This window comes from Phocoena sinus, chromosome 7 (genome assembly GCF_008692025.1).
Source record: "Phocoena sinus isolate mPhoSin1 chromosome 7, mPhoSin1.pri, whole genome shotgun sequence".
Lineage (NCBI taxonomy): Eukaryota > Metazoa > Chordata > Mammalia > Artiodactyla > Phocoenidae > Phocoena > Phocoena sinus.
Window position 1 is genome coordinate 81,231,926 of NC_045769.1, and position 72,089 is coordinate 81,304,014.

General features: G+C 39.5%; 1 pseudogene; it reads right to left on the reverse strand.

The window, feature by feature from the left end:
- Nucleotides 1-70,181: 70,181 nt before the first annotated feature.
- LOC116756377 lies at nt 70,182-71,103 on the reverse strand (annotated as a pseudogene).
- Nucleotides 71,104-72,089: the final 986 nt, after the last annotated feature.

The following is a 72,089-nucleotide window of genomic DNA, read 5'->3' on the forward strand; positions in this document are numbered from 1 at the left end:
ACAGATAATAATTGCCTCAAATTGAGTGTATTTGCTCATGCATAATGAAAAAAAAAAAAGATCACATAACAGCTTGATTATGAAAACTAATGGCATGTTGGATACCTACCAAGAATTCCCCCAAATTGGACACTTTAATTGTTTTACTCCAGTTGCTGATCCAGGCCAAATTCATTTAAAATAAATTTTACATACCAAAATCTCTATAAAACAAGATTTCCAACCTACTGTCAATAATTCATTTAGAGTTAATGAATGTGAAACTGTTTTTTAAAGCTTCATAAAAATATATTATTATCAGAATAATATTGAATTCAGCAAAATTCCAGTACACGGAAAAATTTAAATTGGCTCTTCCAGGTCTGGGAAAGGAGATTTGAGATGAACTCTACGTTTGAAATCCAAATTGTGCAGGCTAGATCTTTGCATGCAGGTATTCTACAATTATTTCAATTTAAAAATGGATTGTGCTTTTTCACAATGATGTGGAAGTGTTGCTTTGATTATTTCTGTTAACATAATGGCTACCATTTATAGAGCAATTACTATGTTTCAAACACTGGGCTGAATAGTTTACGAACATTATCCAATTTAATATTCACAACAGCCCAATTGGGTAGATATTCTTTTCACACCTTGCACTTAGTAGGTACAGGATAAAGATTCGTTGCGTGAATAGAGAAGTTAAGTAATGGGCTCCATATTCACAGGTAGGAGACCAGGATTTAAACTCCAGGGGTGACTTTCAGTAGCTGTTCTCATGGATCCCTTATTGATGCTTCTTTCCTGTTTTAGGAGTGATGCTTTAAAGCTCCCACATTCTAAGGGTCCCCAGACAAGGTTACATGTAACCACACTAGGAATTCCTCTAGGTAATATTCTTTAGGAGTCCAGGAAATGCGACACTGATAGGTAAGGACACCAGTTAATTGTCCTCAGAGTTCTGCAGAGGGAACTGCTCCAGTGATGTTTCTAACTCGCTCAGGGTGAGGCTGCCAACACCACCAAGGACTTGATGGCTGAGGAAGTCAAGTCGGCAGGACACAGTTTGATTCCGCCAAGGACTGAACACTCTTACCCAAGATATTTTCTTATTGAACATTCCACTTAGTTGATAATTTTGACTTTTCAGTATTACTGACAGGTTGATCCACATTATTAATACTGATCATGGCCAGTCCTAGGCAACAATTTGAAGTGAATTAATTTTCCCCATGGCACCCTCTCTATACCCTTTCAGCACCTGTTCCTTCTCTACCTGCTCCGGGTGTCACCTCCCTCCAGTCCATTACTTTACTGGCCCACCTTTATTAAAAGTAAAATTAAGATGGTTATTTTTATTATTTTAGCCATGGGACCCTTGTCCAAATACAATCTTAGTTGGAAGCACAAAAAGGAACAAGTCTAATCTTCTCTCAAGAGTGTGGGGCTAAAGGTCTAGAATCGTATTAACTCAATGATACTTACACCTGAGTGAGGAACCTTTCTAGATCTTATCCCAAGGTCCACCTCATTTCAAAGATTTCTCAGATAACTATGATAACTCAATTGATTTCCTTCCTGAATTCCTCTGTGTTAACAGCCAGTAACACTGTCTAAGCCTAAGACATCTTTGTTTTTTACATGCGGGTTAATTTCTCAGCTCAGTTAAACTGTAAATTCCATCATGGCAGGGACCTCACTTTACATGTCTTTTGTGATTTTCATTTAAGCAGAAGATCCCATCTACTGTAAATAATTCACCAGAAGTGGATCTTAGAAACAATTCTCATCAACTTAAAGCAAAACAGAAAGGGAAAAATAAGGCAGAAGGTACTCAGTTTTATGAGACCTGCTGCCTGCTTTCTTTTACATCTCCAGCTTTGGGTGATAGATCACTGGTTAGCAGTCAGAGAACTAGAGTTCAGCCAGCCTCAATTTACTGTGTGACTGTGGGCAATTTTATTTCCCTCTCTGTGCTTCAATCTCCTAAACTGTTAAAGGAGATAAGGGCCTCATCAACTCTTTGTGAAGATTTAGTGATATTTTGTATAGAAAGCACATGGTAGAGCCACAGTAACTTTCAGTCTCGTTCCACTTTCCTTTCCATTTTGAATCCTTTGGAACATTTGACCTTAGTTAACCATCCCACAAATTCCTTGCTCCGTGATAACTGGTTTGAGAAACTTTCATGTTCCCAATACTGCCTTGTAGGCTCCTCTTCTGAAATGTAATCTCCCCTATTATACTGTCCTGGATATAAACCTTATGGACTTCACTAGAAGTGCAGCTTGTGAGTTGACTGTGTGCATGGGTGGTGACTGGGGTGCAAATAAGGGTAGTGGAAGAGTAGGTAAGAAACAGAGTCTTTGTTTATTTCTCTTCACCCGGCCATCCTCCCTGCTTCCCACCTCTCACTTCCTCCACAGAGATGACTGGCTTTGACCTTTCCTCCATTTGATCAGTTCTAAAAATGTAAAAAGAAGACTATTGGTCATCAGTGAAGGATTGCAACATGGTTTTGCAGACCGCTGCTTCTCAAACCTTCACGTGCGTAGCAACCTCCCAGGATCTTGTTAGAGTGCGGATTCCAGATCAGTAGGAGGGGCTGGGGCCCGAGAATCTTCATTTCTCCTAAGCGCCCAGGAGATGTGGGTGCTCCCAACTCACAGCCCACACTTGGAGGAGCTAACATCTAGATGATCGCATCATGGTTTTGATCGAAAACTAGAATCAGGATGAATACTAGAGCGACTCTATCATCATGACCATAGTCCTGAAATAAGATAAAAGTCAGCACAAAAGCATGTACTATGCACTGGGCTCTGTTCTGAGGAAGAGCTTTACATATATTACCTCATTTAATCTTGATATCAATCCCATGAGGTAGGTGGTTAGCCCCTTTTTACCACAGGAAGGAAATGAGGCTCAGAGGAGATAAGTAACTTGCCCAAAGTTACACGGCTAGTGTGTGTTGGAGCCTGAATGTGAACTGAGGCTGTCTGGCCCCAGAGTCTGTGTTTCGTGCAACCATGCTGGCTGCAATGTACCCTAATCATTATGCAGGGAGGAGAAAAAGAAGGTAAAAATGAAAATCAATGCTGGAAATTGGATCTGCCGCTGAAGTATACCCCTTCCCATAGTTTTAGTCCCTTCCCTGCCCTGTGACATTGATTCCAGGTCCCACCCATATTTTTCTACCATAGATTCTCTCCTACAGGATTTTGCTTCTCCTCATGATTAATTCTGCACCTCCCAACAATCTTCACCTCAGAGAAGCCAGACGATCTCAAATAACTGTCTTGAGGACAGAGGCAGAGACGATACATTGAGGCTTATCACAAGGAAAATACATTTTTGGAATTTCAATTCTATTTTCAGGGAAATTGGAGGCTTGTAATACTTGGAAAAAAATCATCGTTTTTTTTCGTCTGAAAACAGTGCGTCTTAATGAGGCAGAGGATCACCTGAGAGAGTTCTTTAGGTGGGTGACCATGAAATTTGTTGTCCTAACTGGTACACTTTTGGGAAGTCAAAGGCTGTGCTGTTAGCAATGTTGCAGGGACAGCAGGCACGAAATAGAACTGTATTGGGCAAGATGGGTTAAGCGATTACCCTACCTTTAGAGACTGAAAAGAGGCACAAAGGTGACTGAAGTAGGGAAACATATATGACTTTTTCTCTTGATGCTGGACATTTTTCAGTTTATATTACATATGCTTATATTGGCTTTAGATCTGTTCATTCCCTAGTCTCATGATCCCCAAGTGTAGTTATTATCATTGCTATCGTCATTTCATTGACTGGGAAATTACTGGCGGACTGGAATTGTGCTGTGGACGTAATTTATATTGTCTCACTTATAGCCCACCACAATCCTATGAGGTAGGTATTATGAGTGGAATTTTCATTTTGGAAATGAAAATAAATTAAGGTGACTTGGTCAAGGTCACACAACTTAGAAATGACAGAACCAAGTCTTGTACTTAGAAATGAGTGCAAAGCCCATGCTCTTAACTACTATAGTTTATGCCTCTCAAGTTAGTTGACCTTAGCATACTTTTTTTTCTTCTTTGACCTTAGAATACTTTTTAACGTGTAATATTGATTTTCTCCACCAAGAGCTTATGAGACACAATTTGCCTTAGATTATACTGAAATTTCTATCTCATAGATAAATTTATTACCAAAAGAAAAAAGATAAAAATTTGGTCAATGCTATTAAAATATCAAAACATTGAGGAGAATCACAAACACACATTCAAACAAAAGAGCAGTTTCCTTGGCATATGATTATTCGGAGATAACGTACACTGGAGTGGTTGAGTGACCCCCAAAATGCTGATCTGCATCACACACAGATCACATGACATATGATAGCAATAGTATTGTTATTACTATCATTTTCTTTGGAATCAGTTTACTGAACATTTTTTATGTTAATGGCTTTATGTTAATGTGAATTTTCATCTTTCCAGTTTTACTTTCACTCATATGGCTGACAATAGCTCAAAAAAACATATACCCAGAAAAAGTAAAAGATGAGCCTTGGATTTGATCGTAAGAAAAATTAAAGTAGCCAGAGGTAAAATAAAGGCCCTTTAATGGGTTCTATTGTTTAAAGGCACTGGTATTTCTATCACTATTATATGCTGTCTTCAATCTCTATTATAGACTGCTTTAGACTAATGTGATAAGTACATATTTTGGTGGGCAGAAGAAGAAATGAGATAGACCGTTTAAAAGAAATGAGATGGTTTAGAAATAATCCTATGTCATGGATGGAATAATGTCCCTGTTTCCCAAGGAGAACATGAGGAAATTATGAGGAAATAATTGTTTTAAAATGTAAGATTCAAACAAGATGTCTGATTTAAATTGCACAAAGCATAATCAGCACCACTGACATAAATTAGAGGTAAAAGACCTACTGGGTCATGCATGCGTCCTTTTAACCAGGTACCATGGAGACAGGCACCACAGAAACGTGTAAATCTTATGTAATACCTTTTCAAGCCCTTAAACGTATGCAATTGCTTTAGCTTTGTTTGTATATATAGATCTGTAGAGAAACTATGAGATAATCATCTAGATAATTCAAAAATTTAAAGGCACACTTGTTTTTCTCTGGAGAGAATATGAGTTTTGACTCAATTTAATGGCAATTATCTCAGTTCCTAAAATAAGCTGTAAAAAAGATGTTGGCAGGGGCTTCCCTGGTGGCACAGTGGTTGAGAGTCCGCCTGCTGATGTAGGGGACACGGGTTCGTGCCCCGGTCTGGGATCTCCGGAAAAAAAAAAAAAAAAAAAATGTTGGCAGATGTTAAAATCAGGTAGTTTCTGGTGAGTATTCTTTAGAGACTGGTATGATGGAGGAGATTCAAAATAAATAAATCACAGTAGTTAATGTGCGCCATTCCCTCTTTAAAGCCTTATCTAATGTAGAAAGTGCCCCTAAAACATTCAAAAAGCCATAGTTTTCTCCTGTAGAAATATAAGATAGCAATTATTGAATACAGAAAAAATTTCCAAGATAAAAAGTGACTCCTGAATAATCAAAAAGGATGAAAGAAATTTAACGTTTCCATAATGTTAAGTACTAAATTCAGTTGCTTGAAAACTGACAATCCACAGACCGTATTTGTCGAACCACCAGATAGTTTAATTAGCTAATATATCTGATTCCCGAAGTGTTTGCCACAAAGAGGAGTTGTTTATATTTCCTTAGATTTCCCATTTGGCTAGCTTTTATATCTTACTCTGGGACCACAATTGTAATATCAAAAGAGTTCTGGGGCTTCCCTGGTGGCGCAGTGGTTGAGAGTCCACCTGCCGATGCAGGGGACGCAGGCTCGTGCCCCAGTCCGGGAAGATCCCACATGCCGCAGAGCGGCTGCGCCCGTGAGCCATGGCCACTGAGCCTGCGCGTCCGGAGCCTGTGCTCCGCAACGGCAGAGGCCACAACAGTAAGAGGCCGGCGTACGGCCAAAAAAAAAAAGAGTTCTGAGATTCCTTCTGATTCTACTTTCTGATCAAATTCATCTACACTGTAGTGATCATGTACCTGATGCTTCTGGGCCTCTCCTGACTGTGCCGTCAGGGAGTGGTCTAGTCTGAGGAGTCTAAAGGTTACCACCCAAAGAATCCCCAGAATCGTTCTTTCATGCTACAGCTGCTTCCCCATCTCAAGAATGGGTTCTTATACACAATCGGTTTAAGTTCTTCCTGGCAGAGGTCTGTTGAGAAGTAGCAGAGATCAATTTACTTTAAGGGCTATGGCCTCTGTTTTTCTAAGTTTTATATATATATATATATATTACCTGACTATCCCTCAGCCTCATAAAACTGAGAGTCCTAATGAAGTTACTAATAGTAACATTAATGTCCAAATTATGATGGGTTCTCTAGCCCATTCCCGGCCCCTAATCTTCACTGCTATTGTATCTCAGGGTCCTCTCAATGAGTTTCTGTATGAGAAGATATCAGGAAATACTTTTTTTTTTTTTAATTGGGGTATAGCTGTTTTACAATGTTGTGTTAGTTTCTACCGTATAGCAAAGTGGAGTTCCCTGTGCTATACAGCAGGTTCTCATTAGTTATCTATTTTATGCATATTACTGTACATAACCAGTCTCCCAATTCATCCCACCACCCTCCTTTCCCCCCCTGGTGTCCATACGTTTGTTTTCTACATCTGTGTGATGGACACAGAGACTGTCATACAGAATGAAGTAAGTCAGAAAGAGAAAAACAAATATGGTATATTAACACATATATGTGGAATCTAGAAAAATGGTACAGGTGAACAGTTGTGCGAGGAAATACTTCTTTATACATGGCTTTAGTCATGTAGTGATTTATCCTTATTACAGAAAAGCAGTGCACTGAGACTACAGCCATTGCTCTGAAGCGAGTTGGCCAAGGATCACTGCATACTTCCCTTTAAAATACCTGCCTTGTTTGCACTGTAGGAAAATAAATAACTCTGCTTTGTTCGGAAAGCCTACTTGCTTGACATATATGTTCTCTAATCTATTTAGGGGAGGGACTTGTTCTTTGTTTAAGGTCTAATGGGATTTCCCTTGGGTGAAGTTTAATGGGATTAGGCAACAGAAGGTTGTGAGAAGATTTCATCATAGTCTTTCAATCTCTGCCCCAGAAAAGGTTATAAAAAGGATAAAGATATATCCTCCTTTTGCTATAAACACTCAGTGGAGTGTCCCTACAGAAAACCATCTCTGTCAACTCCCATAATTAAACAAGCTATTCCAGGTCTGAATCCCAGGACCACTTGAACCAAACTTCCTACTTTTCTGGAAAAAAACAAAAACCTGAAAGGAAGCAGTGTAGTGAATATTTAAATTTTCTGAGTGTTGCATTTGATAGGAAAAAACAGTACATGAAATCATTTGATCCACTTCTATAGTGAATGTTTGTCTCTATGAGATTTATTATTTTTTTATAAATTTATTTATTTATTTTTGACTGCGTTGGTTTTTTGTTGCTGCGTGCGGGCTTTCTCTAGTTGCAGCAAGCAGGGGTTACTCTTCTGTTGTGGTGCGTGGGCTTCTCATTGTGGTGGCTTCTCTTTTGAGGAGCATGGGCTCTAGGCACATGGGCTTCAGTAGTTGTGAAGCCCACTTCACAAGTGTGTTGTCCACTTGATAGACATTCCTTATACCCACTCCCTCTCTCTGCATGCCTCTGCCCCTGGCTTTATTCTTTGTCAACAGATCCTGGGTTTGTGTAAGTATGGGGTCATCATGAATTTCAGAGGTTAATTATGATTAGTCTTGGCCCATCATCATAATTTGTCTTTGTCAGTGGCTGATTTGAGATTGAGAAGTGACACAAGTCTAGAAAATGGACATGACAGGGTTTCTCTAGAAGACTTTTGTTCACCTTAAAAAGGAACACAGGTAGGTGAATCCCTTTATTGCCTCTGAATATTATCATCTGCATGTGACTCCTGGAAATATAGCAGCTGTTTCAAGACCGTGAAAGGAGCCAGCCTGAGGGGAAAGCGAGCAAGCTGAATTTGGCAGTCAGAAAAGATGCAATGGATCTGAGCCATTAGTAATGTCTTTGTCCCACTGAAAACCACCCTGCAAATGTCCACCTGCTGATTCTTCATTACATAGATAATGCATGTCCTGGTAGTTCAAGCTCTCTTATTTGCAGCTAAAGTCATCCTGACTGATATAGCGTTGTCCTTAAAAAGTAGGGCATACCTCTGATGGATGCACTACTCCTTTATTATAATGACAAGGTCTAGGTGGTGAGGCCCATCTGTGGAACCATTCCTCAGCTCTGGTCCATCAGAGGGGGATATTGTGTGAAAAGGCTGAGTATAAATAATCTATTCAGATCCATCAATAACAATGAGCAAATGTAGACATGTGTTTTTTTGTTTTTTTAATTTCTGGCTGCATTGGGTCTTCGTTGCTGCATGGGCTTTCTCTAGTTGCAGAGAGCGGGGGCTACTCTTCGTTGCGGTACGCAGGCTTCTCATTGCAGTGGCTTCTCTTGTTGTGGAGCACAGGCTCTAGGTGCACGGGCTTCAGTAGTTGTGGCACGTGGGCTCAGTAGTTGTGGCTCGCGGGCTCAGTAGTCATGGCCTGTGGGCTCTAGAGCACAGGCTCAGTAGTTGTGGTGCATGGGCTTAGTTGCTCCATGGCATGTGGGATCTTCCTGGACCAGGGCTCGAACCCGTGTCCCCTGCATTGGCAGGTGGATTCTTAATCACTGCGCGACCAGGGAAGTCTGGGATTGTGGTTTTACATCAGAATTTAATGTTTAAAGCTTTGAAATGTAGAAATAAATAATATATTAACAAACTGTTGAGGGTGGAGAATGGTGGGAAAAAATGTAATTGGACTAAGTTTTTAATCTTTCATATTGGGGAGTTGATTGATACTGCTTAGCAGACAAATCAAGAAATAGATCTTTAAATACATTATTTCAAGATATAAAGAGACCCATAAGGAAAATTTAAATTAATTACAGAACAACTAAAATCAAGAGATAGAGTGGAGGAGGAAAGGGGGAGAAAATATGAGTGTTCCAGTTTAGGGGAAAGTCAATATGCACTCTGTAAAACAGAGAGGGAGAGAGAGAAGCATTAAGATTATTGTTAAAATGTATAAACATCAACTCTTCAAGATCTAAAAGCAGAGTATATACCCTTCAAGCCATTGGTTGGGAAACATACCGAAAACAAAACATAGATAGATCATAGATAAAAACATAGATAATTTAGAGAGCAATAACAACAAATGGTATAAAAACTAAGAATAAATATATCTATTGTGTCAATAAATGCAAATAAGATGAACTCAACTATTAAAAGAATGATACTCTCGGGTTGGAGGGAAACCTCAAGACCTCGGGGCACGAGCGAAGTGCTGTCCAGATATAAGTGGGGAGAGTACCCTTTCTATTCCCAGTTTTAAGCTGTATTTTTTCATTTATTTTCCAAAGCTCCACTGCTTTTGCTTAGAATCTCACAAAGTCTTTCATGAAAACATTTTCTTCAGCTTAAGGCTCTAACCCTTTCTGTTGAGAATCAACACTATTTCAAGCTGGTTTAGAGAGATGCCACGTCATCCTTTTCTATTGCTTTGATTTTCCTAATCTTTTTTCTGGCTCCCATACAAAAATTTCTTTCCCCTTCTTCACACCCTCAAAGAAAAGTCCAGGCACACATCAAGCTGTAAGCTATCAACTGCCCATCTTATTCAAGAACATAAAGACTTTGTTTTTAAAATGGAGCAGTTGGGATACTCTGTCACACCAGTTTCATAAGAACTCGTCCAAGTTAATTTAACACCAGTGTGGTAGGCAATGAACCAGTAAGTCATGAAGATGCTGCAGGCTGCATGTATAGGCTATGAGATTTACAGTTAGGTTAAAAAATAACAAACATATATTCCATGAGTATAGAAATGAATGTTACTGCATTCAAATGGACACATCAGCTTCAATGTTGCAACAGAACAAGTGGGTGAATTCATCAAAGTAACACACACTTCTAAAGAGCAAAGCAGTTTGAATGATTATGAGAAATATTTAAAAGCTTGGTGTGTATACTTTTTCAAATTGGAAAATCACAGATGGGCAGGTCAAACTCCATTTCCGCTTTAAAAGAGTGGTTCTCCACCTCAGTGAAGACATCTGGATGACGCAGTCAGATGCTGGGTATGTTGCAATTCCTTAGCAATAACAGTTAAAGTGTGGACATTTGAGAATGATTTACTGAACAAAAACCAGAACAGGTTCAAGCTATCTATACAACATCAGTCACCCTTGCATTTTGATATGCTTTATTGAGCTTAAATAAAAGGGATTTAGGTATAATTACTCCTTAGAGAATCCCAGATAAATCTGTGTATACTCACGGGCATGTGTATAAACCATTGGTTTAAATGCCGATGCTTGAAAAACAACCTAAAAGAATGATTTGCAAAGGCACTGAAACCAAATGAGAGAGGGGTATTAGAGGGATAAACCGAGACACTGCCCAGAGAATGCTTGGATTTCCCTAGAAAATCTAAAGTAGTTATGATTTTTTTTTTAAAGAAAATAAACACCCGGGAAAACTACCAAGAACAATGTGTAAATCCTCTTCCTTCATTTGTCCAAGTAACTGAGCTGGCCCACCCCAAGAGGCATAAAATCTGTGGAATTTGCGTTCCCTAGGAGGAGGAATACAAACCCTGAGTAAGCTAGGACTGCAGTCTTTTGTAACCAACTATAATTTTATTGATTTTCATCTGTTACTCAAGTCTTGTTAAGAGAGATGAGAGGTCGCCAAAGCAAATAGAAAGACACATAGACTGCCATCTGGGTTTTATGTTATGTAGGTTACGCCTATCGATGGAATTTGAAATTGGAGGTTGCCAGGAAGCCAGGAGAAAAGTTCAGAATGATATACCCTCTCAGAGAACAAACAGTACTCCTTTTTCTAATTTCTACTTTTTTCCCCCATGGAACTTTATCCATCTTTTGGTAATAAAATACAACACATGATTCATTTATCAGTGCAAATGATTTTAGTATTGTGGGTTATAGCTAAATATGATCAGTCCTTGACATATGCTTTTTTTCCCTAGAAATTCCAGTGAAATAGTTGAGGTTTTATTATACTAAAGTTTTCTTTTTAAGACATATAGAAAACAGTCAAGACTTTTTTAAAGTTAAAATCAGTTAACATTTCATTGAAGAAAATCTAAATTTCTACAGATGATAAAGCTGAATCATTTGTTTTTTCTTAGTCTTTAGAATTTCATAGAAGATTAGGGTCTGTAGTTACAGGAAGTCTCTATAAACCAATCTTAACTGGAGATTACCAGCTTCTCTCCTATTTCCCTCTACTTCTTTTATTCATGCACTTACTATGCAATATGAATAATCTTTTTATACAAAATATCTCAGATATTTTATGACATTGATTCCCTTGACCTTTTCTTCCCTCGTCTAAATCTCCTGAGCACCTAAACTTTCCTCTGTTTTTTACAAATCTGGACACTGTTATAGAGAGGAATAATCTGCCTCAAAGAGTATCTGCTTAAAAGGATGTATGTGAAAATGCTGTAAGAAATTCAGTCTCTATATAAGTGATATATATTTATTGAACTTCAATCACTCTCTAAATCTAATAGAACCATGCTTACCATATAGATGGGAATAGAGAAAATAAGGTTATTTTAGCAATAAAAATAGATGCTCCATAAATTTGTTGAGAAAGTATTTTGTTCCAGATGCTTGCTGGGAATGCAAAGATGAAAAGACAGAGTCTCTTATCATCAAAGTGATAAATGAGAGAGGACCCCATCAACAGATAATTGCAACTGCCTAAGATCTATGTCAAGGTCTTCAGTCTTACAAGGTCACAGAGAGGCCCCTATACCAAACAGGGAGTCAGAGGTACATCTTTGAAGCCACGATGCCTTATCCTGAGTTTTGAACGCTGGTTATAAAGAGTCAGACAGAAGAGCTAGGGGTGGACAGGGTGCTCTAGGAAAAATGAGCACCCTGACAAGGCCTTGAGGCCAGAACCTTTGGGGAACCCTCAGCAGTTCTGAGTCGCTTAACAAAATCTTGGAAGGGAAGTGGGGTGGGAGATGACACTGAAAATAATGGAAGAGTCTTGTCAAAGATTTTATGCTTTATTCTGTAGAGGATAATGAGCTATGAAAATGTTTAATCCTGAAAGCATCATTGTTGGGTTTTTATTTTCAGGTTTTATTAGGCAAGCCACTTAACTATTTGGAGCCTCAGTTTCCTTATTTGTAAAGTTTGTCAGAAGGGTGGAGTAGATAATTTCTGAGACCCTTCTGGTTCAAAGATTTGGAAAATGACTTAAAGCAAGAAAAATCTTACACTTCTATAGTTGGCCATAAAGGATAAAACCAGACAGAGCTTTATGTTATTAGGTTCTTATTGGGACCATAATTCCATGGCCCCCACGCTCCTCAGTAGGAAACACTGTGTAAACCAATGGGGTGTCCAGGGCTCTGTGTATGTGTGTGTGTTGGCGAGGGGAAGGGGGTGCAGGGCGGAGAGCTGGAGTTTACTGTCGAGAGTGAAGCCATATGTATCAGGAATGCTAGAGGAAATTCAAGGAAAATTACTTCTAATTATAAAAGATTTGATAATCCATGAGTATTGCTATCGTTGTCAGCTTAGGAAAAATGGCTAGAGATGTTCTTGAAATATATTTTTTATGCAATCTCTTTGTTTCCAGAATATTTTTTTCCTGTTTGAATGGCATCAGAAAATAATCGATCATCTGCCTCCCTCTGTTGAACTTATGTGTAGATGAACATCCTTGGACTGTTTCTCCTTTCTTCTGCTGCTGCTTAACAAGTTGGAGAACAAGTCATAAGTATTCATCATCAAATATACCTTTGTCCTTTGGGGCAAGTTTTCAACAAAGTCCTGAAAGTTACTAACGCTTCGACCAAGGATCCTCTACCTCAGCAACGTATGTTCAAAAACACCAAGGAATCAATCTCTCTCTCTCTCTATCTCTCTCACACACACACCCCCACACACCTCCCCAAGCACACTGTGGACCTGCCCTCCCCACTCCTAGCATCTGACGTGTTTTAAAGTATAATGTAGTGGTTTATAATGTTGATAACAAATGCCTTGAGATATGAATTGAATTTCTTCATAAACCAATCAAAATCATTTAAAATCAGGTGTGAATTGTCTGGTCTCAAACCTGCTCATTTTGTCCCTTTAGTATCTATTTTTGTGAGGTTTTTTTTGGTGGGTTTACTGGAAATCAGTAGCAATTGTCTACCCTTATCCTGTGTTGACCTATGTAATGCTAGTTGAAATGACTTATGTACTTTGAAGTACTTTGTACTTTTGCTGAAATTGGCAATAAAAACACTCATTCTCTATTCTCTCCCTTTCTATTTGAACATATTCCTGTGCATAAATGTATATGATGGATTTAATAGAGACATAAGCCATATATGTGCCCATATCATTGAAACATTATGCATCTGCCTATTATCTATAGCTCATAATTTTACCTACAGAACCACATGTGAAAACCAGAGGGCCCATGATTGAAGTACCTGCTTAGATGTACTTTTGTGATGGAGGCACTGTGATGTCCAGAAATCACAACGGAAGAAAGAATACAGTGTTGTTTAATACTTGCTCAGACTGTGTTCTCCTGTATTTTAGTTTCAGTACATACGCAGCCTATCTGTTTGCATCAGAACAATGGCTGTCTGGTTATGAGCTCAGTATACAAATTATCAGCCTTCCTGGGTCTGCCTTTGATCCACAGTCTTCCACTACAGGCATTCAGCACAGTAGGTGCCAAGTAATATCAATCATTCTATTTCTGCAGTGTCCCTGGTAAGAGATGGCATTAGTTTTCCTGATTCAGAAGATAAGCCAGACATGACTGGAAAAAAAAAAAATGTGAATGTGAAAAAACCAAGCCTTGTTGAAAATTTTTTGAACTGAAAATGTAACATGTTAAACATCTTTTAGGAAGTGGAATTACAGTAAAATTTTAATTATTTGAAATAAGTGGGAAGAAGCGTTACCAAAAATAATAGAGAATCAAAAAGAAATGTGAATGTTACCCTAAAGCCAAGTGTGTCATTTTGTATAAGTAGCTGAGTTAATTGCCAGATTGGCTCCTCAGGTAGACCGACTCCACTGCTCTTCCCTTTTATAAAGACTGTCTTTGTTCCAGTGGTATCAGGTCTATTCCACAGATCTCTTCAGGTTGGAAACAGGTTTCCATTAAGAAATTAAATACTGCTTTTCCCATTTTCACACATAAATTGAAATCTGCAAATAGCTTCAGTGGCTTATTTTTTTTCTTTTCAAGAAACTAATTTTTTTTTTTCAACAGATATTGAGCCCAACAACTGCTCCCATAGCCTGTTCTAATCTGGAAATTATTCATAAGCAATCTGGGTTAAACCGAATCATTTTCCCAAACAGAATGCTCAAACAATATGTATGTGTATATATGTGATGAGGGCCTTTGAACTTGTGACACTAGAATTCAACCCCTGACATTCAGAAATAGTATCTGAAAACATTATTTAGAGAAAAATATCTCTAAGGTTCACGTGGCTTTCGACTGGCCCCTGAACACAAACCATTACCACTTCCCAAGCAGAGTACACCAGAAACAACCTACCTATAAAATATAAACTTAAAGTAGGGCCACAGGAGAGCTGTAAAATACATTTCCTCAATCCCAACAAAGCCACAAATTTCAAGGAGCTAAAATTTCCAACTGAATGAAATGTGAGTAAAAAGCTGTTTTTTCAAATTTGGACCAAAATTGGACATGAGTGGAGACAGAATTCCTGGCAAAGCTAGTCACAAAACCAGCCCAGATGCAAAGCAAGGGGAAACAGACACCATCGCTTAATGGGTGGTGTGGTGTTCTTCTCCTGGGAAAGGAACTGATGGAGGCCGTCTTTGGAGACTGTTTACCTCCAAGCGGTAAACAAAGCACAGTTTTATTCATCAACACTTTATATTCTGATCACTCCTTATATACTGGTGGGTCCTCATTATTGTGTCTTTCATCCTCTTCTCACTTTCTCCAATGAACTGAACTATTATTAAATATTACTAAATGTCTACTAGACACATCCACCAGGAAAAAACCATGGCATGCACTAAAATATATGCAGTCTTTTCCTCCTCCATTAATTCTTCATCTTATTTAATAGCACTGCTTTCTACCCGGCCACAAAGCCAATATCTTGAATTTATCTCTCTCTCCTTCAAATCCCATTGTAAGTCTAAGCACTGTCAATTCTAACTTTTCATCTTCATTAAAATTGCTTTAGGATTTAGGTACCTGTAATACCTCATCTGAACTAGGGAAGAAGCTACTGATTGTCTTACAATTGTAACTGTAATTCCAGTCACATCACAGCCCTCTTTAAACATTTTCAAGCAGCTTGCCCTTGCCAAACTCTCAAAAATCCAGTGACTTTCTATGGCCAACGAGCTTGCCCATGACTTGCTGGAAAAACCAGTCTTGACAAGGCTTCACAGTCTGTCTCTCCCAAAGTCATCCTTTCCTCACTCATGACCTAAGTTTCAGTCACACAAAATGACTTATTGGCTTAACCTACTGTGTGGTCCTAGTTATACCACTCCCCATCGGTGCATTTGTTCCTATTGGTTCTTGGGTTCCAGATTGCAGTTCAAATGTCACATGGGCACCTAGATTTCAATCCAAGCTTACTACATACTAACTGAGTACTCTTGGAGGAGATACTTAACTTTTCTAATTCTTACTATCCTCACCCATAAAACAGTCATAACATAAAACCTCCTTCAGGGAATTGTTGTGAACATTAAATGAGGTGATATCCCTAAAATGGGTTTACAATGCCTGACAGATAATAAGCACTAATAAGTATAAAATAATATTGTTACAATGTTATGTACAAACATATGCAAAAGGATTTTATTCAACTGCCAACAGAAGAAAATGTTTCTGGTGAGAATCACATATACAAGGTTGAAAGCCAAGATGAATAGACGTGTGGCATTTGTTTATGTCATGGGGCAGTGAGAGGAAACAGCTAATCAGTTATTCTTCTGAGCTATAGAGAAATCAGGCTGATGTCTATTGCTCTGGCTCTCATTCGTTATTCCCTCTAGTGAATGAAATGGAGCATGATGGTAGCTTTAGGGGCAAAAGAGCACAGCCAAGTATTTATTTTCTACCTGGACACTGAAATCAATCAGAAAAACTGGAAGATTGACTTTAGGCATTAGAGGAATTCCAGGGTGGGGAGTAGTATCCATTCTGCTATATAAGACAGGTCCCACTGTCAGTTGGATGACACATTCTTCTCCAAGTTTTCTTCTCTCACTCCCAACTTGTGTCTAGCATTTCTGACTAAAATTTAACAGCTGCTCTAGTTCATACCCATTTACTTATTGCTGAAACTGATACTGGTACTTACAATGGGTGGTATGTGCTATTGAAGCCAGTTTGCTCCAGATACACTTTATTGTTGCCAATTGCTTTATGACCATTTTTAGTATTCTTTACAACAACTGTCTGTAGCTAAAATGAATCTGAAGCTTTCCATTCCAAATACACCCTTGTGACTACCAAGGAAGGAACACAGGATTTTGTTCTATGCTGACTATTCAGGCAATCATACCTAAAGTAAAACTGTAAAATATAAAGTTTACAACTTTAACATTTAAATAGAAACATCCTATTAATCTAATTTTTTTCTTATAGAAACATATGTTGGCAGTACTCAAAGCTTTCCAGAAAATTACTTCCAGTTCCTGGCTTTATCTTTACATGATATTTTTATATAGCTTAATGGATTCAAAATGTATACAAGCAATAGATAAGGTGTTTAAAAAATCGATACCTATGGTAAGTTTATAGAAACTTGGATATTGCCAAGGTAAGTGGTGTTCTAGCCAATATTTATTTTCCAAACAGAAGAGTATTAAGAAAAGAGTAAGATAAATAGTATTATGTGAATTCATGTTCAGAAAATTTGAAAGCATGAGAATTTAAGATCACGGGGCAAAGTAAAATTGGATAGTTAAAAAGTTATAAACATGCAATTACAGACCTATAAAATATTGGCATGTGAGATTGTAACTATTTCAAATTGAGGTCATGCTATCTTCTCCCCTCCTCCTTTTCTATAATAAAACAAACCTGTTTTCAAAATTATTCAAGGCATGAACTCAGAAGAAACAGAAAGTATTGTGAGATCATTCTTGACCAATAGACTCAGAGGCATTACTAAACTCATAACCAAAAGCTATCTGTAGTGGCAGTTTCAAATAGTGAATCACTGTGTAGGATTTCTAATCAGCCTAGGTTTTAATCCCACCTGCCAGTTATCAGGTAAGAAACATTGGACATATTGTTTAACTTTTTAAGTCACAGTTTTCTCATTTCTAACATGAAGGATAATAAGTGCTTCATAGTATACTGGGATGATGTAAAATGCATAAGTATATGTAAAATGCATATGTATATGGTACAGAATAAGTGCCTATGAAGTTAATGATTTATTTTATTAATAGTTTGAGTTTTTATATTTCAATATATATTTTGCATATTTTATATGATTAAGCTTTAAATATTTAGACATAAATTTATGTCTTTATATTTAAAATGATTTTTTTGTCAGCAGCACATATTGGGTCTTGTTTTTTATTCAATCTGACAATCTCTGTCTTTAAACTGCTATATTTAAACCATTCACAGTTAAAGTGACTATTAATGTTGCATTAAAATCTAACCTCGGGCTTCCCTGGTGGCACAGTGGTTGAGAGTCCACCTGCCGATGCAGGGGACGCGGGTTCATGCCTCGGTCCGGGAGGATCCCACATACCACAGAGCAGCTGGGGTCGTGAGCCATGGCTGCTGAGCCTGTGCGTCCGGAGCCTGTGCTCTGCAACAAGAGAGGCCGCAACAGTGAGAGGCCTGCGTACTGCTGAAAAAAAAAAAAATCTAACCTCTTTCTAGCTATTTCTCTTTGTTCCATTTGTACTGTACATCATTTTTCTTTCTTTCTGCCTTTGTTGAGCTAAGTATTCTTATGATTACATTTTATCTCGACTTATTAATTAACCTTTAAAAAATTTTTTTAGTGATTACCCTGGAATTTATAATATACATTTCAAATTAATCTGATCTACCTGCAAATAATGTTATACTACTTTACAAGTAATGTAAGCCCTTTACAACAGTGTATTCTCAATTCTTCCTACCTATCCTTTGTGCTATTATTTTCATAGGCTTTACTTTTACATGTGCCATATATGTAATCAGCCAGTTATCTTTAGCACATTTACGAATAAGAAATACATTTTATCTCATTTTCATTCATTCCAGTTCTTATTCTCTTCTCTCTTTTTTTTTTTTTTTTGGTGTAGATCCAAGTTTCCGACTGATCTCATATTTCTTCTGCCTTTAGTATTTCTTTTTTTCCTTTAGTATTTTCTTATAGAGTATATCTGGCAATTCTGTCAGTTTTTGTCTTAGAATGTTTTTTTCTCTTTCACTTCTTTTTTTTACTAGATGTAGAGTTCTGGGTTGACACTTTTCCTCAATACTTTAAATAGGTCACTACTTTTTTTTTCTGCTTGAATAGCTTCTGATGAGAAGTCTGTTTTAATTCTCATGCTTGTTCCTCTGTAGAGAAGATTATTTTCCCCTTCTGGCTAACTTCAAGATTTTTTTCTCTCTCATTTTCAGAAATCTGAATACCATTATGCCTAGGTGTGTGTATGTGTGTGTTTGATGTTTATCCTGCTTGGTGTTCTGTGAGCTTCTTGGATCTGTGATTTCATGTCTGTTACTAATTTTGTAAAATTTTCTGCCATTATTTTAAAAAATATTTCTTCTGCTCTATTTTTGCTCTCTTCTCCATGTGTATATGTTAACACTGTTTGAAATTGTTCCACACTATTAGGTGTTCCATTCCTTTTTATTCATACTTTGTTTTCTGTTTTTCAGTTTGGTCAATTTCCACTCACCTATCATCAAATTCACAGATTCCTTCCTTGGCTGTGCTGAGTCTACTGATGAGCCTGTTGGAGGTCTTTGTATCTGTTACTGATTCTTTTACTTCCAGTATTTTCATTTGAGTTTTTCTTACAGTTTTCATCTCTCTGATGAATTACTCATCTGATATTGCATGTCACCTTCTTTGTTCTATTAGAGCAAATAACATATTAATCAAAATCACTTAAAATTCTCTGTTGATAGTGCCATTGTCTGTGTCATAGCCAGTCTGATCCCGATACTTGCTTTGACTCTTCTTTGAGTGTGTGTGTGTGTTTGCATTTTCACCTGCCTTAGAATTTTTTTTTTTTGAAAGCCAGACATCTTGTGTAGGGCTATAGATCCTGGGGTAAATATTTTTTATAGCTGGAAATGAGCATCCATTTTCTTCAGCTAGACCTTAAGTATGGGGTTTGTATTAATCTGTCCAGGAATTCGGCAGAGTTTGGAGTTTGTCGTTCCTATGGTTACTCTAAGATTAAAATTCCTGTAGTGACACCTTGTGTTTACAGTGTTGGCTAGCTTGATAGAGGTTCTTTCCACGTCTGTTCCCTCCTTGGATTTTCATCTTCCCTTTGCACTGCTGCCTCACAAGGATCAGTCTCCTGCAGCTCTCCCAGCTGTATTCCACTGCTATTTTACTCTAAGCTTGCTAGCCTGGTTGGGAGATGGGAGATGGGAGATGGGGAGGGGAGAGCATTCCCTGATGTTCTGATTAAGCCTCAGTCTCAGGCAGAGCTCTGTCCCTGGGTCTGGGAGATGGCCTTCCCAAGCACTCTGCCCACTCAGCTGCAGAGCAGGACCTTGCAGGTATTTCTCTCCATAGGAGAAATAGAAATACTCATATGGTATGACTCCCAGAGGAAGGATGCTTCTTCTTTTCTGTGCTCTTCCCCAGGTGCAGGGGGTTTCCATCAGTACCATAAGGTGACAGTTTTCATTGCTCTTTCCCCAGCAGATGAAGCCTTTCATCCTGGAATCGAGATAGAGGAGATGGGTTTGGCCAGAGTTTGGGCAGTGGCTGCTGTTCCCTTTCTCGTCAGCGCCACGAAAAAAGCTTTCTCAGGATTCTTCCAAGTCTTTCCTATGAGCACTGCCAGCAAGAATGCGCAAACACCTCTATATCTGCCACACCCAGAGGTTTTACATTCTCACACTAGCCCACACTCAGCCTCTAGCAATTTCTGGCAACATTTTAGCTGTATCTTCTTACTGTCTTATGTGGAGACTGGCAGAATCTGCCACAGGTAAGTAAATGCTCAGGTGCTATTTATCCCTAAAGGCGTCTGTCTCTCTCCATATTTGAGGTTATTTGTTTGCCCTGAAACCTCAGTTCTCTGATGGGTCCAGCTTTTTTCTTGTTGTAAGGGTGGGAATAAAATTCTTTACAGCTTTCTACATCTCTGAGCTGAAACCAGAAGTTTTTAATCATTAATTTAGGAACAACATAAAGGCAAATAGGCGAAAGTTTTTTCTATAAAGTAGGTACTATATCTTAATTGAAATGTAAGTCATCTGAATATATTAAAGAAGTCATTTATCATGGGAACAATGAAGACATATCAAGACGTCTGGGAATTTTTTTCAGTTGCATTATAAAACAGTAAATTTAACTTTTGAATATCTCTAAAACTATATTGGAATTTATTGCCTTTGAGAATTTTGTATATAATTGTTAAAAATTAAGACAAAGATGAGCCTTCTATTGTAATATTCCAAGTATCAAAAAAGTACAAGGTGATTCAATGTATTCTTACTCTGATCAAGGAGGGCCTTGTTTCCGTCGCATATTGGACAGAATTTGGACTGCAGGTAGCAGAGAACCCCAAATTGACTGATTTAAACAGTAGAAAATAGAATATCTTGAAGTCTGGAGATGGTGATCCTAAGGTTGGTGAATTCAGAGTCTCAAACAAGACATCTCTGGCCTGAAAAATTCTGCACAAAATCATTGCCAATGACTCAGGAAAGCCAAGCAAGAACAGACAGGGAGCTCAGGCACTGAAATATGTGAATGTGTCACTCAGAAACATCAGCCCAGGAACGGCACATGTTCCCACTATAGAGAAAGAGAATATGGTCATTTCCATTTTCAACATACATCATTTAGATTGACTGTGGCCATTTGGCAACTCCCCTTCTGCCTCAATTCTGATAATAACGCTGGCTTATTATGAGCCAGCATTATTCTAAGTACTTTATAAACAATAGCTCATGTAATCCTCACAATAATGCTATCATACAGGTACTATTATTTTTCCCATCTTACAAATGGGGAAAGTAAAGTTGAGGGATGCTGAGTTACTTGCTTAGGGTCATAAAGCCAGAAAGAGATGAATGTGGGATTTGAATACGACTCCCTAATCCATACTCTTATGTTATGTGTTGTCCTGCCTTAAACATTTTCTCTTCTTGAGATCTCTGATTTTTTCTTTGATGGATCTGTCTCTGTTTCATTCACTGGTTCTTCTTCTTCTTGCTCCAAAGATAAGAACTCTTCCCAAGATGCTGTTTTTCTCTTCCTCTGTGGATGCTTTGTGTTCCCAAGGCTTACTTAAACTATCACACCACCACCATGGCGATCAGCGACGAACAGGTACGCTGTCCAATCCCTCCACAGCTATTTCATACCTTCTTCTCTATCCTCAAACCTCTAGCACACCCTCCTCTATCTCCCATCCTGCTGTTGCTTTGCTTCTTATCCCCCAACCCTCCAAAAAGAAAAATACCACAGAGCAACTTCCACATGCTCCCACCACCAATCCACCACACTCACTTTTTTTCTATTTCACTGGTTGCTTCTCCTCAGTGTCTTTTGTCTGTTTCTCCATTCTTCTAAACATTAGCTTCTCATGGTCAGACCTAGAAACTCTCCCTCTATTCCTTGATGATTTTCACATCAATTTTCCATCCCGACTTTCCTTCAGAACTCTTGCATATCACCTGTCTCCCTGGTGTGTATATAATAATGGGCATCTCAAACCACAAGCCCCCAAGTGAACCCTGGTTTAGCCCACCACAAAAACTGCTGTCTTTTCCAACTCTATAAAAAGACAACAAAAGACAATGCTCCAGAAACCATGGAGTCATCCTTGATTCTTCTAACACTCTACATTCAATCAATCAACAAATTTGTTTGCCTCTACCTTCAAAATATATCCAGCATCCAAGACACTAACACTTCTTATCTTGAAGTTTGTAATGACTTTCTGTGGCAAACAGTACAATTTGACTCTTTTGTGGCAAAGAGTATCCTTCTTTATCTTTAGCAGAGCCTGTCTTTTAGCTGGCACATGGCCTGCATGAATAAAAACTATACTAGCCAGGCTGCCTTGCATCTAAGCGAAGTCATATAACTAAGCTCTGACTGATGGATGTAAGCACAAGTGCTACTGGAGCTTTGAAGAAATGCACCTAAAGGGAGAAAGCATGGCTTGGTTCTGCTCTTTCCTCTAGCTGGGATGTCCTCAGTTCTGCCCCTGTTATGTGGAATATGGATGAAATGGCTAGAATAAAACAATCTCTAGGGCCAACCTCGGAGGATTGGAATTTTATTAAGGGAGCTTGTAGGTTTCCTTACTAAAAAGTGTTATTTTTGTTTTTGTTTTCCATTCCATCCACTCACTAGGGAGGTGAATGTTTCTTAATCTATGAAGAAGGAGAAAGGAAAAGGAGAAAGTGGCATTTATTAAATACCAGGAAATGTGCTATTTTTTTAAACACATTTTAAAAATTTTATTTATTTGGCTGTGATGGGTCTTAGTTGTGGTACATGGGATCTTTTGTTGCGGCATATGGGCTTCTCTCTAGTTGTGGTGCATGGGCTCCAGAGCGTGCAGGCTCAGTAGTTGCAGTGTGTCCGGGCTTAGTTGTCCCACGGAATGTGGGATCTTAGTTCTCCAACCAGGGATCGAACCAGCGTCCCCTGCATTGGAAGATAGATTCTTAACCACTGGACCACCAGGGAAATCCCATGCTATGGTTTTTTTTCCCCATGTTATCAAGCTTAATCCTCCCAACAACCCTCATCGGCAGGATTATTGTCTGCCTTTTATGAAGAAATACTCAAGGCTCAGAGGGGTCCCTTCAACATGTTACTGAAATGGCAAGGCTAGGTTTGACTTCAGTGACTGAGTGTGAATTTGCTGATTTAAATAATAGATTTGTATAATGTAGAATATGTTGTATTAGTTCTAATGCCTCATGTAGTTTTGTCCAGTAAAACAAGAAGAAGCAACCTTCCCCCATCAATATGCCATGACTTTTCAGTGATGGAATCATGATATGTGGGGAGCTAGTGCAGGGCCTAGGACATAAAGGATACTCAAGAAACACTAATTCCCTGTTCCATCCCCTTTTTCCCTCTCTAAGGAAGATTCTGTAAGAGGGGATCTGGGAATATCTGAAATAAATATTTGAACACCTGAAACATTTGAGTGTTTGAAATATTTGAAATAAATAATTGTATATAAGCCATGCCCTAGAAATAGTTCTTTCAGTGCTTACTGTTTACAATTAGTGTTTGATCTAAGTGTGTTTTGGTTTACTGGTTTGCACTGCAAGCCTGAGGGACAAATTATCAAGGGCTTAGATGGCAGGGGCCCCTGTCTGGCAAGATGCTCTGAGAGGTGGAGGGACTAGGAGTGTGCCTTGAGGTTGGCTAACGTCAGCATCCCAGCTGAGGGATGAGTCCACGGCCATCAGCTCCCAGGGCCCCTAAGACTTGCGGGGGCTAACGGCAAGAAGGCCTCCATGTCTTTTTCCATGAGAGGCCACAGGAGGAAGGGACTTTATTTAGGGACATTTTAAAGCAATCTTTCTGTGCTCCAGGCACCTCTTTCCATCAGAGCAAGGGGAGTATGTTGCAATGATATACATTCACGTAGGGCCAACATGGATGCGAAGGAGGTTTCAACCTAGGCACAAGGTTAGTTGCAAAGACTAGGTAATCAATCAATCTATTTTTCTTTATTTTTTTCACAGAAGCTGGTAAGCTAGGACCTACTTGGAACAACTTTATGTATGAATTATTTTGTACTTGGTTTAGTTGGGTTGGTATGATACATTATATTTAAATTCCGCCCCATGTGTATGAATGACTGAGGCTTTGTAAATTAAGGGATGTTTGTGTGAATAAAGTTATTTGATGGGGTCAAAGGGAAAAAAAGGGTCATAGTTTCCAGATAAAAATGCTCCATATGGCTCATCTACTGGTGGAAAACCCAGAGTGGTACCATTGTACATTTCTGTGTGGAAAGCACACCTCCAAGATGGCCCAGAACTTTTGTCTGCCTTAGCCTCAAATCATTAGCAAAGAGAGTGTGGCATTGATGAGTTATCTATTTGTAGGCAGCTGCGGTGAGGCAGGAGTTATTTCCTGTCTATGGCTTTAATGTGTGCACTGCTATATGTGGCCTTTCAAGTTCCAAGGAGTGAGTTCAACTATGTTTCACTTATAACAAAACTTGTTTTCAATTCAAATTTCATCAACATGCCCAGAACTGTTTTTAAAGAACTCTAGGTTTTAATGATTATCAGGAAGACTCCATTTGGCAGTACTTAGAGGATACAGGGGCCATACTTGGGAAATATTCATTAACATTCAGCAAGTTAAGAATCCTTAGTGCCTAATTATCAAAGTGAGTTTAATTACCACAGACACCCATTCATTTAATTGGCTGGAAACACAGAAGAAATTAAATGATACCAATGCCAGTTTGCCCCAAAGTCTTCCTTCCTTATTTATTTACCATATTTATAAGGAAGGTGTTCATGGTGATTGCCCAAAGTTCTGTGCTAAAAACAAGCCCACAAAACCACAACAGCCACTCAACATTCTCTGTCCTAATTGGGAACCCAGTTAAAATGAAAAGGGCCTTGTATCTTCATATATCACATAAGTTGTAAATACTCTCTTGCTGTTTGAGGACAGCAGGATAACTGGTTTCATAACCAATCACCATCAGTCTAATCGATATTTACCACAGGAAAATGTGACGGGCGGTGGAGAACAAAAGGAGAATCAATGAGCCTCTGTAGTATTCTTATCATTCACTGCCTAGAAACACTGCTGCATCATTGCTCTGGTCCTTCCTCAGGCCAGGGAGTTCTCTGAGCCTCAGTTGTTGCTGACGCTGATTTTGCTGGCCAGAGATGCTGATTACTTTGGCTCTTCCCCTTGGGAGGTCAGCCAGGGGTCACAAGGAGAAGCATGTCCTGTTTACCCAGAGGGAACCTCCTGTTCTGTCCCTTGGCATGATCACTGTCATAGTTACCTACTTGGAAAGCCCTGTGTCCCGCTGGCAAGGAGTACTCTGGTCCGTTTCATCACCTTCTCACATTTTCAGATCTTGGAGCATCAGTAGGACCTGCCTTTCAGCAACTCTGGTTGCTGAGTGAAGAATGGGGAGTCCACCCTCTGAAAGAGAGGAGAGGAGAGCATCTTAGAAACTGTCATAATGATCTCAGGATCTGAAAAGAATCTTGACAAGGCTTGTTGACAAGGCAATGTGATGTAGCAATGTGATGTAGCCACAGTGAACCCTAGGGTGGAAGCAACCGCTTCTTTCTTACTACTACCCTTTTTTCTTCCTAAATCTACGTCTTTTTCTTTTTCTTTTTTCATGTAAGTTGGTCTGCTTTTTGTATTTCTGATTTGTATGTCATATTTTTGTATTCCATACTTGGGTAAATCTGTTACCCAATTTTATTAATGTCTATCACAGCTCCTAGTAGATGTTCAAGGAATATCGATTGGTTATGATTTACTGCCTAGAGAGTTGATGAATGAAACATGGACTTTTTTAAACAAAGTGCTTTTCTGAGCTTTAACCAAAAGCCACAGGTTGTTGAAAAGGTATCAGCCAATTGACTCAAGAGAAAATCTGAGGATGCTCTCCTTTCTGCTGTTTAATATGAGAACAGTCTCACAATTTCAATCTCCGAGACTTGACATCTACCAGAGTAATTGCCAGCATCACTGTGGACTCCTGTTCATCCTGTCTGCTAGCTGGCAACCCTTTTGATTTACACAGCACTGAAAAGTCAGCGGTGAGGCTTACATTCTTTCTATCCCACTTTCAAACTCTTGGCAGATCTTATTTTCAAAGTGGTCTGGTGGAATGAGGACAGGGCTGCTGAAACCGTCTGAGTTTCCAGCATGAGTCTTGTTTAAATCTTAACGACACATTAGTTAACATGCTATACGTTGCCAAAGGATGCAGCCAAGTCTTTCTCATTACTGTTCGGGAAAGTAAGATTCTTAACATCTCTAGTCACCTCTGCTTTTAAATAGTGGCCCCACTACAGTAATTTATTTTGGGTTACAGATCCCATGAGTTCACATATACATCTATCTAATTTTGATGTAAGAACAACCTGGGCTAGTGCTTTAGCAGAATTGTTTTTAAAACGAGTAAAGATTTACATAATAATTTTGGATGAAGTGTTATATAATCTAGAGCAAAATCACTTGAACAATACATAATTTTAAAAAAGAAAAGAAAAAAAAGGTTGATCAAGAAAGCCATGGGCAAATTAGACCCATTAAGGCTATAATTGAAAGGGTTAATTGTGTAATAGAGCCAATTTCTGTCCTAATGCAAGCCTGCTACATCCTGACATCAAATTTATTCTTACTGATCTTCATCTTCAATTTTAAAAGCAGCTCTTAAAAGGCTGCTTGCACAGCCAAAAAAATAACATCTAAAAAATGTACCTTTGAACATCAGCATTGGCCAAGTTGACTGGTGTCTCAGACTCATCACTTTACTAAGTACCATAGGCAGCCATATTTTCTGGAACCCAGAGTAGCAGAGTAGGCAGGTATATTGTGAATGGAGATAAAGGTAGATGGAGAGTGAGAGCGAGAGCGAGAGTGAGAGAGAGAGAGAGAGAGAGAGAGAGAGACACTGAGAATGAAAGAACAAAGACCCAAATGGCTGTGTGTCTGCAGCAGGGTAGAACAGTAAGCAAATTCATTAATTACACCTTCCTACTTCAAATGAGCAAGCTAATTATTTGTTTACCTGAGTCAATATTGCCCCCAGGCTATAGACAATAGTAAACACCAACAAAGGCAACTGTGTTTGCCATGGCATGAATATATTTAAATTTCAAAGTTTATATTTATCCCACCATAGAGTAAAGTTCAGACAATATATTTATATGAAACACCAATACATAAAGCACAGTCATGGGAATATAACTTCATAAAAGAAGTAAATACTTAAAAATTTTTTTTTGTTCTTCCCACCTATCAAGCAGTTCAGTGAAATGTATGCATCTATTTCAGGTTGTCAGGGTACCTTTATATGTCATCATCAAGAAAGTATATATATATAAAGTATATATATATAAAATATATAAAGTATATATATATATATATATATATAAAGGAACATAGATTTTATGTCCTATTTATAGTAGATTATCATATATGTAATAATAATAGTGAATATTTATTGAACATGTACTAGGTACCAGGCACTTGTAACTGGTATATCATGCATGAATAATTATGGAGTAATCGAAACACTTTTTTTGTTTTGTTCTTTGTGGCATCTCACTGTCCTTTTTAAATTTTGATGAGATTAATATTTAAATCAGCACACTTCAAGTAAAGCAGATTATCCTCTGTAATGTGAATGGGCCTCATCCAATCAGTGGAAGGCCTTAAAAAAACAAAGACTGACCTCTGAGCAAGAAGGAATTCTGCCTTCAGACTCCTCGAGCTGCAGCTCTTTCCTGGAGGTCCAGCCTGCCAACCAACCTGGCAGATTTTGGACTTTCTAGGTCCCACGATTCCTTAAAATAAACATCTCGCTAGACACATATCTTACCTCTATCTCTATCATCTCTGTCTCCACACACAACAGAGCCCTACTGGTTCTGTTTCTCTAAAGAACCCTAATCCAACCAGCCGGTTTGCTAGCCAGTTTCGGACCCTTTGAGGCCAGAGCTATGGCGAAGGGAGGGGTGAGAGATGGCTAGGAAATGTCTTCCTTGAGCAGCTCTCTGTACCTGACAAATGTCGAAAAAGCTGGCATTTCTCCCTGGAACACTTTCTTGATTCTCCCCAAATCTCACTGTAGAGGCTTGGATGGACCTGCCCTCTTGCAGTAAACTTGAACTAATATATGCCTCTTTATAATAGGTGGTCACACGTGATCCTTTTCACAGCCTCTAACACACTGACAGTCCTTGTCAGCTTTAGCTGCGGGGGGCTCCAGCCCTCTCAGGCAACTCTGTCTGACAGCAGTAGTACTAGGAAACTTTCTCTCTTCTGGGTAGTCTGCCTCTGGTTAATGGAGAATGCTGCTGCATCCTTTGCCCTGACAAATAACGGCTCTGCAGCTGCCCCTAACCCAGCAGCACGGTCCTTCCTCTGCTACCCAAGCACTTAGCTGATCTCTGTCTCAACAGCCCTAGTAATGAATAGAGCAGGAGTCAGGTCTTCTCCACAATGTCCTCCAGCCCCAGACAAGGTACATCAAGATCTCAAAGTGGTCCTGTTGAAGCCTTTTCTCACTAAAAAACAGTGGATTCAAGGAAAATAAGACCACACACCCCAACTTCCCACCCCAAAAGGAACTGTAGGGGCTCAGAACCTACAATGGCTGCCTCCAAAGAAATCCATTCATAAATGGTTACTCTCTTTCTCCTCTCCTTCCATTTGATAGTTTCAAAGAGGCTGGGAGTTCAAGAGTTGTGTAGCCAATTCATTGCACTTCTCTTTGTAATTTCTGAATTCAGCCCCACAGTCACCTTGATCTCTACATCCATAACTCAGATGTCTCTGAATGCAGACATGAGGAGGCACATTTGAATTTATTGCTATATTCTGTTTTAAGCACTAACCCGGAATTGCCTCATTTCATTCCTGCACCAAACCCATAGGGAAGCTACCTTATTATTCCCATTTCACCTATGATGAAACTAAACCAGACATATTAAATAACCTGCCCTGGGTCACCTGGTTAGTGTCAGAGCTGAGTTGCAGACCCAGGGGATCTGATCCCGATTCAAAATCCTAACCACTGCAACATAATGCCAGTCACTGAATATTTACTTGGCACTATTCCAAAATGCAAGTCTACATCCTGATTAGTGAGTTTTCCATCTGATTAACTTCCTTTCGGGAGAAGAAAAATGCCTCTTTCTGACTTTTGGAAATAGATCAATGCTCTATTAAGATCTGGGCACTGGGATTTATTATAAGAATATATTTAGCACCTACTAGGAATTCAGGGCTGTGATCAATTTGGAGGACAATGAAAGAAGCATAAATGAGATTGTAAACCAGTAGTCTGGATTGGAGGAGGAAAACATGATTTTACTTGGGTCTCATCCATTTTAATTTCTCTATTAAGTAAGCTAGTCTACGAAAGGAGGAACGAGTGAGAAGATGGCATAGGAAGTCATGTTATGCTGCATGGTTCCCAAGGGATGGGGAGGCTCCTTTCCCCCAAAGACATATTCTCCACTGGCTTTTGGGTGATTAATTTCCCACAGCCAGAGACAGTCTCGTTTTAAGCTATCTTGGCTTAAGACTGTGTTGTGCCCTGTCATTTCCCGAACTTGAGACTCTGGACAAAGTCCGTTAAGTTCTATGCAGCTTAGCAATCTCGTGAGTAAAAGAGAAGAAGTAAGATCTTTTCACAGGACTTGGGTGAGGCTCAAAGGAGACCATGTGGAAAGCCCTTGGAAGTGGCAAATGTGACATGTTAGCTGGCCTCCCTCTTACATACCTACCCTCATCTCCAACCAATCTCAGCCACCACTTAGCAGCCTCCAGGGAGCTCGTCTGTGGTAAAGCTAAATACCACATTCCCCGTAGAGCCTGACCTTGAGGCAACAATTAAGATTTGTTGAGATTTTTCATCATATTCTTTCTTTTTCAGAATCTTAGATTTCAGTAGAAAATGCCTTGACTAAGACTTTAGCTGACAGACTGGAAATTAGAGCAGGAAAGATAATGTGAAAGAACCATATGAAAACAGACAAATATCTTCGAGGAACATTTTATGCTTTTAAAGCATCTATGGATTCTTTTCTTTTTTTATCTTTTACCCCTTTCCAAAAAAATCATTAAAAATATTTTATATATAAGAGAGTATAATGAATAAAAGTATAGAAAATAAAAATATAAACATCTGTGAAACCACCACATGGCTTACTAAAAAGAAATGTCACCAATGTGTTTACAGCTCACCCCCAAGCCCCCATCCCCAGTATATTTCTTCCCCATCATAACCACTTACTTCCCCTTAGAGTTAACTTCTAACCTAAATTCGATAGTAATCACTTTCTTGCTCTGCTTTATAGTTTTATCACCCAGAGATGTATCTCCAAATAATATAATTTAGTTTTGAGGGCTATTTTCAGGATTCTCTATAGATGGAATCATACTGAGTATACATTCTTCTTGTCTTGCTTTTTTTGGTTCAACATTATGTTTGAAAAAGTCATTCAGTTTGTTGCATGTAGCTATAGTTCATGAACATTCACTGTAGAATAACATGCCATTTGTAAGTATGTAGTGCATTTCATTTGTTGTCCTCCTGCTGATGGAAATTTGGATTTTTTCCAGTTTGTGGCTATTAGGAGCAATGATGTTTTCAAGAAGTTCCTGCATTTGTCTTCATGTGCAACAGTTTCTCTCCATTGCAGCAGTCATGTTCAGTCAAAGGTTGTGCACATCTTCAGCTTTGCAAGTTAATACACAATTATTTTCCAAAAGAGTTGTAGCCATTGGTAATCTTACCAGCCTTTGTCTTTTCTCTACATGCTATCACTTAGACTTTTGCTCTTACCTTCAAGTGGACTTATGAAAAACTCTTGACTCTAGTTTCAGTGTCTTGTTTCTCTGACATAGCTTTGCGGCATGGTTTAAATAAACTACTGTTGGTGATCTGGGTGGGTTGACAGGATTGGCCCGTGTATTACTTTCCCGGGGCTGCCATAACAAATTACCACAGACTTGGTGGCTGAAAACAACAGGAATCTAGTCTTTCAGAGTTCTGTTGGCCAGTAGTCCAAACCAGAGCAATGCTCCCTCTGAAGACTCTCAAGGAGAATCTTTACTTGCTTCTTCCTAGCTGCTGCTGTCTCCTAGCAATCCTTGGCCTTCCTTGGCTTATAGCTGCGTCACTCCAATCTCTGCCTCTCTCTTTGCATGGCTCTTTTTCTGTGTCTCCTCTTATAAAGATACCAATCATTCAATTTAGGGTTCACTCCAAACCCAGGATGACTTCATCTCAAGGTCCTTAACTAATTACACCTGCAAGGACTCTATTTTCAAATAATCACATTCCCAGATATTGGGGGTAAGAACTTCAGCATATCTTTTGGAGAACACAACTCAAACCACTATGGTTTGCAATGAGGGAAGGAAAGAGGAGAGGAGGGGGAAAATTATCAGTTTGTGAAATAATTACTATACATATAATTTTTGATTGCTTCAGATGTTAACATTTCCCATAGGAGAGCAATTTAAGAGCTGCCCACTCAAAATAACACACCAGTTTTGATATATATATATATATATATATATATATATATATATATATATATATGCTTTGATCCTATTAGGTTCATTTTACAGACAGGCAAGTAGTTGAAAGAACTAGGTCATGGACTTCCTTGGTAGTGTAGTGGTTAAGAATCTGCCTGCCAATGCAGGGGACACAGGTTCAATCCCTGACCTGGGAAGATCCCACATGCCGCAGAGCAACTAAGCCGATGCACCACAACTGCAGAGCCTGCGCTCTGGACCCCAAGAGCCACAACTACTGAGTCCACGTTCTGCAACTACTGAAGCCCGCGTGCTGTGACTACTGAAGCCCGGGCACCTAGAGCCTGTGCTCTGCAATAAGAGAAGCCACTGCAATTGGAAGCCCGTGCACCACAATGAAGAGTGGCCCCCATACCGCAACTAGAGAAAGCCCGCATGCAGCAACGAAGACCCAATGAAGCCAAAAAAAAAAAAAAAAAAAAGAAAGAACGAGGTCAGGGTTCTGGGGAGGTCACATAGGGTATGTGCACCCCATCTGTGCACTTGAGTCCTCTACTGGATCCAGACAATAGAGGGAGAACTCAGAAACTGTCCATAAAAGAGACATTTTTCCAAGACACACTGATTCTGTGTGAGTTGGAGTCCTAGTTTTAGTGCCATAAAAAGTTTGTAAAGGTGAAAACTCATCTTGTCTACGTAAGATTTTCCTTTCATTAAAAACCTTGGTCTGCATTCTTTTACGACTCGGCAGGGCTGAGCTTAGTGTTAGAGGGAAAAGCATTTCATGGATGCAGGATCCGAGCCCAAAGCTTCCCTGACCAAATCCAGCCCTGCCCTTCCCCAGCCACAGTGCCTGCATTATACCTTCAGAGAGAGTTCTCACTGTGGGTTCCACTACTGAGTACAGGCGCATCCTGTTGAAATTCAAAGGTTTCAGATGGGGCGGGGGTGGAGATGGAAGAGGCCATTAAACAATTTTCAGGCATCGCTACTTGAGACATTAAGTTAACAGACAATATCTTATAATTTACCTGGCACGGTTCTCAGGTGTTAAGCTCAGAACCCATAGCTTTACTGGGGAGCATGGTCGGGGGGAGTTAAGGAAGGCTTGGATCAGAGGCTGCAACTTGCTTAGATAACATCTTCTATCAGAGACACTAGAATCTCTGAAGATGGCAGAGTCAGAGCTGGTAAGTTGCCTGGCTGTTACAATTAGGACCCAGTGTACCTTTCTCTTAGTGTCTTTCTTCCTGATATGAATCAGCTAGCTCTAAAGCTTGGCTCCCACCCTACACTCCAACTCTAGTGTATTTTCCTCTCAATTCTTGCTGATTTCTCTCCAAAACAACAGGTACGTGACCCTTAAAAGCAACAATTTTGTTGCAATATGTTATGTACAATAAAGTGCATACATGTAATAAATACAGTAACTTGAGCTTTGATATCTGTATACACCCAAGAAAGATCACTGTAATTGAGATACAGACTATTTTTATCTCCCCTCCCTGCCAAAATGTCCTCTCACCCCTTTAAAAATCCATTCTACCCCCTGCCTTTGTCACCATTCTACTTTCTGTCATCATAAGCTGGTTTGCATTTCCTAAATTTCAAACAAATGGAAAAATAAAGAATATACTCTTATTTCTTTCAATCAACATAATAATTTTGAGATTCCTCTACTTTGTTGCATAAATCGGTAGTTTGATCTTTTTTTTTTTTTTTTTTGCAGTACGCGGGCCTCTTACTGTTGTGGCCTCTCCCGTTGTGGAGCACAGGCTCCGGACGTGCAGGCTCAGCGGCCATGGCTCACGGGCCCAGCCACTCCACGGCATATGGGATCTTCCCGGACCGGGGCACGAACCTGTGTCCCCTGCATCGGCAGGCGGACTCTCAACCACTGCGCCACCAGGGAAGCCCAGTTTGATCTTTTTTATTGGTGGGTAGTATTTCTTTGTATGGGCATATCCCACTTTATCTATTCAGCTGTTTAATAGATGTTTGGAGACTCTCCCCCCCAGTATTTTTGTATCATGAAAAATGCTGCTATGAACATTTGTATTCAAGCTTTTGTGTGGTTATATTTTCTTTTATTTCTCTTGGGCAAATACCTAGAAGTAAAATGGCTGGGTTTTATAGTAGCTATATGTCTAACTTTATAGGAAGCTCCTAAACATTTTTCCAATTTGATTTTATCATTTTATATTCCCAACAAAACAGTATGAAAATTCCAATTACTTCATATTCTCACCAATGTTTGATTTTGTTAATCCTATTAATGTCAGCTATTTCAATGGATATGCAATAGGATCTCATTATGATTTTAGTTTTTGTTTCCCTTATGACAACATGTTGAATACATTTTCATATACTTATTGGCTGTCATGTGTTCTTTTCTGACCTGTATTTTCAAATCTTTTCCTCATTTATTAAGTAGCTTTTTGGCTTACTATTGAATTGTGATATGTCTTTATGAATTCTTAATAAAGTCCTGTGTCAGAACTACATATTAGAAATATTTTCTTCTGTTTTGTGGTTTGCCTTTCATTTTCATAGTGATGTCTTTCAAAGAGCAAAAGTTTTAAATTTGATAAAATAAAATTTATGAATTTTTAAAATTTATGGTTTGTACTTTCTGCTTTCTGTGTTCTGTCTAAAAATCTGCCTATCCCAGGGATATAATTATTTTTATTCTTATATGTTTTTTTAGAAGTTTTATAGGTAAGTTTTTTTTGTCTTTTTTTTTGCGTTACGTGGGCCTCTCACTGTTGTGGCCTCTCCCATTGCGGAGCACAGCCTCCGGATGCACAGGCTCAGCGGCCATGGCTCACGGGCCCAGCCACTCCGTGGCATGTGGGATCTTCCTGGACCGGAGCATGAACCCGAGTTCCCTGCATCGGCAGGCAGACTCTCAACCACTGCGCCACCAGGGAAGCCTCTATAGGTAAGTTTTAACTTTAGGCCTGTGATCTATTTTAAGTTAATTTTTTCTGTTATGATGTAAGAGATGATCTTTATTTTCATACAGATATCTGTATTCCTTTGCTACCACAATATATTATCTATAAATATTTCTATATGTAACTATGTTTATCTATATTAAGCTAAGCAGGAGTTCATACTAATGTCTCTAACTCTAATCCATTTCCATATGTATTATTAGCCTAGCTATTGTCTGTTTTGGGATTTTAGCACTTGTAGTGCATGTATGGTGGTTGTTGGCAAGTTTTAACTAGCAATTCAATCTGTGTAGTAGATATAAGGTATTCAAAACTTTTTTCTTTTTGTACTATTTTGGAAATTCTTGTTTTTGAAGTGATGCTACTTTTGGGGAAACGTCTTAATCTATTTGGAGATGTACCTTAACTTTATTTTGATGCTGAATGTTCTTTAAAACAGTCTTAAATATTATTACAGCTAAATGTTAATATCTGATTAGGTATTCTCTAGTATAGTTCAAATTTGTTTGTATAAAATAAAGTACTTGGTGAACATAACCACCAGGTTTCTTTTATGTACTTTTGTGTACTCTTAGACATATATATACTTTATATATACTTATATACATATATATACTTTTATTTTTTTAAGTGTTTAACTAAAGACATATGAATCATCCCCAGATGTGCACTGATATAAGCAGAAAAATCACCTGAAAAAGTTGACCAGAAAATCCATTGTTATTTTACAATAGGGGTATTTATTGAGATGTGCATCAGTGGTCTTATCTTTATATACTTTCTTTGTTAAAAAATGTTTCTTTTGGGCTTCCCTGGTGGCGCAGTGGTTGAGAGTCCACCTGCCGATGCAGGGGACATGGGTTCGTGCCCTGGTCTGGGAAGATCCCACATGCCGCGGAGCAGCTGCACCCGTGAGCCATGGCCGCTGGGCCTGCGCGTCTGGAGCCTGTGCTCCGCAACAGGAAAGGCCACAACAATGAGAGGCCCACGTACCGCAAAAAAAAAAAAGTTTCTTTTAATTTCTCTTTAAATCTGGCAGGCCTTATTTATATAACTGATAGAGAAATTCAACTTTGATTCTCAGCTTGCAAGAAAAAGAGTGAGGAAGTTATATATATTTAAATGAACTATTTAATAGCATGCTTTTTTTTTTAATGCAGAGAAGTATAAAGAAGAAAATAAGAGTTGGACTACAATATCCTTGCTCAGATAACCTTGTTGGGATTTTTATCAAATGAAATTAATAATGTATTTGGCTAGAAAATCTAAAAAGGTACAAAATGAAAAATAAAATATTTTCTCTCTGCTCCAGTCTCAATTCTCAAGCTTTCTCCAAAATGTAACTGATTTATGGTTGCTTCTATATCTTACAGTGTGTGTGGGGGGGCGCATTGTATATACTTGCATCTCTCTCTCCCCTATATATTTTTATTCTTATTTTATGGCAAAAGGATCATACTAGATATACTATGCCACCCTTTGCTTTCTTCACTTACATTATGAGATATTACCATTTAATTTCATACAAATCTAACTCATCCTTTTAAATAATTTTACATTATTTTATTAAGTCATCTTCCTATAATTTGCCTAATCCCCATTGATGGACTCTGATTGTATCCAGTTTTAGTTTTTTACAAACAATGCTCCAACGAACACCCATAGGTGTAAAGACAGAGTCACTCCACACACATTTACACATACACAAACCTATGTATATTTTTTCATGTATATCCAGGGAAATTCTTATTAATTTATTTATTGGCCATGCAGCATGGATTGAACCCGGGCCACAGCAGTGAAAGTGCCGAATCTTAACCACTAGACCACCAGGGAAACTCCCCAGAGAAATTCTTAGTAGTGATTTCTTTTATTTGGCTGTGTGTATATGCAGTAAAATCGTCAGGTTAAAAAGCATGTGTGTCCTGAAGAAATACAAAGGATCATGAGAGATTACTACAAGCAACTCTATGCCAATAAAATGGACAACCTGGAAGAAATGGACAAATTCTTAGAAATGCACAACCTGCTGAGACTGAACCAGGAAGAAACAGAAAATATGAACAGACCAATCACAAGCACTGAAATTGAAACTGTGATTAAAAATCTTCCAACAAACAAAAGCCCAGGACCACATGGCTTCACAGGTGAATTCTATCAAATATTTAGCGAAGAGCTAACACCAATCCCTCTCAAACTCTTCCAAAATATAGCAGAGGGAGGAACACTCCCAAACTCATTCTACAAGGCCACCATCACCTTGATACCAAAACCAGGCAAGGATGTCACAAAGAAAGAAAACTACAGGCCAATATCACTGATGAACATAGATGCAAAAATCCTCAACAAAATACTAGCAAACAGAATCCAACAGCACATTAAAAGGATCATACACCATGATGAAGTGGAGTTTATTCCAGGAATGCAAGAATTCTTCAATATACGCAAATCAATCAATGTGATAAACCATATTAACAAATTGAAGGATAAAAACCATATGATCATCTCAATAGATGCAGAGAAAGCTTTTGACAAAATTCAACACCCATTTATGATAAAAACCCTGCAGAAAGTAGGCATAGAGGGAACTTTCCTCAACATAATAAAGGACATATATGACAAACCCACAGCCAACATCATCCTCAATGGTGAAAAACTGAAACCATTTCCACTAAGATCAGGAACAAGACAAGGTTGCCCACTCTCGCCACTCTTATTCAACATAGTTTTGGAAGTTTTAGCCACAACAATCAGAGAAGAAAAAGAAATAAAAGGAATCCATTTGGAAAAGAAGAAGTAAAGCTGTCACTGTTTGCAGATGACATGATACTATACATAGAGAATCCTAAAGATGCTACTAGAAAACTGCTAGAGCTAATCAATGAATTTGGTAAAGTAGCAGGACACAAAATTAATGCACAGAAATCTCTGGCATTCCTATACACTAATGATGAAAAATCTGAAAGTGAAATTAAGAAAACACTCCCAGTTATCATTGCAACAAAAAGAATAAAATATCTAGGAATAAACCTACCTAAGGAGACAAAAGACCTGCATGCAGAACATTATAAGACACTGATGAAAGTAATTAAAGATGATACAAAGAGATGGAGAGATATAACATGTTCTTGGATTGGAAGAATTAACAGTGTGAAAATGACTCTACTACCCAAAGCAATCTACAGATTCAATGCAATCCCTATCAAACTACCAATGGCATTTTTCACGGAACTAGAACAAAAAATTTCACAATTTGTATGGAAACACTAAAGACCCTGAATAGCCAAAGCAATCTTGAGAACAAAAAATGGAGCTGGAGGAATCAGGCTCCCTGACTTCAGACTATACTAAAAAGCTACAGTAATCGAGACAGTATGGTACTGGCACAAAAACAGAAATATAGATCAATGGAACAGGATAGAAAGCCCAGAGTTAAACCCACACACATATGGACACCTTATCTTTGATAAAGGAGGCAAGAATATACAGTGGAGAAAAGACAGACTCTTCAATAAGTGGTGCTGGGAAAACTGGACAGCTACATGGAAAAGAATGAAATTAGAACACTCCCTAACACCATACACAAAAATAAACTCAAAATGGATTAGAGACCTAAATATAAGACCAGGCACTATCAAACTCTTAGAGGAAAACATAGGCAGAACACTCTATGACATAAATCACAGCAAGATCCTTTTTGACCCACCTCCTAGAGAAATGGAAATAAAACCAAAAATAAACAAATGGGACCTAATGAAACTTCAAAGCTTTTGCACAGCAAAGGAAACCATAAACAAGACCAAAAGGCAACCCTCAGAATGGGAGAAAATATTTGCAAATGAAGCAACTGACAAAGGATTAATTTCCAAAATTTACAAGCAGCTCATGCAGCTCAATAACAAAAAACAAACAACCCAATCCAAAAATGGGCAGAAGACCTAAATAGCCATTTCTCCAAAGAAGATATACAGATTGCCAACAAACACATGAAAGAATGCTGAACATCATTAATCATTAGAGAAATGCAAATCAAAACTACAATGAGATATCATCTCACACTGGTCAGAATGGCCATCATCAAAAAATCTAGAAACAATAAATGCTGGAGAGGGTATGGAGAAAAGGGAACACTTCTGCACTGTTGGTGGGAATGCAAATTGATACAGCCACTATGGATAACTGTATGGAGGTTCCTTAAAAAACTAAAAATAGGGCTTCCCTGGTGGCGCAGTGGTTGAGAGTCCGCCTGCTGATGCAGGGGACACAGGTTCATGCCCCGGTCCGGGAAGATCCCATATGCCATGGAGCAGCTGGGCCCGTGAGCCATGGCCACTGAGCCTGCACGTCCAGAGCTTGTGCTCCACAACGGGAGAGGCCACAACAGTGAGAGGCCCACATACCGCAAAAAAAAAAAAAAAAAAAAAAAAAAAAAAACTAAAAATAGAATTACCATACGACCCAGCAATCCACTCCTGGGCATATACCCTGAGAAAACCATAATTCAAAAAGAGTCAGGTACCAAAATGTTCATTGCAGCTCTATTTACAATAGCCAGAACATGGAAGCAACCTAAGTGTCCATCGACAGATGAATGGATAAAGAAGATGTGGCACATATATACAATGGAATATTACTCAGCCATAAAAAGAAACGAAATTGAGTTATTTGTAGTGAAGTGGATAGACCTAGAGTCTGTCATACAGAGTGAAGTCAGAAAGAGAAAAACAAATACCAGATGCTAACACATATATATTGAATCTAAGGGAAAAAAAAAAAGGTCATGAAGAACCTAGGGTAAGACAGGAATAAAGACACAGACCTATTAGAGAATGGACTTGAGGATATGGGTAGGGGGAAGGGTAAGCTGTGACAAAGCGAGAGAGTGGCATGGACATATATACACTACCAAACGTAAAATAGATAGCTAGTGGGAAGCAGCCGCATAGCACAGGGAGATCAGCTCGGTGGTTTGTGACCACCTAGAGGGGTGGGATAGGGAGGGTGGGAGGGAGATGCAAGAGGGAGGAGATGTGGGGATATATGTATATGTATAACTGATTCACTTTGTTATAAAGCAGAAACTAACACACCATTGTAAAGCAATTATACTCCAATAAAGATGTTAAAAAAAAAAGCATGTGTGTCATATGTTGATAGATATTGGCAAATTTTCCTATAGTAAAATTATACCCAGGTATTATCTCACCAACAATTTATAGGAGCCCATATTTCCCAGATCTGTGACAGCACAAGATAACCTCAAATGTTTAATTTTTTGTTTTCCTGAGTAAACAAGACACAGTATCTCATTACTGTTTAACTTACATTTTCATTAAGGAATGAGACAAGCATCTTTTTTATGGCTATTTGTACTGCTTCTTGTAAATTGCCTCTTCACATCCTTTTTCTACATTTTCTATTAGGTTATAAGTCATGTTTCTATTGGTTGATTTGAATGTTATTTATAAATAGAGAAATACAGGCTTTAATTTCTCATAGATATGGCAAATATATTTTTTTCTTGCTCTGTTGAGGTTGTTTTGCTTTTGCACAGAGGTTTTTAATTTTTCTGTTATATCTCATTTCAGAAAAAAAATTACCTATTCATATAACCTTATGCCTTCCAAGGAGTATCTTCATTTATTTTCTTTAAAGTTACATCTCACTATGTAGGTAAGGATTCTGCTTCCATTCAAAGACAGCTGAGTATTCTTTTATCAGAGAAAAGAAGAGAAAGCAGCTTGTCCTTCTCAGGTGCAGACTGCTCAAGTAGAGAGCTGAGCCCAGAAGGTTTGGTTTCCTCCTGGGGGTCAGATGAAGCACTGTTTATTTCCTTACATTCCTCTGCTTCGCAAGTAATTTGGGGCAAAAGAAGCCTGAAATAGATACTAAGAGAAAGAAAGGGTATTTTTGTTTTGTTTTCAAATTTTAAACGTATTCCATATATGACACTAAATACACTTTAAGATTCTTGATTTTAAACTCTTAGCACTTTTTATTTGGGGTACATGTGTTCAAAATACAGGTCACTCTCTTTGTAATTTTTTTCTCCACTTAAACAAGCTTTAGTTTGGGTAATTTTTATATAAATGACACTTTTACCTTTGTCATCTGAAGAGGTTTGAAAAAATTGCAGAGAGCAAGTTTGTCTTAGGAACTCTTCAGTGAAGAAATAACAGGGGTATATATCAAGATTCCCAGACTTCATTTGCTTCCTCTTAGCCATAGATGTGATGAAAGACTGCCAAAAATCTCAGAGATTTTAATAGAGTTCCAGAGCTAATGAAGTGAGATTTTTAACCAAGTGATTGCATGAAGGGAAGATCACTGTTTCTCACAAGACACCAGAGAAATCCACTGAGTCCCAAGCTGGCGTTCGAACTAGCCAACTCCTGGCCATGCACTTGCATTGCAGGTTTGTTGGGAAGTCCTTAGGTCCCAGGCAGAGCTTCTAGTCTTTTCCTCACAAGCTGCCTTGCTGGCTTGGGCTTCTGTATAATGAAGCACCTACAATTGTTTGGCCAGGCTCTCTCCCCAGGGGCCCAGGGAAGGGCTCTCCACAAGCATCCTATTTAGCTAGAGGAGTCCATCTGCAGTTACAATTTTCTAGTGCTCTGCAAAATCTGCGGTTTGCCTCGGGTGAGCAGTCCATCGAATCCTCTTAGAGAGAAGTTAGGTAGCTTCGGAGCTTCATTCTTCCTCTTACAAATCCTCAGAACTCAGTGGAACAGAAATTGCGGGCAATTTTTCATATCAACCAGCTCTTCTGTATAAGCTTTGGTGTGACTTGGAAATGGTGGTGATTTCTGTAGCCCTTAGTGTCTCCATCAGGGTTGACTCTGAGCATAATTTACAAGCAAAATATTCCTTTGGACTCCTTCCCATCTCCTCTTCTAACCTAGCCCCTGGGGCTTCCGGTGTCCCCAGGCTTGACTGGACTAAGTCCCCACTCAGGTGTGCTGCTTCCATGCTCAGAGTTTCCTGTGCTCCATGATTGTCTCCCTCCTTCCCATCAGAAATGATTACCAAAGTCTCCTTTTTCTTTTTAAAAAAATTGAGTTCGTATTGATTTGATATTGAAATGTCCTCTTTCTCCCTGGCTTTGCTTCCATGAGTCGTGCTCTTCTACTTAGAGTTAGGGAAGAGTAGAGAATGTGCTTGTGACCCTGAACACATCCATAACTGGCTCCTTTTCAATGTCTGTGATGACTCAACAGAACAGGAGGGACCAGCGTGGAGGGCGCCGTGGGATCTGCTGCGGTCACTCTGTGAAACTAGAAGAGACAGGGCCTTGGACACTGGATGGTCAGCTCCACGAGGGCGTGTTTTCCCACTTTGTTCACTGCTGTCTCCCCAGCTCCTGGAACAAGGCTTAGCACGTGCAGGTGGCTCAGCAAATACTTGCTGAATGAATGAAGGAAGGAAGGGGTTGTTTTTTTCTTCTTTGCCTACCTAACAGCCAGGCCTCCCTACGTCCCAGCTTCACTCAAGCCTGGGGCCTATGTTTCCCATCCCAGAGCATGAAGGGCTGTTGGGTATCCTGGATGTTCTGTAAGTTCTCATGGTAGTGTAGCCTAGTAGTTAACTGTGCTCACCTCATAGGTTTATTTCAAGGATTCAGATGTTGATATGTATTAAGTGCTTAGAGCAACGCCCAGTATATAGCGTGTCCTCATTAATTGTTAACTTTTGCAATTATTATTATTAATTTAGTGTTTATGTGGGGTTTTTTTTTTATGAAGACTATCTTTTTAGAGAATTTAAGGTTCAGAGTAAAATTGAGGGAAAGATACAGAGATTTCCCATATACTTCCTGCCCTCACTCATGCACAGCCTCCTCCATATCAATATCCCCATCTGACAGGTACGTCTGTCACAACTGTTGACCCTACACTGACACATCATAACCACCCGAAGTTGATACTTTACATTATGGTTTACTCTTGGTGTTGTTAATTATTATTTTTAACAAGTCCATTGATAACAAAAATTCCATTTGGAATTATTGCTTGAGTATTTGTAATTCCAAAATAGGAAAAAGGTATTTTCAAACTGATGGATCTCCAAATCAAGGAAAATGAGAAATGGGTAAGTTTTAGTTACCTATTACATCACAGCACATTTTCCCCAAAATGTGATGGCTTAAAATAACAATAACCATACATTATCTCTCACAGTGTTTGTGGGTTAGGGGGTGACGTGCTGATTGATTCTGCCTCAGGGTCTCATAGAAGTTGCCGTTAGGTACTGGCTCGTGTTTAGCTGGGGTTTTGGCCGGAACATCCATCCACTGTGGCCTTTCCATGCTGCCTGGGCTTCTTGATAACATGGTGGCTGAGTTCCAAGGGCAGCAGAGAGAGAGAGAGGGAGGGAGAAAGAGAGGCAAAATATGTGTTGCCTTTTTTGACTTAACCTCCGACGTCATGCAGCACCATTTCTACTACATTTTATCGGTCAAAGAATTTACAAAGATCCCTTCAAGTTCAAAAGGAGAAAACAAAAAGTCCACATCTTGATGGAGGTATGCTAACATTTCATCATAAGGAAAGCACGTGGAATGGGAGGTAAATACATACTGATGTGACCATTTAGAGGCAATACAATCTGCCATAAGAGATGACCCCAGCTGTAGGATGCAGGCACACACCCATGAACACACACACCAATGGACCCACATGTCCCGCCTATGATGGGGTTGGGTCTAACTGGGGCTCATCAGTTGATTTCGATTAGCAAAGGATTCTGGAGATCCTTCTGAAGTGTTTGCCTATGGCATGAGAACTGCTCTGTGCGACCGCTTACAAAGTATTCATTGAATTGCAGTCTGACACACACTTGAAGGATATTTAAAGAAAAAGAAGTCTAGGAGTCAAAATTGAATGTGCAAATTGCAAATGCTTCCCTTCTAGAGTGATAAGGCTATAAATACTGTGGCTGTTTCTGTTAAACAACAAATGGAAATGCTCCCGAATCAATGAGAGGCATTAGCACCGGGGAGAAACAGCATCTTAAATCCTCACGCTAACAATTAAATCAGACACTTTTGACACTTCATCTGAGACACCCCTGGCAGTTACTTTATTCTTCATGGCATGATATGAAAACTCACAGTAGGTGACAAGCAGTTTTCGCAGGATCATCAGTTCACCTTTTGTAGCACTTTCCCCGAACACAACTCAATATTTTTTGTTCAAGCCAGTTTCACGTGTTTTGAGAAAAGGCAATTGGTGAAAATGAGTGAGTTTCCAGAAATGTATGCCACGACCTCACGAAACCAAAGAATTGACCTGCTCAGTAACAGCTGAATATCAACACAATCAGAAAAGAAGTGATTTATCTATAAGCCCCCAAGGACATTCAGCAACAGTCCTGTGAATCATGAGAAATCTCTGTCTGGGAGAGCGTACAGCCCTAGAGATGACTGACCTCACCATATGTCTTGCTTATTCAATTAGAGGAAAAAAATATTTTTCCCTGTGATCATTGTAACTGGGCTGTTTTTATAAGATATTCAAACTGCTAAACAAATAACAAAATGGAAACAATATAACTTCAGAATTTTAATCCCATTTCTGGGACTTCCCTGGCCATCCAGTGGTTGGGATTTCGCCTTCCAATGCAGGGGGTGAGGGTTCGATCCCTGGTAGGGGAGCTAAGATCCCACATTCCTCACGTCCAAAAAACCAAAACGTAAAACAGAAGCAATATTGTAAGAAATTCAATAAACACTTTAAAAATGGTTCACATCAAAAAAATCTAAAAAAAAAATCCCATTTCTCTAAAGCATTTGAAATGTTTCAGCCTGCTGGACTAAAAGTCCTGGCTTGAGACAGAGGGTTGCTAAGTATTGCTCTGCCATCGCTGGATAGAGGTGGGTTATTGGAGATGCTGACAGCAGGAGCAGCCACCACTCACAGCTTCCAGGAGGCACTGATGCCAGTTCCTGAGCAGAGCAGCTGAGAGTCGGGGGAAGCCGGTCTGGCAGAGGCTGTGTGTGGTAGCACTAGAGTGCAAGCTGTAGCATTCTGACTTACTCACGTATTAGCTGTGCAACTTGGGTGGGTTCCTAGACCCCTCTACGCCTCAGTTGAGACATCAATAAAATGGGGGTGATAGTACCTATCACATGTGGTGAGGACCTAGCAGTGTCAGCCCAGAGTTGGTAAGTGGTAGCACTTAGTGTTATTGGTGGCCTCTGGTTCTACCACCCCATCTGTAGTTACCTAGAGAGAGTCCAAAGACTTAGAGTGAGGGCTAGAGCCAATTACAGAAGTCCCACAAAGTAACCCTGCCAGGAATCTGAGGGTGTGGCCTGGGGAAACATAGACTGTGGTGTGAACACTGCCGGGTGTACAGATAAACTTAGTCACCAGCACACCTTCCAGGTGGCCACCCTTGTTCTCATCTATAAAAGACTGGCACCCAGGCTTGTCTCTGGGATCTTAGGAGGACAAGAGCAGATCGTGGTGCAGGACTGCGTTCTCGACTTCCATAGGCCATCGTTCTTGCTGTTAGGGTCAAGCATGTGCTCTGTGACTTAGTGGTACGCTTAGCAGAAAGTATGATTCACTCCTGTGGGACCCTAAGATTGGGTGAGAAGAGGGCAGGTCTAGGTGGCTTCTTAGACCATCTAGATGAGAGGAAGGGAAGGGCAAGTGCCAGATCCATATCTGCTGTTCTCCGCACTCTCCTCTTTGCCATTTAATTGTAGCTCTGCCTTGTCTGGGGAAGGGAGCAATAAGAGAAGCACACCAGGAACCCTCTAAATACCCACAGCAATAGTCTGGGAGGCAAGAGGAAAATCTCAGCCCTAAGCCTTATCTCTCAATCTTTGTTCTCTATGCAGCCATCAGAACCAAAGCTCCACATCTCCCAGTTCCAGCCCTAGAGTAAAAGCCAACTTTGGTGCTTGTTTAACTTCCAGGATTCCCAGTTTCCTCTTTGGTTTGGAAGCCCATAGCTTTCTAGTTTCATGATGACTCAGAAGGTTTTTTTGTTTGTTTGTTTTCAAATTATCCAGAATTTTAGTTGACTTTATCAGGAAACTTATTAAAGATAGACAAAATAGAAATCTCCTGTATTTACAGTCTATCAGGACGTGAGTATTCAGACGTCTTGAAGAATGCAGTCCTTGAGATGGAATCCAGCTATCATGGGCTCATGAAGCACCTGCTGTTTGTGCCAAGGTTGTCTCATGCCCTTTGGGTTACTGACCTCTTTGTTTGGCATTCTTCTCCAAGACTTGGAAAGAATGACACTATTTTCATACTACTTTCCTTAGACAGGGAACAGGGGTCAGCTACACATACATGATGGGAAGTGCCTGGAAAAAGACGGAGGAACAACTCTCTAATCAGATGATCTTTGAATTTCTCAAAACAGGCCAATGGAATAGCAAAAATCAAGGTGAAACAGAGCTTGGGAAAGCTGCATCCTCTTCTTGTCCTCTTGAACAATGCTTTGTCTTTGGGCCACCCAACTTTCCCATGTGTTAAGCATTACCATCACGTGTATTTGTAAGGTTGCATTGCACCACCCTTAGTTCCTTGTGCAAATGCTAATTTGACAGCTTGTAGCTAGACTTTCTAATAGAGAACTTCTGAACTGTTATTGTTTCTTCAATATCTCACCAGCCCTTAATCTAGATGGCCTCCTTTATTTCCTAGCAATTTATGGTGCTGTAACAATCTTTTGTATCAGCGAGAATTTATTGAGCATAGTGTTTAAGAACACATATTGGGACTCAGATTTGTGCTGAAATCTGTGCTCATTTAAGAGCTGTGTGGCTTTGGGCGCAAAGCAAAACACATTTTCTTTATATGTTAAATGGGAATAATTACGGTGTAACGCATCAGATTTTGAAGCTGTTAAGTAAAATAATGTATATAAAATGTTTAGCTCATGACTTAATATATAACAGGTCAATGAAGAGTGTTTCTATTAAAAATCACTTTTCTTTTTATTATATTGCTATAAAATGTTTGTCAATGCTTTTACCTTGACTATTCTTTACCAGCCTTCAGTGCAAAGGAATCTTTGTGTTTCCCATGGAATTTAGGACAGTGTTTTGGGAACTAGGTGATACCAGCTCCAGAGGGACAAATATTTCATCTCTCTCATTCTCCTCTGCAACTCTGATACCACTGCAGTGTTCAAGGTAGGCACTCAATAAATATACCTGTTGAATTAATGAATAAATGAATGAATTATAGAGGGTCCAAAAATATGAATGGACATAAGAAAATAGAAGGTCAGGGATGATGGTTTTACTATGGGTGACCAAACTCCATTCCAAAAATAAATTCACTTTTTTTGAGGATTTTTCACAACAATATTAATTTGGTATAAAAGTTATAACTTTTTATAATTTAAAATACCTAACATATACAATGTTAGAATAGAGAAAATATTTCCTTCAGTAATCAATATTCACTCACTTCTCATTTGAATTATTCTTTGCAATGTTCTTTGTTGAAAAAGTGTGTAGTTTTAATTTTAAGCTATAGAGTAGCAAACATCTGTAATATCCTGAAATGGACAAATGAATGTGAACAGAAATTCTTTACTATTCTAATAATATGAAATATTAGTTCCAGTTGAGACAGCAAAGACATTTTACAATATGATTTCTACTTACATTTCTAAATTTTGTTTTCTGCCTTGTAGAAGTGAGTTTTACAGGACTATAAATTATCATTTTCTATTATGAACTAGATTCATTATCCATATTAGCAAAAGTCTTTAATCACAAAATCTATCTGACATTGTGCAAATGTTAAAGGCTAGTGGAGAAAACCTCATGACATGAGTTGGTTGTAGTTAGATAGGCAATTGTTCAATGGGGAACAATCTCATATAAGCAAAAAATAGCCATGAAATGACATAATAGGTCACAGACTCATCTCATTTCCTCTCTATGTGGGGAACCACCAAAGGAAGTCATTAATACAATGGAAAAATAGCATTTTTTTTTTCAATTCATGAAACCAGTAAGTAATGGGGCTTGAAAATTAGAATGAATACTGGAAAATCCTGGTTTGCTTTTCCTGTGTTCCAACTGTGAAGTGCTGGAGAATCCAAGGTACGTCCAAGAGAGCTTTCACAGTTTGTGGGGACGAGACTGGAAAGCAATCTTGTTTATTGAGCGTGAACTATGTGTCAAGCAGCCTAAGTCTCACAAGGTGGCTGCACAACTTACTGTAAGAGCCTGAGGTCAGGGACCCAGTTTATTGCACTTTGTACCCCCAACACATAGCCTGGCACATGATTTATAAAAATACTCATAGACTAAATATTTGTGTATACCTAGTATCTTAGTTCCAAACTGAGACAGCAAAGACATGGCCACAGATTTCCCTCAAGTTCAGTTAACAGAGGGAAGGAACAAGGCTGTCTCAGGTGATCCACTCACCCTTACTTCTCAGTAGAAATCAAAGTAAGTGATGACATGGACAAACTTATAAATTGCTTCTCTTGCCTTCTTGCAAAACATGAAATAAGTCCCTGGAATAATGTCTACAGAAAAACTTGCTATTGAGCTAATTGTTTTAATTGGCCCCAAATAACAATATCGATCATTTACTAAGTGCCTACTTCTTTAACAAGCATTGTTTTAAGTGCTTTATAAGATTTTACTCATTTAATCTCAAGAGAACCTTATTATTATTAGAAAGGTCCCATTATTATTATTATTTTACAGACCAGAAAACCAAGGCATAGAGAGGTGCCTGAGTTTGCCCACAGCTACACAGTTAGAAAGGGGCTGAGTCTGGAGTCAACCCTCAGGAGTCTGGTTTCCAGCTCACTGCTCAGCCCTTCCTACGCCGCACTGATTACTGTGCAGCTGCTAAACGTTAGCACGTTCTTCTGTCTCCCACCAATAAGCTGATTCTTTATCCTTTGGCTGCTTTTAGTTTCATACTCTCTCTTAGAACTCCAGTAGCTTTTGTATTTAGAATATAAATGCTTATTACCTCTTTATCATCACTTTAACATTGTGATCCCTCATTCGTGCTAGGCATTATCTACATTTTTTTGCCCTTGTTCTCTAAAAGAGTCTGGACTGTCTTTTTTTAAAGGGTGCACACGACACGGCTGTGCATATGAAATGGCAGCCACGTTAGCGCTATAGGTCCATATGGCACTTGTGTCTTTTCCTGTTGAATTTCTGCCCTCCATTCTTTCTGCCTTTACTGTCAGTGGCTCTTGGTTTGCGCCCCTGGGTGCTTTGCCCAGCACTGGTGCCTAGTAACTCAAACTTGCTTTTTTTTTTTTTGAATTTTATTTTATTTTTTATACAGCAGGTTCTTATTAATCCATTTTATACATATTAGTGTATATATATGTCAATTCCAATCTCCCAGTTCATCCCACCACCACCAGCCCCTGCCCCGGCACTTTCCTCCCTCGGTGTCCATACGTTTGTTCTCTACATCTGTGTTTCTATTTCTGCCCTGCAAACCAGTTCATCTGTACCAGTTTTCTAGGTTCCACACATATGCGATAATATACGATATTTGTTTTTCTCTTTCTGACTTCACTCAGTATGACAGTCTCTAGATTCATCCACGTCTCTACAAATGAACAAATTTCATTCCCTTTTATGGCTGAGTAATATTCCATTGTATATATGTACCACATATTCTTTATCCATTTGTCTGTCGATGGGCATTTAGGTCGCTTCCGTGACCTGGCTATTGTAAATAGTGCTGCAATGAACATTCGGGTGCATGTGTCTTTTTGAATCATGGTTTCCTCTGGGTATATGCCCAGGAGTGGGATTTCTGGGTCGTATGGTAGTTCTATTTTTAGTTTTTTAAGGAACCTCCATACTGTTCTCCATAGTGGCTGTATCAATTTACATTCCCACCAACAGTGCAAGAGGGTTCCCTTTTCTCCACACTCTCGCCAGCATTTGTTATTTGTAGATTTTCTGTTGATGCCCATCCTAACTGCTGTGAGGTGATACCTCATTGCAGTTTTGACTTGCATTTCTCTAATAATTAGTGATGTTGAGCAGCTTTGCATGTGCTTCATGGCCATCTGTATGTCTTCTTTGGAGAAATGTCTGTTTAGGTCTTCTGCCCATTTTTGGATTGGGTTGTTTGTTTTTTTAATATTGAGCTGCATGAGCTGTTTATATATTTTGGAGATTAATCCTTTGTCAGTTGACTCATTTGCAGATATTTTCTCCCATTCTGAGGGTTGTCTTTTCATCTGGTTTATGGTTTCCTTTGCTGTGCAAAAGCTTTTAAGTTTCATTAGGTCCCATTTGTTTATTTTTGTTTTTATTTCCATTTCTCTAGGAGGTGGGTCAAAAAGGATCTTGCTGTGATTTATGTCATAGAGTGTTCGGCCTATGTTTTCCTCTAAGAGCTTGATAGTGTCTGGCTTATATTAGGTCTTTAATCCATTTTGAGTTTATTTTTGTGTATGGTGTTAGGAAGTGTTCTAATTTCATTCTTTTCTGTGTAGCTGTCCAGTTTTCCCAGCACCACTTATTGAAGAGTCTGTCTTTCCTCCACTGTATATTCTTGCCTCCTTATCAAAGATAAGGTGTCCATATGTGCGTGGGTTTATCTCTGGGATTTTCTATCCTGTTCCATTGATCTATCTTTCTGTTTTTGTGCCAGTACCATACTGTCTTTATTACTGTAGCTTTGTAGTATAGTCTGAAGTCAGGGAGCCTGATTCCTCCAGCTCCATTTTTCGTTCTCAAGATTGCTTTGGCTATTCGGGTCTTATGTGTCTCCATACAAATTTTTAAGATTTTTTGTTCTAGTTCGTAAATATGCCACTGGTAATTTGATAGGGATTGCATTGAATCTGTAGATTGCTTTGGGTAGTAGAGTCATTTCACAATATTGATTCTTCCATTCCAAGAACATGGTATATCTCTCCATCTGTGTGTGTCATCTTTGATTTCTTTCATATGTGTCTTATACTTTTCTGAGTACAGGTCTTTTACCTCCTTAGGTAGGTTTATTCCTAGGTATTTTATTCTTTTTGTTGCAGTGGGGAATGGGATTGTTTCCTTAATTTCTCTTTCTGATCTTTCGTTGTTAGTGTATAGGAATTCAAGTGATTTCTGTGCATGAATTTTGTATCCTGAAACTTTACCAAATTCATTAATTAGCTCTAGTAGTTTTCTGGTGGCATCCTTAGGATTCTCTATGTATAGTATCATGTCATCTGCAAACAGTGACAGTTTTACGTCTTCTTTTCCAATTTGTATTCCTTTTATTTCTTTTTCTTCTCTGATTGCTGTGACTAGGACTTCCATAACTATGTTGAAAAATAGTGGCGAGAGTGGATATCCTTGTCATGTTCCTGATCTTACAGGAAATGCCTTCAGTTTTTCACCATTGAGAATGATGTTTGCTGTGGGTTTGCCATATAGAGCCTTTATTATGTTGAGGTACGTTCCCTCTATGCCCATTTTCTGGAGAGTTTTTATCATAACTGGGTGTTGAATTTTGTCAGAAGTTTTTTCTGCATCTATTGAGATGATCGTATGGTTCTTATTCTTCAATTTGTTAATATGGTGTATCACATTGATTGATTTTCATACATTGAAGACTCCTTGCATCCCTAGGATAAATCCCACTTGATCATGGTATATGATCCTTTTAATGTGTTGTTGGATTCTGTTTGCTAGTATTTTGTTGAGGATTTTTGCATCTATATTCATCAGTGATATTGATCTGTAATTTTCTTTTTTTGTAGTATCTTTGTCTGGTTTTGGTATCAGGGTGATGGTGGCCTTGTAGAATGAGTTTGGGAGTGTTCCTTCCTCTGCAATTTTTTGGAAAAGTTTGAGACGGATGGGTGTTAGCTCTTCTCTAAATATTTGATAGAATTTGCCTGTGAAGCCATCTGGTCCTGGGCTTTTGTTTGTTGGAAGATTTTTAATCACAGTTTCAATTTCATTGCTTGGATTGGCCTATTCATATTTTCTATTTCTTCCTGATTCAGTCTTGGAAGGTTCTACCTTTCCGAGAATTTGTCCATTTTATTGGCATAGAGTTGCTTGTAGGAGTCTCTTATGATGCTTTGTATTTCTGCAGTGTCCATTGTAACTTTTTCATTTCTAATTTTATTGATTTGAGTCCTCTCCCCCTTTTTCTTGATGAGTCAGGCTAATGGTTTATCAATTTTGTTTATCTTCTCAAAGAACTAGCTTTTAGTTTTACTGATCTTTGCTATTGTTTTGTTTGTTTCTATTTCATTTATTTCTGTTCTGATCTTTATGATTTCTTTCCTTCACTAACTTTGGGTTTTGTTTGTTCTTTCTATAGTTCCTTTAGGTGTAAGTTTAGATTGTTTACTTGAGATTTTTCTTGTTTCTTGAGGTAGGCTTGTATTGCTATAAACTTCCCTCTTAAAACTGCTTTTGCTGCATCCCATAGGTTTTGGATCTTCCTGTTTTCCTTGTCATTTGTCTCTAGGTATTTTTTCATTTCCTCTTTGATTTCTTCAGTGATCTCTTGGTTATTTAGTAACATATTGTTTAGTCTCCATGTGTTTGTGTTTTTTACATTTTTTCCCCCCGTAATTGATTTCTAATCTCATAGCATTGTGGTTGGAAAAGATGCCTGATATGATCTCTGTTTTCTTAAATTTACCAAGGCTTGAGTTATGACCTAAGATGTGATCTGTCATGGAGAATGTTCCATGTGCACTTGAGAAGAAAGTGTAATCTGCTGGTTTTGGATGGAATGCCCTATAAATATCAATTAAATCTATCTGGTCTATTTTGTCATTTAAAGCTTGTGTTTCCTTATTCATTTTCTGTCTGGATGATCTGTCCATTGGTGTAAGTGAGGTGTTATAGTCCCTCATTATAATTGTGTTACTGTCGATTTCCTCTTTTAGAGCTGTTAGCAGTTGCCTTATGTATTGAGGTGCTCCTATGTTGGGTGCATATATATTTATAATTGTTATAACTTCTTCTTGGATTGATCCCTTGATCATTATGTAGTGTCCTTCCTTGTCTCTTGTAACATTCTTTATTTTAAAGTCTATTTTATCTGATATGAGTATTGCTACTCCAGCTCTCTTTTGATTTCCATTTGCATGGAATATCTTTTTCCATCCCCTCACTTTCAGTCTGTATGTGTCCCTAGGTCTGAAGTGGGTCTCTTGTAGACAGCATATATATGGGTCTTGTGTTTGTATCCATTCAGCGAGCCTGTGTCTTTTGGTTAGAGCATTTAATCCATTCACGTTTAAGGTAACTATCGATATGTATGTTCCTATTACCATTTTCTTAATTGTTATGGGTTTGTTTTGTAGGTCTTTTCTTCTCTTGTGTTTCCCACTTAGAGAAGTTCCTTTAGCATTTGTTGTAGAGCTGGTTTGGTGGTGCTGAATTCTCTTAGCTTTTCCTTTCTGTAAAGCTTTTGATTTCCCCATCTCATTTGAATGAGATCCTTGCCAGGTAGAGTAATCTTGGCTGTAGGTTCTTCCCTTTCATCACTTGAAATATATCCTGCCACTCCCTTCTGGTTTGTAGAGTTTCTGCTGAGAAATCAGCTGTTAACGTTATGGGAGTTCCCTTGTATGTTGTCATTTTTCCCTTGCTGCTTTCAATAATTTTTATTTGTCTTTAATTTTTGTCAATTTGATTACTATATGTCTTGGCATGTTTCTCCTTGGGTTTATCCTGCCTTGGACTCTCTGCGCTTCCTGGACTTGGGTGGCTATTTCCTTTCCCATGTTAGAGAAATTTCGACTCTAATCTCTTCAAGTATTTTCTCAGGTCCTTTCTCCTTCTGAGACCCCTATAATGCGAATGTTGGTCCCAGAGGTCTCTTAGGCTGTCTTCATTTCTTTTCATTTTTTTTTCTTTATTCTGTACCGCGGCAGTGAATTCCACCATTCTGTCTTCCAGGTCACTTATCCGTTCTTCTGCCTCAGTTATTCTGCTATTGACTCCTTCTAGTGTAGTTTTCACTTCAGTTATTGTACTGTTCATCTCTGTTTGTTTGTTCTTTAATTCTTCTAGGGTTTGTTCTTTAATGCTTCTAGGTCTTTGTTAAACATTTCTTGCATCTTCTCGATCTTTGCCTCCATTCTTTTTCCGAGGTCCTGGATCATCTTCACTATCATTATTCTGAATTCTTTTTCTGGAAGGTTGCCTATCCCCACTTCATTTAGTTGTCTTTCTGGGTTTTATCTTTTTCCTTCATTTGGTACAAAGTCCTCTGCCTTTTCATTTTGTCTGTCTTTCTGTGAATGTGGTTTCTGTTCCACAGACTGCAGGATTGTAGTTCTTCTTGTTTTCCCTGTCTGCCCTCTGGTGAATGAGGCTATCTAAGAGGCTTATGCAAGCTTCCTTATGGAAGGGATTGGTGGTGGGTAGAGCTGGGTGTTGCTCTGGTGGGCAGGGCTCAGTAAAACTTTAATCCACTTGGCTGCTGATGGGTGGGGCTGGGTTCCCTCCCTGTTGGTTGTTTGGCCTGAGACGACCCAGCACTGGAGACTACAGGCTCTTTGGTGGGGCTAATGGCGGACTCTGGTAGGGCTCACATCAAGTAGTACTTCCCAGAACTTCTGCTGCCAGTGTCCTTGTCCTCATGGTGAGACACAGCCACTCCCTGCCTCTGCAGGAGACCCTCCAACACTAGCTGGTAGGTCTGGTTCAGTCTCCTATGGGGTCACTGCTCCTTCCCCTGGGTCCTGATGTGCACACTACTTTGTGTGTGCCCTCCAAGAGTGAAGTCTCTGTTTCCCCCAGTCCTGTCGAAGTCCTGCAGTCATATCCCACTACCCTTCAAAGTCTGGTTTGCTAGGAATTCCTCCTCCCATTGCCAGACCCCCAGGTTAGGAAGCCTGATGTGAGGCTCAGAACCTTCATTCCAGTCGGTGGACTTCTGTGGTATAACTGCTTTCCAGCTTGTGAGTCACCCACCCATCAGTTATGGGATTTGATTTTACTGTGATTGTGCCCCTACTACCGTCTCACTGTGGCTTCTCCTTTGTCTTTGGATGTGGAGTATCTTTTTTGGTGAGTTCCAGTGTCTTCCTGCCGATGATTGTTCAGCAGTTAGTTGTGATTCCAGTGCTCTCGCAAGAGGGAGTGAGCACACGTCCTCTATTCTGCCATCTTGAACCAATCTCTCAAACTTGCTTTTGACAGATAATTTGTATAATTTATTGGAATGTAAGAGTTTCAAAATGTTTTTTTATCTCCAGTGACTTGGTGTAAACTGGATGATGATGGGCCAGAAAATGATTCTCCCAGCCCCACAGAACTCACCACATGGCTCGCACCATGATTGAGGTGAAGGCAGCTTAAATGTGTTTGACTCTCATGCAGTTTGCCATTCTGAAATAATTGTAATAACCTGTGGATTTGAAGTGTACTCTGTTCAGTGGGTGACAGATCTCTTACTAAACATATTTCTTCATGGAGCAAATTCCTAGCAGGGTTTATATTTCTTAACTACTCTTTATAGTAAACATCAGCCCATAATGGTTGCATTTGCATGTCAGTAGTAAAAGTTGTTTGTGTGTGTGTAAACACAAAAGTACATCTCTACTTTTATATTTGTTTTCCTTGTATCATCTAAAATCCACTCATCTTGAAAGGATCAGTGATGCAGAGTAATATATAATCAAAATAATAATAATTTTGTTAATTTCAGGGGTAATGCCTGGCTGATTCATTCATACGGTGATTTAAACATTTTTTATTATCTGGATAACTTCAATTGCCCATGTTACAACTCCAAGCTCAGAAGAAGGAGGTGTGAATTTAGGAGATATGGCAGATACGCTGCCAGTGATTGATAACTAGCATGTATTCAACTAACAAAGTAGACATGGTGATTTACCATTTCCTTTAGGTCTTTAAAAATGCTTACTTTGAATGTTTCTTCCTGATTATTTTTTCCCAAAATTTTGGAAAGCCTCAGTGTCATGATGTCTGGCCTGTATATTAACAACCACTTCAAAATCATATATACACAAACAGTTGCATTGTGGTTTTGTGAAAGGTTTTGAAGAATAATAAAACCTAGGCCAATCATAATTTAAAAAAATCATCCGTATGTGTATTTTCTCTGCTGCCAGAATTTCAGAGATGTTACATAAAGTGAAAACCCTATAGGGCTTCTGGTTACCATCAGACCTTTGGAATTTCAATAGAAACCAGAAACGGTCTGTGTAAAAAACTTCGTAATATTTTATGAACATGTTTAACTTTCTACAATTTTTTTTTCAGAAGGTGTGTTTATTATTTCCTATCTGACTTTCCTCAGAATGTAGCAGTAAAATTCTGAAAATGAGAAGAGTCCATAATTTTTAGTCGAGGTCTCCCTTCTAAGTTCTAGAAGCACAAATACAGCTGCCCATGTGCTGTGTCCACATGGGCGACTCTCAGGGGTCTCAGGTCCACAACCCCCAAGGGGTCTCTTGATTCCTCCCCCAACTCCCACTGAAACCTGTCCTACTCTGGGCATCCCCAGCTGAGAAAAGGATGCTGCTATCCCCACAGCTGCCAAGCCAGAAACCTTATGTAAACATTTGTATTCAAGTATAGTCTACTGATCATAAAGAGCATAAAATGTATGCATGTGTTTGAAGCACACAGTTCAAGAAATCTCGACTTATGAACACACTGGTGGTCATTTTCAAGATACCAGAAGGCTCCTTTGTGACCCTCTGGGAGTCACTGATTCCTTCTGCTCTATATCTAAATGTTCATCAAGTCATGACGATTCTTCCTCCATAATTTTTCTTGACTCTTTTCCCTTTTCTCCATCTCCACTGTTCTCACCATGATCACCAATAACCTGGACGACTCCAATAACTTGTCTCCACACTTCCGCTTTTGCCAATTCCTTATCTCTACAGAGTGATCTTTAAGAAACCATAACCATGATCATTGCACTCTCCTTCTTCACGATCTTCCCTTTATATTTAAAATAAAACGGAAACTCATTACTGAGGCTTACAATGAATGCCCTTAAAAGTGGTCCCTTGTAACTCTTCCAACCTCTGCTTCACTGTAACCCAGGCGTCCTAGGTTCCCTTCCCCACCCCCAAATCTACCCCTCAACCTCCACCGTTTCTTTAAAAGCCCTTAAGGCCTTTTACACAGGCTGTTCCATTGGTATAAATGTTTTTCCTCTTCTTTCTTCCTCACTCCCACTCCATACTCACACCCACCCCTATACACTCTCTTCACATGTCTGGTTCTTTCTTTCTTTTTTTCTTTTTTTTTTGCGGTAGGCGGGCCTCTCACTGTTGTGGCCTCTCCCGTTGCGGAGCACAGGCTCCGGACGCGCAGGCTCAGCGGCCATGGCTCACGGGCCCAGCCGCTCCGCGGCATGTGGGATCTTCCCGGACCAGGGCACGAACCCGTGTCCCCTGCATCGGCAGGCGGACTCTCTACCACTGCACCACCAGGGAAGCCCAGCTGGTTCTTTCTTATCCTTCTTTCTCAGATTAAATACCTCCTGGTCATAAGGTTTTTTCCTGTCCCCTATCTAAAGGGCAGCCCTCCAACTACTCTCAGAGAGCCTTTTCCTTTACAGCAGTTTGCAATTTATATATTGAAGAGTTGCTTCTAGTTATATATTGCCTAACTTTTCTGCTAACTGAGGCTCCATTAGGGAAGGACCAAGGATGCTACTTCATTCCTTCCTCCCTAACAACTAACAATGCACCTGACATGCAATAAGTACTTGGTAAATAATTGTTGAATGAACGAATAAATCAATGAATGTGTACTTGTCTCTGAGAATAATGAAAAAGGGGAGAAATGAGAGGAAACAGAGGCTGGTATAGACAGCCCCTCTGAGGAGAAGTTAAACCTGAGAAAGAGGTTGTTGTTTTTTTCTCAATTGGATGCATTTCAGAAATGGATCCTAGGAGATCTCCTATCTTCCTGAGCCAAGTATCATTCTAAGGAATGTCTTCCTAGAACATCTCTGGAGAAGAATTCAGCTGGCAAAAGTCAGTTTCTCTCCTGGTTGACTCCTATGTCCTTTGACCCCTCAGCCCATCTTATTCCATAGGGTCTGGCACCAACTGGGGAAAGATTTTTGCAGACATCTCACTGGTTCATCTCTATAATTCCTATAGAATCAGTAGATGATCCAAATCCTGGAACACAGGGAAGCTCAATACAAAGGATAGGATGGGGTGGGGAGGCTTAAAAGAGAGCTGGTAGGAAATATTTTTGGAAAGAGTATGAGGTTGGAGTCTTTAAGTAGTGATTTTTAATCTTATTTTCTTTTGCACTGCAATTCACATCTGATAGTGTCAAGCCTTAGTAAATTTTGTAAATACCTAACCTGGTGCTTATTGTGCTTTGGAAAACTCAGGGCGGATATTGAGTCAATATATACTGTAGTGCCTAGCCATATAAGGCAGAATGGCAGCAGCCTGGAGCAGGGTTGTAATGTGGAAAGAGGAATCCGGCAAAGATGTTCAGAGCAGCAGATTAGAGCAAAAACTGACAAATCACTACAGGACGGGATTTGTCCAACATGTCACCGTTCCTTAGGAGGTGCAGAAATGCAATGCAAAGAAAGCTGACATCCCAGGGCTGTAGAGAACAGGGCACATTCCATGTCAGTTGGTATTAAATAGCTGAGTGATCCCTGAAGCCTGGAGAATGTGGGGACATTTGGGTGTCTCTCCTTGGGTCACATGACTTAAAATTCTCTCACTCAGCCATTCCTACCTCAGAGTAGATCTCAACTCAGACAAATCCACTGCATTTTGTGCTGAAAGCTGCTTCATTAAAAGTGTGAAAAATCTGGCTGAGTTAACTGGACTAATAATTGGGAACACTTTGGACTGAAATAGCTCAATTTTCTTTCTTCAAAATGCTTTACGTGGGGCTTCCCTGGTGGTGCAGTGGTTGAGAGTCCGCCTGCCAAGGCAGGGGACACGGGTTCGTGCCCCGGTTCGGGAGGATCCCACATGCTGCGGAGCAGCTGGGCCTGTGAGCCATGGCCGCTGAGCCTGCGCGTCCGGAGCCTGTGCTCCACAACAGGAGAGGCCACAGCAGTGAGAGGCCCGCGTACCACAAAAAAAAAAAAAGGAAAAAAAAATGCTTTACGTGATCCCTCAACTTAGTAAATGGGAAATTTAGTGGGCATGCAGGGGGATAGTGTAGGGAAAGGTCATTTTGGCCCCAGTGCTCTGTCAGAGTGTATGAGGGTGACAGGGCTGGGGCTCTTAGGAATCAGAGTTACCAAAAGGGACTGGATGTTTAGGGCCTGAAGAAGTGAAAGACGATTGGAGAAAGACAGGTGAGATACTGCCACAAAGAAATTCTGCTGACTTTGTAATTTTGCTTTTCCTATATTCAATCATCTTTAAATGAGCCAGTGATGTAATTGGACACAGTTGTTAAAATAGTCCAAATAAAGTCAGCCCCACCACATGTGAATATTTCAGAGAAGTTAGAGGGAAAGAGAAGATGTGAAATATGTGGCCGGACTCCTCGAAACACTGGTAGAGCCTGCTCTGCAGGTTTGACTTGAGTTCTGAACAATAAGGATGCGGTTGTTTCCTTGGCTTTGCTGGATAATTAGCCTAAATCATCCGTTTATTTCGTGAAATGTTGTGCCTCGATCTAAGAGGAAATACTTTATAACATTTCTTTCCAAGTAGAGATGCCTATGTGTGTTGTATTTAGCTGGAATATGAGCTTGAAAACAGGACCTACCTCTATATTCATGATTTAGAACAGTGGGCAATGTTCATCAGGGATCAGGGGCTCACCATGTGCCTGGCCCTGTGCTAAGAACTCCATTTGCATATGTTATGTCATCCTCACTACAGTCCCTTGAGGTGGGTACCACAGATGAATAAAGAGATGCTCTGAGAGGTTGGAAGCTTTCCTAACCTACCTGAGTCCTCACTACTAGTAAGGGATCAGCCAGAAGTTGAGTAGGTCTGCATGAGTCCAAAGGCCATGCGCTACCCACTAGGCTTTACTACATCAGTAGTAGCAGCCACCACTGCCATTATGTACCATTGGTATATAGTAAAATGATCAAGAGGATGAGAGGGCCTTTAGTGCTAGAAATATTAATCAAGTGGACTGTCATTCATTCAGTCACACATGGTCAATCCCAATTACAATACCTGATTATGGTGAGATGTGAAACGGTGACCTAAGCCTGAAGTCATCACTCGGGGTACTGGTCCCGGCTCCTGCTGTGAGGCCTCAGACAAGTGATTTAGGCTTCCTGGGCTCAAGTCTCCACCTCATCTGTGATATAAAGAAATTAGATGATTTTATAAACAGTAGAGCTTTTTCAGCTCTAACATTCCAGGAGTCTACAAGTCTTATGAGAATACGAATCCCTCCCTTCTGTAACACATGGAATTAATTTGCAACATGTACTGTGGCAAACTCCGAGGGTGCCTGCCTGATGACGCAGATCTTGTAAATGGACCTGGGCCAAAGAAAAAGAAAAAGGTACCAGCTGGCCACTTGGCAGCAGAGAAGAACTTGCAAAAAGGTGGACAAGAAAATATTTTTTCTACCGTTGCTCTAACACATTTCCCTTTGATGTCTTTCCTCTCACAGATTATCTCAAGGTGCAAGCCTCTGGGATTTCTAGATGGAATCCACATCCTGGCTGGTCACAGTTCTCCCAGTGACCAGTCCTCTGTTAGCAAGTCCCACACCTGGGAACGTTCAGAAGTGTGAAGTGCAGTTTGTATGTGCCTGTGTTTATTTTTTATGAATATCTTTATACATTCTGAACTAGGGAGCCTGATTCTCTCATAGATAGGGTTGCCGGGTAAAATACAGAATGTCAAGTTAAATTTGAATTTCCAATAAACTAAGAATAATTTAAATGTCCCCCAAATTACATGGAACATACTTATACTAAAAGATGATTCTTTATTTATCTGAAATTCAAATTTAACTGGGTGTCCTGTATTTTTATTTCCTAAATATGGTAACCATATTCACAGAAGAAAGGATATTTTATTTAGCTTTTTGGGTGGGATTTCGGTCCAAGGTATTACAAACTGGAACACCAACAGTTTGGACTTGTATTTATTATTTTGCCCATCTTAAGACTCTGGTGTGAAACATCTGCTATGTTATCAGTGCGTTTTCAGTGGGTGTATTTGTGTTCAAATTTCTCCAGTTATAAGTCTCTCCTTTTTAAAGGAAAAAAATACCCCCCACACAATGTGAAACTCATTCATAAAATTAAAGAGATCCTAACCATTGATATGAGAACTTCTGAAGGAGGTAGCATATTTTGGCCCACATCTGTGACTGTGCTCTTTGAACTAATTGGGAAATATTGTATGCTGGCAGGCTTTAATGGAGAAATGTGTTTCCCCTTTAGGGTGATTTGTCTAATTGGCTGTAGAAATGCTTTTTCTCTGATTCAGAAAGCTTTTTCCCATTTGCTAATGGTACATTCCCTGGTCTCCCAAAGCCAAAGCTACCCTGAGCTCACTGAACTCTGTTCAGGATTCTGTGATAAAGCCAAATGAGGTCTCAGACCTGAATGCAGCTTGAAACAAGGCATTTCACCTTTCTGGGCTGCAGTGACCCAGAAAGTGGAAATGTGTTAGAAGAGAGCATCTCTGAGCTCCCACAGTCTACCATTTACTGGTCCAAAGAAGAGATGAGCCCGGGGAGCAGAAAGAGGGTAAACCAAGAAAGTAAAAATAAGGTTTCAGTTTCATTTTTTTTTTTTTTTTTTTTGCTGTGGTACATGGGCCTGTCACTGCTGTGGCCTCTCCCATTGCGGAGCACAGGCTCCTGACGCGCAGGCTCAGCGGCCATGGCTCACGGGACCAGCCGCTCCGCGGCATGTGGGATCTTCCCGGACCGGGGCACGAACCCATGTCCCCTGCATCGGCAGGCGGACTCTCAACCACTGCGCCACCAGGGAAGCCCCTACAGTTTCATTTTGAAACCCCCTTTCTCAGACTCTTTGGCTATGGTGAGACTGAGTTACCCAAATAATTCTTCTATATGTTTTCCTCGTTCAATGATAAATATCTTCTGGATTCCAAAGAATTTAACATTTTGCAATTAAAACATAAAATTTAGCTATAACATTAGAGAGTCGAAAGAGATTTTTCATCTATGTGGTCCTAAATATCTAGGGTTTGAATCCATCTTAATGTTTCGGTAAAATGTTCTGGCTGATGCTTGGCAAAGGAAAGGTGAAATCCATGAAGTCACACAAATGAACAGAGAATCGAGTTCAGGTAACTCTATTAAATATGGAGAGCCAGATAATTGTTTAGGTCAGGAAGCAAATGAGTCATAGTGACTCATATTTTCACATCATTGCAAATCTGTTCTCAGGTCAGGTTCATTTCTAGTCTATGACCTTCTTTATCCTTCACACCATAGATAGGACAGTGATGTCATAACAGGATGCTGCAGAAAAACAGGTGAAAATAAACACTGATGTCCTTCATCCGCTTAACAGTCAAACCTCAAAGCAAAAAGAAGGTGTGAGTCTCGTTACTTCCTTTCAGAGGGTGAAATCAAGGTTATTTCATTGTATTTGCCATACATCTATGTTGGTGAGAAAATGGTTTCGGTTTCAAATCCAAAGGCATATGGTTAATGTCACTGCAGAATAGTTAAAAGCATATAATAATACTTCCTAGAAATAAAGATTCTATATTCTGCATCCATAGCAATGATTTGTAGCTCATGTTTCATCTAAAAAAGAAACTTTATTCATTTGCTTAAAAGTGTATTATTAGATACATCACTGTTTTGCAGAAATTCAATATTTAAAATGTGAACTGTTTTGGAAATTAATCCCTTGTCAATAGCATCATTTACAAATATTTCCTCCCAGTCCATAGGTTGTCTTTTCATTTTGTTTATGGTTTCCTTTGCTGTGCTTTCCAAAAGCTTTTCAGTTTAATTAGGCCCCATTTGTTTATTTTTGGTTTTATTTCCATTACTCTAGGAGATGAATCCAAAAAATATTGCTGTGATTTATGTCAAAGAGTGTTCTGCCTATGTTTTCCTCTGGGAGTTTTACAGTATCCAGTCTTACATTTAGGTCTTTAAACCTTTTTGAGTTTATTTTTATATATGGTGTTAGAGAATGTTCTAACGTCATTCTTTTGCATGTAGCTGTCCAGTTTTCCCAGCACCACTTATTGAAGAGACTGTCTTTTCTCCATTGTATATTCTAGCCTCCTTAAAATACACAAATATCTCATATAGCTTATATATAAGCTATATATATATATCAAAAAAACAAACAACCCTATCCAAAAATGGGCAGAAGACCTAAATAGACATTTCTCCAAAGAAGACATACAGATGGCCAACAGGCACATGAAAAGGTACTCAATATCACTAATTAGAGAAATGAAAATCAAAATGAAGTATCACCTCAAACCAGTCAGAATGGCCATCTTTAAAAAGTCTACAAACATTAAATGCTGGAGAGGGTGTGGTGAGAAAGGAAACCTCCTACACTGTTGGTGAGAATGTAAGTTGGTGCAGCCACTATGGAGAACAGTATGGAGGTTCCTTAAAAAACTAAGAATAGAGTTACCATATGATCCTGCAATCCCACTCCTGGGTGTATAGCTGGAGAAAACTCTAATTCCAAGAAGTACATGCACCTCAATGTTCATAGCAGCACTATTTACAATAGCCAAGACATGGAAGAAACCTAAATGTCCATCGGCAAACGAATGGATAAAGAAGATGTAATATATATATATATATATATATATATATATTTCAATATTACTCAGCCATAAAATAAAATGAAATAATGCCATTTGCAGCAACATGGATGGAACTAGAGATTGTCATATTAAGTGAAGTCATACACAGAAACACAAACATTATATGTTGTCACTTATATGTGGAATCTAAAAAAATGATACAAAGGAACTTATTTACAAAACAGAAATTGACTCAAAGTCATACAAAACAAGCTTATGGTGACCAAAGGGGATAGTGGGGGGAAGGGAGATAAATTAGGAGTTTGGGATTAACATATACACACTACTATATATAAAATAGATAAGGACCTATTGTATAGCACAGGGAACTATATTCAGTATCTTGCAATAATCTATAGTGGAAAAGAATCTGAAAAAAGAATATATATATAATATATATGTATAACTGAATCAGTTTGCTGTATACCTGAAACTAACACAAAGTAAATTAACTATACTTCAATTAAAAAATGGTTAAAAAGATCACTCAACACAGATTACCATAAAATATAATAATATTGAAAAAGTTTGAAATATTGTGAGAATTACCAAAATGTAACACAAAGACATAAAGTGAGTAAATGCTCTTGGAAAAATGGTGCCCACTGACTTGTTCAATGCAGGGTTACCACAAACTTTCAATTTGTACAAATCGCAGTATCTGCAAAGCACAATAAAGAGAGGCGCAATAAAATGAAAAAATAAATAATATAAAACGGAACCATTAGCACAATACTTCTTCCACCTGGAGAAGTCTCAAATATTCCTTTAAAAAAAAAGTACATAGAGTATATTTGACTCAACCATCTCCTGAGGAAGAGGAGGAACCAGTCCACGGGAGGAGCAGTCCTTGGAGGGGGGCATGCAGCAGCAGGCTTACTGTTAGAAGTAGCTCTGAGAGGCTTTTTTTTTTTTTGCCGTACGCGGGCCTCTCACTGTTGTGGCCTCTCCCGTTGCGGAGCACAGGCTTCGGACGCAGGCCCAGCGGCCATGGCTCACGGGCCCAGCCGCTCAGCAGCATGTGGGATCCTCCCGGACCCGGGCACGAACCCGCGTCCCCTACATCGGCAGGTGGACACTCATCCACTGCGCCACCAGGGAAGCCCTGAGAGGCTTTTATAAAAAGTCATCCCTGCTGGGCCCACTGCGTCTCTGAAGTCCCTTCAGGATTGTGCTTTGCCTAATTTTTCACTTCCTCTCTTTTCCTTTCCCTTCCCTGAAAATGACAGACAAGTGATATAAAAGGGATAAAACTTGTCACATCAAGAGGGAAAAAGCCCCGCCTGGCCATTCCAATTATCATTTATCAATTACCAGGTGAGTGATTATGGTTGAAAATGTTTTGGTTTTAGCTTTTAGTGTCCCTTGGGGTTTTTTTGTCCCTTGTTTCCTTGAGAGAGACAAGTTTTTTAAAAACAGTGGTGTTGGGAAAGATGGCTGATTTGCTCTGATATCTGTGATAGCGTGTTCCTATGAACTTTTTGCTCTGATATCTGTGATAGCATGTTCCTATGAACTTTTCTTATTTCATTAGAGTTCAAAAAGGTATCTAATGAGGTTTTCAGTTAAAAATTCAGTAAAAAATATTTTTTTGGTATCTAATTTGGGGTTTATGCTGAACTTTTGTCTTTCTTTTAAAGATGATCCCTCTTCTCATCTTCCACATCTTAACCTTATCGACTTAAGGAAAAACAACCCAGTAGCACTGCATTTTGCCCTTCTGGATTTTTTGGGTTACTGATGACAGGATTCAGTACTTCATGAGGAATCAATGTTTCCCTACCATTGTCACCAACTAGCTTTGTTTGAGGGATGAAATTACACTTAATATGAACAGAGTTCTATGGAAGAGAGGGTTCATAATTCTTACAGAATCAATGACCATCTCAAAAGATTGTTATTTTAATGTTTGGCATGGTATTGAACTTTTAAAGTATAGACCTGTATATTTTTTATTAGCTATGCCAGCCATACATATATACTTGTAAAACCCAAAGACATTCAGTATGAACCTAATATAAGAAAAAAACATGGCGTTCCACTTTGTCTTTATTGTGTTCCTGGGTGCCAGTATTTGATGATAAAATTCTGACGTTATGCCTAAAGAGAACAATATAATGTTTTCATAAATAAGAGACTATTGAAAATGAAATAAGTAGAAAGTATTTTTAAATGGTAATGCTAATATTTCCAAATTAAAGATAGCTCAAACCAGCAAGAGATTATAAGTATAGATTTATTTCTGTTTTAAGAATAAGAATAGGCTTATTCTTCTGACAGCTAGGAATAATCACTAAAAAAAAGCTTCTAGAGAAATAATTATATTAGTCCTATGCCTATAACTAAAATAGTTATCATTTTGAGTCAACCCACCCTATCTTCCACATCCAAAAATAAAAACAAAAGCAAAAATAAGCAAACACACACAAATACCCAAATTAAGACCTCAAACATTCCAGATGACAGACAGGAAAATAAATGGCCTTTGAAATAAAATTAAATGCTTTATTTTCTGTAAAAGCATTCTTGTGAAGACCAGAAAAAAAAAGCTAGTGCCTAATTCAACAAACATTCAAATATTTTGTGTTGCTTCTAGATCATATTCATACATATTTTCATTTGCCTTCCTGCAATAAATTCAGGTGAAAAAATGTGGAGTTGGCATGAAAGCATGATGGGACACATTTTTATACATTTTTTTTTTCTCTTGGTAATTGTCTGAAAATTCACTTCTGCAATTTATGTTGAAAACCTATTAGCATAATATGGACTGCTATTGCCCTCCTGTATTCGATTACATTTTCTCTTTGCTATCCAACCCTGCTTCCCGAACTCTCTCACATTCTTCTGAACAAAAAGAGGTAGGACTAAACATGAGAGGATCATTTTGTCTCTTATAACATTGACCTGAATGAATATTCTGAATAAACGATCAGTAAATTGGAAATCCAGTTGGGATGGTTGTGACTGCCACCTTAGGGACATCTTCTGAAACACTCATTACCTGCACTTTATGGACTTTATGGCCCTGTTGGTCTCTGCCCTTCATTCAGTAATTTCAGTAACTCACATAATGAAGACGCAGACCTCTCTCTTCTCAACTTTCTAATTCCCAGGCCTTAAAAGTCTGCCATACTGACATTAATAAGTCCTAGCTTTGTATGCAGTTTGATCTTGCTCTGGCTTCAAGCTGGGAGGAGCATGTTAAATAGCGTGGAGGCACCAGCTCTTGTTTCTCTGGAAGCCCAGGGCACAACACAGGGCAAGCCTCCTGGCAGGTACCCTGCTTTCTCCCTCTTCCCATCCCCCACAAAAAAGTCAGAGAAATTCGAAAAAAGATGATGCCCTCTATGGGAACAACATTAGCCTGTTCCTACAAATTCCCTTCTTTTCCTTTCTCCAGACATTGGCATCCTCTGTGTTTATTAGGCTCCAGTGCTAGGTCCCTCCCGATTTATTTACAATCCATTAAGAAGGCAAACATTTGGAAGTAAATCCACTGTAAGTATTGGAGGGATTCATGGTTCTAATCAAGATATATTGACTTAGACTTCACGAACTCAAGGCATGCCTTTTGGCATTTCTTTTTTTTTTCCCCTGAGGACTCTGTCTAGACTACACACACACAGTCAAGAAAATGGGTCTGTGTTCAAGAAGGAAACATCAAAATAAAAGAAGAATGGGGTCTCTGAAGAAAGGCCATAAGAGCATCCTCTTCCCCAACTTCACTGATTTTAGAATAGCTTTAGGGCCCTGGGACTGAAGAAAAGTTTCTTTTTTCTGATGACAAAGGCAATACATGCTCATGAAGAGAATTTTGAAAGTACAGGGAGAAAAATCAAGGGGAAAAAAAGGGAATACAATCGCACCACTAGAGCAAACAACTCTTGAAATATAGCTATATTTCCCACATATAATATGGTGATTTTAAAAGTATAATCACTCGATAGACTCAATTTTATGTCCAGTTTATTTTTTTTCCTCTTAGCATTTTATAATGAGCATTACCATTGCAGACTCAGCAAACACATGTAAGCCATGCCATAGTTGTACTAGCATTCATTTAGCCATGCCAGGAACTTTAAAACATTGGCTTTTCTCCCAGGAAAAGAATTTCTTACATATGAACAGTCCTCTAAAGGCCTTGCAGATGCATTACCCAATTTAGATCCTCAGCAGATCAGGAAAGATACCATATTGTCTTCCCCATCTCACAGACAAGAAACTGACTCCTGGAGGATTTGTGTGACCAGCCTAAGACCAAACGGCTTGGAACCAGTGCTCGAGAGTATCTATTCCTCCACTGCAAGTGTTGCTAGAAGCAATCAGAGGAAGCAGAGGCTAAGCACACCTAAAGGCAGAAAGTGAACCAAGGACCATCCCCAATCTCTCTTGTGCTTCCTGCTTCTGTTAATGGTGCCCCCTAGGATCCAAACTTGGGTATCATCTTTAAGGCATCCTTCTCCCTTATCCCAATATCAAATATTAAACTGCCAGGAAAAGTAGCTCTTTGTTGACCACAGAAAAATTATAAATTCCGTGGCCTGAAGCCAAGGCTGTCTGGAACCTGGACCCTGCCTCTCTCCCGCATCTACCCACTAAACACACAATACAAGTTCTTCTCTAAGTAGGGACTGTGATCCCTTTGCAAAAAAAACCATTTGTAATGATGATTAAAAGACAGGTTTCTGGAGGTGGACCCTGGAATCTTCAGCTTTAAATAGTTGAGAATTCATGAGGATGAGAACCTCAGCTACACTCCAGGCAAACTGAACTGTTCTCTTTCTAAGTACACTGCCCACATTTCCCCGCTTCTGTGCATTTTTCAGATTGTTACTTCAATACAGAAAACTCCTCCCTTCGCTTTCTATATGTTCAGAACCTGCTCGCCGGTCCGGCTGAAATGGCAGCTCTATCCATTGTACTTCCCTGGTGGCCTTTTCCATCTCTGGGCATTCACGCACTTACTCCTTATTAAAGGAATCAGCCCTGCTGGCCATGTCTTACTCTCCTACTGTACTTCAGAAACTACATTTGTCAGAGTAACTCTGCCATATATGCTTTAAATTAATTATGAAACTTAGGGCAACCTTTTTTATCTGGAGGAATTATGGAGCCCCTATTTATGCTCAAGAGTTTTAGTTTTCTCACAGTTGGTCGTTGTCTTTGGCTACATAGACATTAATTTGAAGCTGCTGCCAAATTTACTAGCTACCCAAAGGTAGATTTTTCATGAGGAAGTAATGGCTTGTATACCTCTCAGGACTTCCTCATGGGTATTTTAAGAAACGAAAAGATACAGGACTACCAAGGTAATCCCAAGATTGTGCCCCTTCTGGCTGACAAACTGGGAGGTGTTGTAGTACAGTCTAGTACAGTCCTGGAGCACATGCACCAAGACTGCACTAGAATTTCCAGGTCAGCTCTCGTGGGCAGCAGGGGAAGTGGTAAGTGATATCCAAAGGAGACAGCATGGCTTAGAGCAGGGATCACAGCCCAAATTTCTGTAGAAGCCAGGCAGATAATGCAGATGAAGGAAGATGGTTCAGGCGAAGGCGCTCCATAGCTCCAATCACTCAGCCTTAGCGTTATACTCAGACTGGGGCAGAGCAGAGACGTGGTGACCTGGAGAACGCATGCCCCATGCAAAGACTCAAAGCTATTCCAGCCGACTGGCACCACGTGGGAAGGCAGGCCCGGTGTTGCCAAATAGTCAACATTTTCAAGAAAAACCATACATAGACTTTTATGGGACATCCTCTCACTTTTTAAAACACAGATAACTAATTCACATTTAAAATACTGGGTAAGCCTGTAGGCCAAATACATCTAGCGGTAATTATCTCCTCCTGGACAATTTTAATTGTGACATAAACCAGGACTCTACTACTCTCTCTTCCCCTGAATCCTAAATCCATATTTGAGAGTCAGCACACTGTCTAGAAAGTATGAGTGGAAGGTAGAAATGATTTCAATAGAGTTCCCAGTCCGGTCAGAAAAGAGAAAGACAGTTCTGGAAGGCCCTAGAATTGGACATTCTAGACACTCTGAATCGTAGATGCTGTCAGTGGTCTCTGAGTCCTTGCGCAGAATCCCCGAGGGGGAGAGACAGGATGTGGCAGAGGTGACGGGCTGTCTCTCAGTAGACCGGGGCGGGGAGCTTGCTTTGGCAGAGCGCACCCCTCAGCAGGTGTGAGTGACAGAGGAACCGCGTGCTGCCAATACCGTAGGTCCAAGCCCAGGAAACCAGTTCACGCCAGGCCAGGGATGACCTTCTGAGGCCTCCCTGACACCTTCCAGCTTCAAGCTGCCACCTGAGGACCGTGACTGTATTTTGTAGCTTTGATGATAAAATGACAGTTAACAAATGGAGTGCTGTTAGTATTTCATTTTATAATTTGATTGACATACTTATAAACATTGTTTATCATTGTAAGTGATGTGCATTTACTAGTATATTGGCTATAGTTGTGGGAGGAAGTGTTTTGTGGGCCTTTGTAAGCCCCAGGAATTCCAATAAATGAGAGAGAAGGAATTGGTTTCAGTTTGTTTGATGTCTGCAATTAGAGGTCATTGTAGGAGTTCCCGTTCTCCTAGGGTTATCACCTCCATGCTCCTGTGGGCACATATGTAAAGAGCTGTAATTTGCTCAAGGTCGGTCAAATCTGAGTGTGATATACACAGTGAGTGCAGTTAAATTTGTGCGTGGTGTCCTTTCCTAAGGGCGACCCTTCGTCCACGACACTTGACTCTTCATGATGCAGTTCACTGAAGTTCAGGGGTCCCTTCAATGGCCATTTTTTTTTGAAGGTTCCCAAGTATTTTAATAGCACTTTTTGTTGTTTAGACATATCATTATTCATTAGTAACATGAATTCAAAGCACGTGTGCAGTTTCTTTTGTACTTGAGCAAATCAAGAAACCAAGACACAACTGCCATCATCAAATCTTAATCTTCAGAGAAAAACAGCTGTTAAGGTTGGCCTGAAGATGCTCAGATTCTACCAGTCATTGAGGCATTCCGTATTTAAATAGTGTGGGCCCTGCAGTTACTTTCACTTTTTTTTCTGAAGTTATTTTTTTGGATCTTTCCGGTAAGGTTTTTCTTCTCCTTCTCAGTAGATGAACACACTTCCTTCCCTAAAGCAGTGGGGGCACCAGCTTTTCCCTCCGGCATTGGGTAAACCAGGCGAACGTGGTCTTGACATTGTGCTGCCCCACAGCCCGGCTTTCCTCCTGGAATCAGGACACGCTTACCTCCCGTCTTTCAGATCAGGAGTCCAGGGCAGGGCAGGGCTCTCCTGGCAGCCTGGAGGGAATTACAGGAGCCAACAAAGCCTGAGCTTCCTCATTCCTACATCACATGCTGGAGACACGGCATTTAGCTAATTGAGCTGAGTAGCCAACCAAATCTCTAATCCTTCCTAGAATGTAGAAAGAGGTCATTTCTTGCCTCACCTCATAAACTAGGAGCCAAGAAACGGGGAGGAGAGACAGGACAATGCCTGGTAGTTGCCGTGACCTGCCTTGAATTTTAAGCACTTGAATCATCCCCATACTGGCCCGACAATTAAGGATCTACTCTCTTCGCTGCTGTCTAGATGACTAAAGATCTTATTTTAATAAAATAAAAATTTTAATAAAAATCTTTAATGAAATAAAATGTTTAATTTTTAATAAAATGAAACAAAGGATAAATTTGTTTAATAAAATGTATTTGAAATTTTATTTGTAATCACATCAGGACATTTTAAGAACAAATTTCACATTTCTTGGTTCTGTTCTCTGCGGAGCATCCAGTGAGACAACAGCATGGACTGGCTGAGCAGAGATCACAGGACTCGGAACGTCAGTGTGGCAGAGATAACCATGGTCTGCTGGTTTTCTTCTCTTCTGTGAGTCACTTCTCTCCTTTTGACTTCAATCCCTCGCCGTGATTTAGTACTTCAACCATTTTAACCAGGATTACAACACCTCTCTCTAGATTTGTCTTCAGAGCAGGAAACTGTGGAATGGCCACAGTATCATTCAAGTTTAGGAGGCTTAGGGGCGTGTGCAACCCTCCTACAAGAGTGACATCCATCAACCCAGAGTCAAGAGGAAAGGAGCCTAGGGTCCCCGGGCAGAGGGGAGGAGAGTCAAGATCCTTTATGGGACGTGTGAGACCAGGAGACTCCACCTCGCTCCTGTTCCACGATGGTAACCCCTCAACAGCCAAGGAGAAACTTGATGAGAATCTGGTGTTTCAGCCGTGTTCCTGGTTGGAAAGGATCCAGAGAGACAACTGTTCTGACACTTTGAGTCAAATCCTCGATGGTACCTCTCTAGTACCGCTTCAAAGCTCTGCTCAAGAAGCTACATTTCCTCAGTGAACGCCTGCCCTCTAATGTTGCCATTTTCTGACCTTTCCCACTCCATTTCTGCTTTGCCAAATTGCCCCCGGTTCACACTGCTTCAGCTTTTCCTTTACTCAGCACTTTTATTATCAGGGTTCAATGTAGACTTTTTACGAATTGCTCCATTGTCTCTCATGGATATCAGACAATGAACAGAGGTTCTCTCTCTTTCTTTCTTTTTTTCCTCCTTCTATGTTGAATAAATAGTGGACATCCAAGAAGCGTGAGTTGTTAGATTCATTCACGCTCAACCCATTAATTTAGGGGGAATTGTACAGAAAGAATCTGGTCTTTGCCAGGTATTAGCTCATCTCATGTGCCTATCCAAAAATACTGGAAAGTTTTTCCGTAAGTGAGGATATAGTCATCAGAGACAGCATTTACTTAAAGATTCTTTGTGATTGTGCTTTGTTGATTATAGTTTGCTTAGAAATATTTACTAGTCTTCAGTGGCGTGTGTG